Genomic DNA, 72089 nt, shown 5'->3' on the forward strand with positions numbered 1-72089 from the left:
AAAAGGACCTGGAAGCAGAAGCTTCAACAATGATTCTGCATTCTGCTCGTTGTCAGGATATCAGCCTCACTCTGAGTACCAGTCATAATCCTAGTCAGTAAAAAACCCTCCATAAATATGGAGATCAAACAAGAAGCAACATCCCTCCTTGAGAAAAAGGGCGTTCTTTTCTGGATAGGCAGCAACAGCAACACTGACTGACGAAAATTAACGGAGCAGGGATGAAGCACCGGATGATTGTGTCACAGGAAGGAGAGTCAGAGCGCTGCGTCAGCTTCTGTATGTAGGTGTCGTAGGTGCTGTTACAGAGAGAGAAGTGAGGTCAGACATGGCTGTGTCATAGCAGAAGATGACTAAGATGAGTAGGGGAGGAGCTCCCTATTGCAGATGGCTCAGCAGAGAATAAGGTCAGCAAGTTTTCATGTTTCTATGGAGTGTTGCATTTTCTGCAGAAGAAAAAGCCTAGCAACTCCTCGCAGAGGTCGGTAGGAAATGAATGGAGGGAGGTGTCTTTGGCGCGTGGGAGGTTACGTGAGGAGCTGTGGGGGAACAAGGAGAAAGGAGTCTGAGGCAAACAACGTGAGTCACAGCACCCACCACGAAGAACGTGAAAAGGCAGCAAGCAAGCCTAAGACTACATCTGAATATTCACAGGGAGGAGGTGGGAGAGAGAAGCTGAATGACTAAACTACAAGTGTTTAAGATTTGCCAAATGCAGCGTGCTGTGCCTCAGTCCAAGAATTTTATTTTTCGTCATGAGTTTCAACACCCAGTATCTTAATCTGCCAGCAACTTTCACAGCTGCACGACATTCTCAGAAGGGCTGCCTGGAGCATCCCCGTGGAAGCATTTCCACATTTTATTCAATGCAGAGCTCCTTTTAAGTGTTCTCCAACATTGTTCCCTTCTGGTGTGTCTGAGAACAGGCTTACTTACAACAGAAATGCAGTGGTTGGATGGCAAAATGATCATGTGAGAAAATACATCCCTTTTGGTAACATGGTCAGTGGACTGTGATTACCAGGTATGTCCTCACTCACCTAGCAAGAGGCCCTTAGTTGTCCAAACAGTTTAGAGGATCAAAAGTGGTTTTTATTAAAGTTTTGCAGGCTTTTACTGTCCTGGTGCTTATTAATCATCTCAACCAGATGGATGGAAGGTGAAAGTTGTTACAATCTGAATGTTACTGTTGAAGAGGGTTTTGTGAAATGAGCCAGGGCACTCAGCCAAGCTCCAAGTGAAAATGTGTCAGCAGTGCAACTGACACCTGAGCTGTTAATCTTAGTTGCCAGTGACTGCAGTGTATTTTGCATCATGGTGTTCTTACTGCTGTAAAGAAATTTCTGCTGCACAGAAGCTCTGTGTACAGAAATGCAGAGTTTTCGAAATCAGAATTTAAATAATAAACATCTCTATAGGAATTACATTTGTTGCAATATGTAGAATAGAAACTCAACATACCATTTGTTTTTACCAGCAAATAGAGAAAACCATGCTTCCATATTGGGTAACTTTGCTGAAGCATACAATTATTATTCTTAAATAACTTATTTAAAAACTGGTACACTAATCTTTAACAGAATTAAGTTTAATGCTACAGTCCCAGAATGAGGCAGCTGAATGCTCTTCTTTGTACAGGAATCAGATGTACTCCACTGAGTTTACTATGTGAATTGTTAATTAGAGCAGGAATGTGTCACTAGTAATTGGACAGATACCATCCAGCATGAAAACCATGACATATTGAAGAATCAGGCCAAATATTTCTGGACAGACCAATTTTGCACAATTATTTTGAAATCTGCAGAAAGAAAAAAAAAAAAAAAAAAGTTTGGGACCAAAACCTGATAGGAGTGAATGTAAGAGATGTTAGAACACAAAATTCTGTTCATTAAGCTAACATATTTCTGTGGGATTGTATATCATATGTTCTATGCTGACATAACTTTGGCCAATTTTTAAAGTATATTAGCCTGGCCAGTCATAATTTATCTCAAAACTATTAGGTGTTCATATTTATTTCATCTTATTTGTCAAGACCATTATTGGTTGGTTAAATTTACAAGCCTAATCAGTACATAAAAATCACATATCTCTAATAAATGTAACTAGTATACAATGGAAATATTTTAATCGAGACCGCCAGCAGTATATCACTCCTTTATTGATATCTTGCTATTAATAGCTCTGTTAACAGCTCCAGCTGTCAGAGACATTGAGGTTTCCACAAAGTGAATCCATTTGTGGAGATTTAGCAGCATTTATCTCAAATGCCATTCAATCGGTCAAGGCTACAGGGCAGTGAGTCTCACACCTCTGCTCCCCTTTTCCTTCTGACTCTGCTTTGTGTGTCCTTGACTGCCCTCCTACAAGGGCTTCCCTCACACGGAAGCCAGAATGTTGAGGAGGACTGATATGCACTCAAATCTTAGTCTGGCATGAATTTGGGATGCAGCCAAAGTGACCTTGGAGCTGGGGCTCATTTACACTTTCTCAGTAGAGGCACAGTCCCTGTTAGCTTTCCCTTTGATTCTTTGGTTTAATCTTATTTTTTCTCATTCTTCCACAGGTTTCCTGCTTCATTAAGACATTTTCCCAAATTGTTTCCAGCATATTCATTGTCCCTTGTGGAAATCTACTCTAACACCTTATTTGTTCAACTGTTTGGACTTGACTGCATGCCATTTGATACAAGAAGGGACATAGATAGGTTCTTTCTCCTATATGTGTGAGTTTAATAGTTTTTCTTTCATGTTGATTCCTCTGAGAGACACTCTGCTTTTTCAAGATTAAATCACACTCTGCATAATGATCATAGCTATTTGGAGAATTTCTGCATGATTGAAAAACTTGTGCATTTCTGAGTTCTCAGTCCTGCCATTCAGCTCCTTACCCTTCTGTCTCCCCCCTCTAAGGGTCCTTCCTCTCCTGGAGCCATCCCATTTTTTTACCTCACATTTACCTCCTTATCACAGGAGGAAATTTGGGAGTTGAGAGTGTATTACTCTGTAGCACGTACAAAATACACATTGGTTTGTTCACCAAGGGAATTAATTTGGAATGAGCTTGGTACCAGGATGGATCTTAGAACAGCATTTTCATTCCAGTAGAAATCTCACTGGTGCATATTACAGTAAAATCTTAGCCACTCTGTTTAGGTTCACCACAAATTTTAATTAGGTTCCTTTTTATTTTCAGTGAAACCTGTGCCAATATGATTTTCACGTTCTCCAAGAAGTGCATTGCAGGAATATGCAAGGTAGAAGTTAGGCAACATAGTTTCCAGTGTAATTTACAAGGCACAAACACTGCAATTACACACACATACACACACACACAGACATACACACATGCACACACGGCCTATAATTACAAACCAACATTATTGACTCCATGAACTCTGGGCTGAGAATAGTTGACACAGAAGGAAATAAGGCATAAAAAGTTCTCTGATATTACTCCAGTATTGCAAAGAGAACTACTGCTGTCACCCCTCTGATTCCCCAAAAGGTGCCTGCATTTTTCCAGATTATCTCAGTGAGCAGCAATAGCACACACCTTGCTGGATTGTTCTTAGGCATTAGCTTTGTCACAGAGGTTGCTCTCCAACACCAGGACTTCTTGAGGAAGTCTCTTGCCTGGATTCATCAGAACTCCCTCTACAGCTCCAGCTCTTCAAGGAAGACACTCTTTACAGATGTGTGGACACAAGGCCTCAGACCCCTCTGAAAGAAATTAGATCCAGCAGTAAACCACTAGTAACATTGATATTCTGATAGCTGATTCAGTTTGCAATGTGGAGACATAAGGAATGCAGGATGCATAGTTGGGTAAGACCCTGCCATCTTCAGGGTATTTCAGGATTGAGAAGATATGAAGACACTCCTGAACCCTCAAATAAAGATTTTATGTTTGCTAACATGAAAACAGTGCAGATAAGAATAAATTTCTATTGATTTTCCTGTGTAACTAGTTCTATACTTGTAATTTTCAGTCCATTCAAACAACAGAGTCAGTCTTAGTCTAATACCTGTAAAATAAGTTTTTCATATCAAGGCCATGTTGGACAAGGAATTAAGCAACCTGGTCTACTGGAAGGTGTCTCTGCCCATAGGGAGTTGGAACTGGGTGATTTTTAAGGTCCCTTCTAACCCAAGCCATTCTATGAGTCTATGAACCTACAAATGTGAGAGTTTTTAATAATAATAATAAAAAAAAAGTTAGGAAAACGGGAAAATTTTGTGAACTTTCTAAAGACTTTTGCAAAACATGACTGGATGACTCAGATAAAATCTTCTCCCCTCCCCCAAGGATTAAGAGAAAGAAGTTTTCATTAAAAGAGAGAACAAATAAAATGAAATATGAAAATGAACTGCCAGGACATTAAGAAAAAAAAAAAATAGACTGTGAATGGTGTCTTGAATTTTTCACTCCTTTCCTGGTTCCTCCAACAGCATTTTATGTACACTGTAGGGAAATTGCCTGGCTGGAGCCAAATGGTTTCCAACAAGACCCTTGGGATAGCCTTTAGGACCCTCCAGTCCTCATTGCTGACATTGTTTTACCATCCTGGTATTCAAGTAGTCTAATGGGGAAATATATTTGTTCACTGCAGCTTTGTACCATTTCTTGGCTGCAAGTTATTGTGTTAAATCTCCCTCATCCTTTAATTTAAACTCTCATTGTTTGCAGTTCTCACTGTTCTAAATGTTCTAAATGTTCTCAATGTTTGCAGCTTTGGCACTGCTTGTACCAATTGCACCATAAGGACAATCAAGTCATGTTTTGTCAAATTACAAGGCACTTTTATTTTTGCCTACCAGCTAAAGTCCTGCTGTAGTATCCACAAACCACACAGAGCAGACACCTACCTGATGGCAAACTCTTCACTCCTGCAACCCCAGGTACTGAAATAAGCTGTGCCTTTCAATCTAAAGATCCACAACATTCAGAATTTGTGAGAACACACAGGTAAAATGCCTACTATAGACCTATACCTCTTCTACAGCCAAAAATTTCTTCAGAGCACAGCAAAAACCAAAATTCCCACTCTTCCTCAAAACAGGTGTAAAATACATTCTTCATGCTGAGTCCTGGCAGCAAAAACAGTGTTCAGGATGTCTTGATAGCTTCTATTCCCCTGCTTGCAGATTTTTGGCATACTTTCCTTCCCTTATTCTCACAGCTGTTGTGTAGAAAACAAACAGTAGTCATTTGAAAATGGTGTTATTCAGCTCTCTCAAGGCTAATGTCTGCCATCTATTCTAAATTTCTCAACTTCTAAATTTCTCAAAGGTACACTTCAGTTTCATGCCACCTCTGCCTAGACTGCAGATGGGAACAATTCTTTCCTAGAAAAGCATCCTCAGTACAAAGTTTTTCACCTACAGTTATAGGTGTAAACCATCTACAGTTATAGATGGTAAGGAGGGTTTCCCAGATAAAACAAAGGAAAAAATGATTGCAGCAATTACGTTCACATCCTTAGCCACACAAAGCTAATAATTTTGTTCTCACTGGATTCCTAGAAAGTCTGCTATGCTATTATTAGGAAGTTTTCTTGTGCATCCAGTGTTCCCATTAGTAAGTCTACCTATCTGGTCATACAGAACAACAGGGAATAAACCTTTTATTCCACACTCTGTGGAAAGCAGAAATGAAGGGAAAAACACTCGTCATGCAAAGCCATCAACATGCAGACATGAGCCTGAGAACATGCAGACTTCAGAGCCTTTTTAATAATGCTGCACACGCTCACCTGAACAGGCCCTTGATTAGTATGGTGGGCTGCAAGTTTCCACGTGGAGAATTAGTCTCTTAATGGTGAATGGATATACTATTACCTGGTGACAAAGTTGAGAATGCAGAGAGCTAACTAATGATTGTTGATTGTTTAGGGATATTAAGTAAAATAAATAAATAAATAAACAAGCTTGCTACAGAAATTAACCACGAGAGTGTGGGAGAACAATTATGCAACTTTCTAAAGAGTATTTCTATCCCTTTTTTGCCTAATTTCCCCTAATTTCTAATAGACCATGTACCTTGGAAGCAATTCCACAGGACTGAGGGTGAGAAGTATAGAATATATATACTCCTAATGCTGAAATCATACTTAGGAAGAATTCGTAATATGAGGAAGCAGCGGCCTAAAGTGAACAAGAGCCAGGTACTTCTCTAAAACAACTGATTCATGACAGTTTGTTCAAAATTTCTAAAGAATCTCTGTAAGACATAAATCTCTTTGTGCTGTCAATTTTGAGAACAGAATTTTAATTATATTTGCATGAGTAAGTCTACATTGTTTTCAGAGAATACCCACAGTGCATCTGATTTTTTACTTCTTTAGAACTTGTATAGACTTCCAGAATTTGCTTTGTTGGGCTAAACACAAACATCTGATGGCACTTGAGATATCCAAGGTTGTCTTGCCTAGCCTCCTGCATGGTCTGCAAGATCAGATTGAGATGAGAATTTCATAGGCCCTGTATCTTCCATCCTCAAATGGCACTATATCCTATGTTTAGGACCTTGCCAGACTGCCAGGTTTAGAAAAAGAAGGTACAGAACACAAAAAGTTACATATTTTTTTTAGTCTTCTATTTGTAATTTAAATATAAATAGCTACATAAGGAAATAGGATGGAGAAGAAACACAGTCAGAAAGTGTATTGTATTAAATTTTTAAAAAAGCATTAATAGCCATCCTGCTTACCATTAAATAAAGAGCTGATAACAGCAGAAATTATTATGCCAGTAGGGTATCATCAAGCCTGAAGGCTATTTCTGGTGATACTAAAGTGTCAAGAACCACCTTTGCCCTGAAAGGCCACCCGCTTTCAGTTTTAGATTGTTTTAATCCTTCTGCAACACGCCAGCCTATTACTCCATGGGAATAAAGCATTTGCTTCGTTTCTGACTAAAGGTGAGATTGAAACCATTTGTTTTTAAACCTCATGCTGTCATTTGTAATTAATGGTATGACCCTGACTACAGAGCTTGAAAGGAGTATATAAATTTTCAACTGTAGTTCTCTTTTTGTTGTTTGGCAACTAGCCAGTTTCTTAAGCTTTTATGTTTGAATACAAAAGGTTATTTCTAGAGATTGAGTCCTTTATTTATTTTCAGTATGTTTCTTATTTTCATCTGCTAGGAACATCAATGGATATACTTTTGCTGTTTCAAGCTGTTTCTTAATCCAGGGTCCCCCAAATCAGAGTAGGGAGATCAGTTTTCCTTCAAGAAGAATACACACCAGCAGCTTTTCTGCCATCTTACATTTTTTTCTTTTAAATAGTTGGTCTGGCGAAGCGTTGCCATTTTACCAGAAATGCAAAGGGCTATTTTTTTCATGGTAGATGTGCCAGCACATGAAAACAATAGCCTTGTCACTCTGAAAGTCACAGACCTAAAGGAAATTATGGCCCTGTACCCATACCATAAATATGAGCTATGCAATTAAAGTAACACTTGGTGGTTGGAAGGAATTGCCCTGTAATTAGATTATTGTAATATGTGTTTGAACATGCTGAACTGAGCTGAAAAAAAAATACACATGAGGCACAAGCCTATGCTCCTGGAAATCACTGGAAGTTCAGCTACCCAATTCCCTGGAAGGCAGAATTGCACCTTACTTTTAAAGTTTTGCTTACAAACATTATAAAGTGCACAAATTATTGCATATATTTCTCAACATCAGCATTCTCTCAAATGGAACAGGATTCTTCAATACTCCTAGATGGTAAGCTATTAACACAAGAAACTATTTTTCCCTGTATGGCTCATTTCTTTCTCTCCATAAGTGTAGATGCCACAAAGTGAAAAAGAACAGAGTTGTAGTTTTAGAACTGCATTGTTGCTCCCTGTGCCCAGCTGGTAGACCTGTGATTTAAAAGAACAGGAATTCAAATCTGTTACCTGACTAAAGCAACAGCATGTACAGTCAGGATCACAGTGCCCTGAACTCAGCCTTTTCCCCCAACTCACAAACAATGGCACCACCAGCTACAACTGCTAGGAAACAAGACAAACGTTATGGGCAAAATTAATATCTTCTATTCATTTTCTTATAGAGGACTCCATTAAAATTTTAAGGCAGAATTCATTTTGAAGGAATATAAAATTACTGAAGACACCAGAAAGGACCTTTTTTTGCACATGGAAAAGACACATGGGAGATGAGTGGTTTGAGGTAGACACCTGTATTAAACCCATAGAATTGTAAATTAAGACAAAATGCTGAGGCCTTAGTGAATGTGAAAGACCTGTTTATCTTTAGACTCATCTTGCATCTTGCATGTAAAAAGATGAAACAGACTGCAGAGAGGAAGGAACAGTTTTGGTTTTTTCATCTCTATGCATGCCAGTCACTGCATATGTAAAGACACCACACAGATCACAATAAGACAGCAGAAATACTTCCACAGACCCCCTGATTTTGCCATGTTAGCTTTTCTTCCCAAAGGCCTTCCAAACCAGCAATTTCTCTTTTTGTTCTGGAAACAGAGAACAATGGGATGATTGTTTCCTTCTGTACAGAAGGATGTGATTGCTGTCATGTCTTCACCAGCAAGGAAGGTCTTGTCCCTATTTCAACAAGAATTCAATTGAGAATCATGAGCCTTCACAGACATATCCTAGGAAATATATGACACAAGTATAAACTTCTTGAATTAATTTCATGAGAGGGGAAAAACTACACCCTCATTTATTAAAATAAAAATATGGTGAGGGTGATCTAAAATGTCATGCTTAGGTCTTTTCAAATGATCTTAATTTGGCAGAAATAAATTAACGTTATTCTCTAATTTTTGTGCAGCCCAGGGGCCTTCCAATTCACTACTAAGCTTGAAAAAAATACACCAAAAATTTGCTATTATTATCTTGGTTGCCCTAGGGGAAAAAAAAGTAAAGGGGAGGTAATTAGTTATTATACATGTGTGCATGTCATTAGATGTTTAGTGTGATATGTAAACTCGGTCTGCTAATTCCATTGGAGTGTTCAAGGATAAATATGTAGGGCCAGAAGTTACACATAATTTCTTTCTCAGAGATCAAAGTTTCAATGTGTTTTGAAAGTAAAGACTCCACATATTTTCCTAGAGTTCTATGCATATTACCCCAAAATATCACTTTTATTAATAGAGCCATATTTTCACAGGTTTATTAGCTATTTGCTCATGGACTCACGTCTTCACAAAAACGTAGGAAAAAAAATCAAATGTTTTTGCCCATGAAACAGAAAACAAATTATGTGGAACTTATTTTATCAATCTTATGTGGAAACCCAACAACTAACTAGTGGAAGTCAAGCATGAAGTATGATCCAAACACTAGTATTATTCAGTTACTTATAGACTCATTTAAATTGAAAAGCTGAGACAGGACTCTTTTCATTTTCATACTGGGGCAAAAAATCATGTAAGGTCGAAACTCATAAATGAAGAAAAAAAAAAATAAAATATGTTACCAGCATCTTTTTGTATTTCAAAACACTAGGCTTTAGATTTCTGTTTATTAAATCACTGTCGCAGGTTCATTTTTGATGAGTCCTTACATTCATTATTTCTACTCACAGAAATCACTTCATGATTTCCCAGGTCTGTACAAATTGTTGTAAAGAGGAACATTGAGTCAATTAAACAACTTCATTTTGCCAAGTATTTGGTAGTCAACCTTGAAAACAGAGTATTTAGTTTGATGCTGTCTTTGTAAGATATGTTCTGATGGATTTATTCTCAAGTCTGGGTATGCTTTGGTGGTCAAGGTTAACTTTCTCTTCACTTTCAATTCATTGGCTTTGCCAGTTGTTAAGTGTTCATCAAATCCTTCCTTTACAACACAGGAAAGAGAGTTATACACAGTGTTATCCAAACAGAAATTCTGTCTCCCTTTCCAAGAACTGTAGCTCCTGCTTTTTAAGCAATGGGAGCCTTTTGCAGGCTTAAACATCCCAGATTCAAGCTCAGGGTCATTCCACTCAGAATATCCCTAGCTTGCTCATGCTTTTGTCAGGATGATATTTTCTTGCTTTTTCTGAAGATGTGAAGAGGGAACAAACAGGCAAGAGAAAGTTGTATATTAAAGAGAAGGGCTAGCATGGGAGAACAAGGGAAGACAAAAAGATAGGAGAGAAGAGATGGAGAAATGAAGCAAATAGCCTAAATTTAAAGTAATAAGTGTGTTTTTCATTAGGCTAACTGTGTGTTTTTCATTGATTTACTACTGTCAATTAAATAAGCAGTTGGCTTGTTACTTCTATGTATCCTAAACAAATTTAAAACTTGAATTTTCTTTTGACACACCCTAGTTATATTTCTTCTTTTTTTTTTTTTTTCCTAATTAGGCTGGAGAATAGGGTTTAGGAAAGCAGGTTTTAATTACTCCACCAGATTTTTTTCTTAAGATCAAGTCTTTTCTCAGCAGAATGAAATATAGTCATGATATCTCATCACAATCTCTCTCCCTATCACAGTGAATAATCTCATTATATTCTGTACCCAATTTCCTTTCATGACAGATCCTCAGCTTATGCTGCTTAGTATAATTCTGTGGAAGGATCAGACCTATGTCTATATTAGATTTGTAAGTGTCCTATAGAAGAAATAGCTACAGATTTATAGCATCTTGAAGTAGGTATTATGAATCTAAAGATTAAAAAATGTATCACATTTAATTGTAGTTTTACAACACTGTTACTTCTGTCACTCCATGTAAGTATTTCGATTAACATCAATACAAATTAAATGAAAATCAGACCAACACTTCAGCTGTGGGACTTCAGCTGTATTGGCCATTTTACTGCTGTGCTCAAACATATGTTTTCACACATACTATATAGTACATTTATATTTGAGGATCTCAGTGCACTTCATGAAGACTAATGGATGATACTTCACAACAAGTGTATCAAGTAAAGATTACTGCTACTGTTATTTTTCATCTATTGAAGGTTACAGTGGATTTGGGTTTATTGATTGATGTCATATATGGCTTTTTGTGTTGAGCCCAGTAATGGAATGGGTGCCTTTGTTGCCAGTTGATGTGGTTTAAGGAATAGCAAGAAGGCATTCTGTATTTTCATTTCTCTTTTCTATATTTAAACAAGAAATATCGGTGACATGCTCCTTTACCATACACATGAGAATACCATAGAAATACTAGGATGGTTTTTTAATTACTTTCTTTTATAGTTAATTTCTACCATCCCTCCCATGATATCCCTTGTTTTTCTGTTATGTCCCACACGGTATCCACAGCATCTGAACATGCCTCAGCAGCATCACATGGCTGTACCTCTCTCTGGCTACCAATGGCATAATTCACAAAAGAGTTACAGTCCTTGTCAGCCTGAAGACATGAAGAAATAGAAATTTTTAGCCCAGCTCCTAAATTTTGTAGTGATTTGACAATGAGGCATAAGTTTAGTAGCATATCTATATTAAATGGGCACTGACAGAAGTGCAGGACCAAATCTTACCATAGTGGTAGTTATGGAAACATCATCTGTCAGCTGTGAGCACAATTTCCCAGTTTCCTCTTAAGCACAAAAATTTCAGCTGGCCCAGTGCACATGTCAAAGCCAGCAGCTTTTGAAAACGTGACACTACTTCCTTCACAGCGCTTTCCTTTGCAAATGAATAGGTTCAGCATGTCATAAAAAGCTATTGCATCCATCAGGGAAGGGATGACAAGTCAGCTCAGGCTGTATCATAGCTTTAGCACAAGTGTTAGCCTGACCCTCTGCTCAGTCATCTTAAGGCATCAGCCAGCACCCAAGCCCACACACTGTGACTGATGATGCAACACATGCATGGTATGAGCAGACTTCACATGGCAATTTCTTGCAATGGAGAGTGACTTCTCATATCTGCCTGGAATTTGTAACAAATCCAGCACACCATGCGTTTGAAAATGCAAAACCAGCACAAAAAAAAAATGAATAGGAGAGTTCTCTCCATGCAGGATCAACTTTCTTTTGTAAAATCAGTGTTGTATTGACCACAGCTGGCAGTAAAGCCCCACACAGTCGCTTGTTTGCTCCTCCTTTTTCTCAGTGGGATGAGGAAGAGAACTGGAAAAACAAAAGCAGGAAAACTTGTGGGCTGAGATGAAGAAATAAATGGAGGAAAGAGGGGCAGAAATAAATGATGCAAAAGCAATTGCTCACTGTCTTCTCTGAGCAGATCAACGCTCAGCCAGCTCTGAGCAGTGACTACCTCCCATGCTAACCACTCTCCTCTCCATGATTTTTATGGCTGAGCACAAGGTTTTATAGCATGGAGTATCCCTTCAGTGAATTTAGGTCTGCTGTCCTGGCTGCCTTTCTTCCCAGTTTGTGCACATCCCCAGCTCCCTGCAGGGGCAGAGTTGGAAAAAGACAGGTTTTGATGCCATGAAAGTACTGCTCAGCAACAGCTAAAATGTTGGTGTGTTAGTTGTTTGGGATTTAGTCACAAATCCCAGACACATCACAATATGGGCTGCTGTGAGGAAAACTAGTTCCACCCCAGATAGACCCAGCACACTAGGTTATTGAAATAAAAGAATCATGTGTGCAATAAATTGCCAATAACAAAGAAAGATAACAGTCTGAAATGTCTTCACTCTTGCCCAAGTTAACAGGCCTCCTACCTAATCACCACTTGCACTAGATCTCAAAGTAGTTTTTTTCTGTAAAAATACTAGCACCCACCTAAACTGTTGACCCTCTCTTAATTTTCTGCCATGTTTCCCTTGTACTTTCATCGTCTGTTGAGAAACAACCTGAAAAGCTCTTCAGCCTTGTTTTCATGGACATCTCATTCCCATTATTACAGTGATGCTAGAAGAAATTGAATGCTAAGAATGTGTAGTAAGCCAAACCCCATTTACTTCAGTAGAATTTTTCTCACTCTAACACATTGCTATTAGTTAGACATGACCCTGGCCTCACATTGTTAGCATTTCTGGTATTTTATAATATAAGAAATTGCTTACTGATAATCAGTAATCCATCTTTTTTTAAAGAAAAGAGGGAATAAATATACTACTTCTGGTAACAAATACATGGCAGCAACACTTAGCTCCTGATAATTTAATCACATATATTAAAATAACATCCCAGTTTAAGAGAATGAAGCTTTAAATATTTTGACCATATTACACATGTTCATTAGCCTCTGCATACAGTGGTTTGGGGCATTGGTGTAATTTACCAGGTGATCCAACAATGTTCCCCAGCATCTCAAAATAATTTATCTGTATGATCCCATTGCCAATATCTGGACTTTTTAGGTTAAGGACTTGCTGAACATGGTAATGTACTTCTATCTTGTAGTGTGGATATTTGTAAGTCAAGCTTGATGCATTATAAAACAGAAGCACTGAAAATTTGACTTACCGTTCCAGAGTATTAGTTTGTCTTCAGATAAATAGGAAACTAAAAGGCATAGAATTGTTATATTGGTAAATTCTAAACTAAAATAATGGAATATTTCCTGAATCCATTTAAGCTTGACTATGATTCACTAATTCTTTTCCCAAGTCCTTCCATTTGCCATTTCCTTAGTTTTGTGTCAGTTTGAGGAGAAAAAACAAATGCTGCGCTTGCAGTTCTATTAACCTTTCAATATATTCCCTCAAAAGAAGTGCCCTTTGTGAATTCACTAAAGGCTTCATGACCCCAAGGAAGGATGGATAGTACCTTATTTATGGAAGTCTAGAGAATTCATCAGTCAATGTCATTTTCACGAAGTCTAACTCAAATGTTCCTTTTCACAATGAGAGAAATTCAGAGAACTGCCAAGCAGCAGAAGACTAAAAATTTATGTTTTTAAGGGCAAGAGACAATCTCAGGGAGCAGTCACTGGCATAATTCTTTGTGCCAAGAACCCCAATGTTCACACAATCAACAGTAATAGAAAGCAATGAGGCTTGAGACAAGGAACTGCTTGTTTGAAAATGGAAGTTGGCTTCTGGATAATCACCACCATCTTCACAAAATTTAATGTGACATTCCAGGAAAGGGTATTGATTAGTGCTTAGTGCTTCCCATACTTAGACAATGTATCTGATGACAGTGAATTTTGTTTGACTGCAGGATTGTTTCTGTCACCCTACTTCAAGCCTTTACAAGGTAATAGAGACAGTTTTCTTAGCAGTTCCACATAATATTGCTGTTATAATTTAATTTCTACAATGCAGCTACAGACCAAACAATGGTGCTCTGGACATGTTGCCAGGTTCTCAAAAGCTCATTAAAAAGCTTGGTATTTTGGCTTTTAGACCATTAGCAAGTCTAAAATTATTTTTGTGCTTTATATATTGGTGAGGATTCATGTTTGAATCTTTTGAGTAAGATTCTTGAATAACCAAATAGTTTAGTGTACTTTCTAACACTCCTGTTGGCTATTACGGGCTTTTTGTGACCATAAAAAATTCACCTTGGGAATCCTTATAGAAAGAACTTTTTCTTGCTTTTTTTTAGGGACATGGTTTTTTCACAGTTTTTACAATATGTAAGGAATCTAGTCTTAGAAGGGAGTGATGGATTTTAGATGCAATTTTCCAAGCAGAGTAGTTCCCAGGATATTCTATTGCAAGAGTCACAATAAATAGCATTTTTCCAAAGTTGCAGCTGCTGGAATGGAGACCTATAGGACTGTATAAGAATCTCAGCTTTCATTTTAAATAAGTGACTTCCTAGAAATCATGATTACTGAAAAATGTGAAACTGGAACCATTTTAGTTCTCAAAACTTACAGAAACAGAAGAAAATACAAAGAATAACGCATTCGTTTAAATTTTCAGCTATTTAATCCTCCCTATTACTTTTTTTCAAGAGTGACTCATGATTTTGAACTTGCACAATTAGTAACACTTATTTTCAAAGCTTGAGTTTCGAATATCAGAAGTTATTTAGGCAACACATTTATGCACATTCAGTATCAACCTTTTTTTTGTATCTGGGTTACCTTGGCAAGATTCCTCTTTTTGCTATTAATTTACATGGAAGATTTCAGGCTAGTCTGAAAACACTGAAACCTTAGGACACTCCTGTGCTGTTTTGTCACTTTATTCATTTTTAACCCTTGAATCCTCCATCCAAGTACTTACCTATGGGAAGAGTCACAGATCAAAGGGTCATTGTACTCTGAGAAAATTGACACCCTTTGATCATTTGGCAGTTGTTTTTCTCAGGCAGTGAGGGCCATCCTCCCCCTCTCCTACATTCCTCCTCACACACATGCAGCTTATTCCAAGCAGATGTTAGCTAGTCCATCTGCCACTTTGATTCTCAAATGACTTTCAGAACCATAGCTGCTCGGTATGAGCCAGCCACCTTTGAGGCTTTCTTCATGTTTGCTTCTTTCTACTGTATGTTTTCATCCATGTCCACTTCCGATATCCCACACGTCTCCCTCTCGTCCTTTTGCTTTCCTTCTTTATCTTCCTGTCGTCTGTATCTTTTCTAAACTGCTGTCTTTTTCTCCACTCCCTATTTATTCTCATTTAAGAAAACGCTGAGCAAGAAGACAGCTTAACATTTGGTAATTGTAGATAAGGACAGAGAGATTAAGTGATTTGCCCAAGGCCACACAGAAATTCTGTGGCAGAAAGGTGAATTGATTTTAAGTCTCTATGACTCAACAGACTCATAAAAGAAGTCTTATTTGAAGGATATATTTTAAACATCAAATCAAAGTTTGAGTCCAAATGAAAACAGCTCCAATTACAGGGCTGCTTTTATCTGCAGTTTCATCTTAGCACACGGGCTGTGTCTAGACTTCCCAGGTGGGGCATGCCGCAGTGCCTGTCTGACTCACAGGCCTGGCTTTTCTTTCCTTGGGTCTCATTTACAGCATGGCTGAGCTACACACCCAGCCCCACCAGCTGAGGGCTGCAGTATGCATGTACACATATGGGGTGAGTGTCAAAGCTCACGTTGTCCAAGAGCTGTCCCTGAAAAGTACCAAGTTCTCAAGGATTTGGTCCCTGTCAATCTAATTGTTGAAACACAACTTTTTTCATTTTTTTAAACAATTTTTTTTTCAATATAGTCATTCATTGGTGTTAGAGACAAACCACCAGTTTACCCAAGGCTTCATTGGTATGGCTTCCAGGTAGTAAGTAGGTGATTGCTTGTATCAAATTTCTTAATGGAGTGATAAACAAAGCTGTTTACTTATACACTTCAAGCCAGAGTATAATGTTGCTTTCTGCTCTACTCCAAGCCGTAATGTCATTATCCTTGGCACAGAGCTACGAGATAATTTTGTCAGCCTCTCTGCAAAAATTACTCTGCAATAGTATTGAATTCTGGGGGCTAAGCCAGTGCTTTGGCCTGCCACAGGGTAACTCTGTTTTGCAGCCAGAGAAAGTTCTCTTAGAAAAACAACAACAACACAAGTTTATGATTCACTTTCAGACTTTGTTCGCCTAAATGACTTGTTTGTGCACTATAGAGGGAAAACAAGAGATTCCAGAAACTTGCACACACAGTATGTCCTTGTTTATGCCTTTTAATTATATAATATATGCACATATAAATATGTAAGGTAGGGCCAGGTGATCTTTCAGTGAGGCTTTTCAAGTTAACTGTCTTCTACGCTGAAGAAGCACAGAAGCCTGCTGTAAATGAAGATTTAGTATCTGAATTTAATTTTAAGCTGTGCAACAGAAGTGTGCAGTTTTTTGAGTTTTCTTTTTATTTTTAAATCCTGAAACCTGATTTAAACTGAAAGCATGATTACAAATATGAGTTGTTCAGGGGAAAGAGTAAGAAACATTGGGAATTCAAGACATTATTTTTTCCTCAGAGGTAAATGGTACAATGAAACTGTAGAGCTTACCAATGTTAAAAAAAAGAATTTAAATGTCTGTTTATCTCCAAATTCTTACCTAATATGTAAAGAAAGCCTCAGGTTTGCAAGAAGGAGTCCTAGATATCTGTATATCCTTTTTTAATACAGATGAATATTTTGTTGTATTCATTCTCCCTCTGTCATGTCTTTGTTCTCTTCCCTGCTGTACAAGGTTTTAATGAGCAATATCCACTTGCTCACAGAGACTGGGTGCAGTAAAAGATAATTGACAATGTAGAGAAGACTGAAATCCAGACTAGGAAATCAGAAACTTTGAACCCTGCCAAATTGCAAATTCATTATGACACTTCCAGTGAAATCAAAATAATTTTGATTGGAAAAAGAACAATAGACTTTTCTTGGTAATGTTCCAGCTAGAGTTGGGTAAAATTCACACAGTTGTTTACATGATGGTAGCACCCAAAAGTTCCAAATCACAAAGGAAATTGTTTCTTATCCTCCAACACTGATTATCTGAGATGAAGTAAAATCTTATAAAATGTTAAGGATGCATTAAGAGCTCTTCAAAGGCTTTACAGAAATAAAAGATAAGTGAAAAAGAAGATACTATTGAAGATCAGTGTGAAGGAATAGTAGAAGTACAAATACAGAGTTTTCATGGAAAGCTGTACAGAAGCTGAGGGTACAACAAGCAACAGGAAACATGAGAGCCAAGGAAAAGAGTTCAGGTAAGACCTTGAGTAGACAGAGGAACACATCACTCCATTAGTGGAGCAAGTAACAGCTAGTTTCATCCCTTATCCCTTTGCAAAAAAAAAAAAAAAAAAAAAAAAAAAAAACAAAAAAACAAACCAAAAACAACAACAAAACAACAAAAACAAAAAAGGAGATAGTAAGCAAGTAATAAAAATATTGAATTTTAATGAAGGGATAGGAGCAGAGGATGAAACAGAGAAACAAGAGTTTACCAACTGGATGTAATCATGTACAAACCCTATTGAAATGCACTCAAGAATGCAGAATAAATGAGGCAAAGTGATTTCTGATCTGTTAGAAAGGTCCTGAAGAACTCACAAGAGCCAGAAAACACTCCAAAGAAGTGAAGAAAGGAAGGAAAATCATGCATTGCTGAGGAGAAGTGAAAGGAATTTTGAGGGAAATGGGTCATTTACATTGCTTTAACATATCTGAAATACCAAATACATTACTGCACAGATTATTTGTATGGATAGAAAAATAATCAAGTGGTAAACCATCATCATTTGTCAGTAATGCACTATATAATACTTTGTACTATAATTTTCTTAACCAGGAAACCAGGGCCAACTAGCCTATTGAATAAGGAAGAATTTCAGAATTAATTAGAGAAGGCGTTATATGTGATTTATCTTGTCTTGAACTTCCAACTGCTCTACATGGAGAAAACTGGGGAATTTGGCTTTTATTAAATCCATGTAATACAATTGGCACACACTGCTTCGGAAGAAAACAGGCTTTTAGGCAGTTAAAAATTATTTCTTAGATAAATAATTGGCTGGAGGGTCTAGAAATAGTTCCCTCCTCTACATGTTCTGATCTTAGTTACAGTCAATATTTTTAAAGTACGGCTTTGGGAAGGTGTCTGAGTTTCTTCTGTCATCATTTTTACTGTCTAGGAAAGTAGTTCTAATGTATACTCTGTCCTACCAGAAAAAAAAAAAATTCAGCTGCTTGAAAGATCTGAAGAACAAGATCATGGACAGGCACAAAGGGTCTTCTTCCAGAAACTTTCAAAGACAGCTATTTTTCATCACTGCTTAATGAAAACATAGGCACTTAGGAGAATGACTTTTCTAAGCATCTAAATTGCAGATGTTTAATTCAGGAAAGCTGGACTCAATCCCTTGATAATGAAATTGAATACACTTCTAGATGTCTTGGTTATTCTCAAAAGTGAGAGTTACTAAGCAGTTGGAGGAATAGAAGTTGAATGATCTAAATTAATTACCAAAATTACTTCAAATTGGTAGATGATATGCAATAAATACAAGTGTACAGATTGCTCTGAGGAAACACAACTTGATTCTGCAAATAAAAAACAAGAAAATATGTTTAATTGGCGTGCTGCAGGTAGAAAAAAAAATTAATCATGAACTGAATTTATTACTCCTGCAGAAAAAGACAGCCTTCATTCTGATTTTAATGACTATAAGCATTTAATAACTACTTAGACAAACATCTTTCAGGGAGTGTTTGGGTATTTGCTGCTCCATAGGGGGATGCTAAAAGACTTGTTGAGATAATTTTGACTACTCCTTTGATACAGTAAATACACTAGAAGAAATAGAGGACAAATCAAAAACTTTATTATTCACATTTGATAGATGGAAAATCAAGCTATATAAAAGGTAAGTAACCTACACGTGGCAATGTAGAATGTCTATGGCAGCAAGCCAGGGATGGGATGCAAATCTGTTACGCCACAGTCTGGAATTTAACCACAAAACTATCTTTTCTCTGGCCCTTGTACTCAATTTAGACAAATTCAAAGGTCTGGATGTTTATCCAAAGCCTATCAGGAGTGTTCTCCCCCCTCAGACTACATCCCTTTGCACAACAGGCCTGGCTTCCCCTCCTGAGGGAAGACCTAGCAAGTTGTGTCTCCTCTTTCACATCCACCATCTCATTTTTAGTCCTTGGTGAGGACTCACTGCCCTGCCAGGCTGGCCTCTCTCACAGGTTCCTGAGTGATGATGGAGAAATCACTTTGGGTTTCGGACAGCGTCAGCCCCAAGGTGCATTTCAGGTCAGCTGGGAGGGTTGAGGGGGCAGCTCAGGGCACTGACAGGCAGAGACCCCAGTGTTCAGAACATGCTCTGCTCATGTTACAAGAAGGCTCTGTGAGATTTAAAATCTGCATCTGTCAGAAACTTCCCGTTCAGACAAAAGCAAACCCAGTTATGTAAGAAGGTGTTAAATGTACATGGAAAAATGATGCATTTCCAAGAAGCCAGGCAATGATTACATTTTTAAAATCTGCAGTCATTTTCCAGTAACAAATAAATAATCAAAGACAGCACAATCTGTGAAAAAATAATAATGTTGAACTAAAGGAAGCAATTGCCATTTCAAATCAATAAAATGTAGTTCCTTGTATTTTCATGTTAAATAAAAACAAACACTTGCCCAAGGAAAGCAACAGCTAAGCTGTTTGTTTTTATATTCACTTGGATCCTCAGATCTCTTCCAGGCAGACTTGTGGATAAACAGGTTTGTTTACAAAAAAATCTGCTCATTACTGCATCAGTTCTATCTATGGCATCTTGGTTTCAGATGAAGCTGCTCTAAAGACATTTGTTTCCTTAAAATTAGGGGGTGCACAGCCTAACAGATAAAACCAGGGGGTTAAAGTGTCACAAGAATTTGAGTAATTCTTTCAAAGTTGTAGACTCATCTTGAAGCAATTCAAATTTAAAATAATCCCAACAAGAAAAATCAATAAACATTAAATATGTAAACCCTTTTTGTCTTTCTATTTCCTGTTGTATTTGACACTATTCCAAATGAAGGTTGCTAACATTGTTTACACAGGGTTCCTGAGAGCTGGTGATGACTACCTCTAAATAACACTCTGCCTCCCACCTGTTTTCAAAAACATTCATCTGTTCCAGGGCACACAATTCCTCTGTAACGCTGGCTTTCCTCTGTCTCACCTTTGTGTGAGACAGTGCTTAATTTAACTATTTTAATTAGTTTCTAGGACTGCATTAATCTCTGAGAACATGCTGCCCCAATGCTTCCAGGTAAATACTAAAACGTGTTTTGCATAATGATTCTGTATTTCTATTTCCGTCATCTCAATAAGGAAGTTAATTGGGCGGGAGGGGAGAGACTTGGCAGACAATAGTACACAGCCATCTTCACCCAACTGACAACTGTGTTAATAGGCTTTTTAAAAAATGTGTTACACATCACCAGCTTGACATAGAACAGCTGTGTCCAGACAGAGAACACTAAAAAATACCACCTGGTAAATGATATATTCTTTATGGATAACAACTAGTCTTTGGAAGACCAGAGATGTTACTTTTTCTGCTTTGTTGAAGATTGATGGCCACCTATTGAATGAAAATGTACATTTAAATTGGAAGGCATCATATTCAGCTAATGAATACCTTTATCCTCATGTACAGCATAGACAGAATTAGAAGTCAGAGGGTGTTCTTCAGCTACTGCAGTTCTCTGCACTGCCAGTAGAGTTTGGGGGGATTGTTTTGGGGTATTTTTCTTCAGTGGGCTTCTCTTTGCCCCATCTGATAAGCTAACATTTCCTTTTGCTAAGTGGACTAATGTAAATTATCCTTTCTCTGTGTGGTATTGGTCATCAGTCATAGTGACAAGGAACAAAATGGTCAAAATATTGCTGAAAAGGAATGTGAAGTTGATCTGAAACACAAAGGATCTGATGATTTCCAGTGAATGTCTTCACTTCATGACAGGACGCGTACAGGTTTTAATTCATGACAACTTGCTTTGGTAGACTGCAGTGAACAACCTCGATGCAAAAAGAGATTAAGCTGTAACCCCATTTTATGAAACCAGCAGTCATCTGCTGATACTGAGCTGCAGCTAATCACAGCCAAATGTCCTTTGGTTGTGCAGCCTACACAAAATTCTCTTTTCTTATGCATAATATGGATCCTATTATTATTTCCCTCTTCCTTTTTGCACTCATATTTCCCCAGACTAGGGCAGCATACTATTATTTCCCCCTTTTGCCATTGTCTGTACAGTTTCTATTGTACTGACTGCCTGGAGCGTCTTTCTTCTTACCTTCCTTCAACATGGGCTGAAAAGCAGAACATTGCTTGGGCTTTCTTTTCACTATTCGTTTGTGAATTTGCATGCTTTGTAGTGCAAACTTTAATTGGAAAGCACTGTCCTTTTAATAAATGGCAAGTGTGAAAGAGAATCTGTTTTCAAAGCACTAGTTCTCCCCATTTTAGAACCATGAGTGTTTTTCTAGTGACAGCGCATGGTCCATTAAGCAGCACGTAAATGTTCTCCTATTTACTTCTCATTCTGAAAATGAAGGAAGGAAATAATACTCAGAAGAGCAATTTTTCTTCCTAGACCTCCAAGATTTGCCAGTTTCCCTAGAGCTACTTTTTTCTGTTGGAAATAAATATATTGCATATTACAGAGCCTAGAGCCTTAATAACTATAATTAGCAATTCTTTTAATTAATTTTCAAGTAAAATCATATTTATAAATATCCAGGTTGCAAAGGACAAGGCTAGTGCTGAACTTAGGTTAGAGTCATACTATTAGCCAGTATAATGTCACAATGAAGTCACTACAGGCCTTGAAAGTAAATTTCTATGTTTGCATGTGAGAGAGCATAAAAATTGAATGCCTTTAAGGTCTAAGTTTGCAAAGACACCCATTCCAGCACTTATTCTGATTTTGCATTTTCTAGTGAAATATCATCACCTTCTCTTAGGATGTACTGTATTTTCTGGTCTATATTAAAAGGGTCTTTTTGTCTGTCTGCTGACTTAGAGAACTGTAGTGCATAAAGGCTCCAGGTAGTTAACACAGTCTTGCTTTTCAAGGCAATCAGAATGATTTAGATCTAATAAAAGCAAATCCAACAGTGACTAGGATTTATAACATACCTGTGTTGTACCGGAAAATTGCAAAAAAAATAGTGTGGGAAATGTGGTTTTATGTGGAAAAGTGGGCATACCCAGAGATAATGGAATAATTCTCCAGCTGGAGACAAAAACTTTCTTTTGCTATAAACTAAGAACAAACAAAGCAAAACTTTATTCTAACCACATGTTGGTGAGGTTAAGTGCAATGACCACCTTTACTGTCCCAGGCATAAACAAGTTGTCATTATAAATTAGTAAGTTCTAAAGAAACTTTTGAATCTTTGAATCAAAGTATTAGGAATCTTTGTAAAGTATATAGGGGGATCTAGGGGAAGCTGCCTGGAGACGTGAGCCAGTCAGGAAACTTCTGGTACCAGATATGGAGATACATGCACAGAATCTCACCTGTGCCATGGTAGATAGCTGTGTGTGTCTGGGTGGTATGGGTTTGGAGGAGATACAATAGCAGTGTCTTCTTGATGAATACAAAAGTGGTCTTTGCTCCTGTGTTTGCTCCCCAGTATGTGCTTGAGCCAAGATCACAACAGATTCTGGCACCATCTCAGTGTTTGGAATTTGGGCAAAAGCAGGAAAAAGCCGTGTACTGAGGGATAAGGAAGCTCATTACACAGCTGAATAAATGCTGCTGAGTTGCTCATTCTTATGAGCTGCATGGAGGTTGAGGGCTTAGTTTTAGAGGTGGGCAGGTACAGAGGAAGCTGATGACCCAAGGCCAAGTGTCAGGTTGTGGGTGAGAAAGTATGAAGAGAGATCATGATCCGAGATTGGTGGCAGTCTAGGTGTGGGCACAGTCTGTGCAAAGAGATGAAATTGCCACAGTGAACAAATATGTTGCCCAAGACACAGCTCCTGGCAGCAGCACATTCTCCAGCAGCCATTCCCAATAACAGCCCCCATCCCACTGCCACTGCTCCTGACCTGGCTAGAATTCAGTCATGAGGCTTGGCCAGATCATGATTGGCAGGACTACATCATACGATATTAGAAAGTTTCTCTTCTAATTTATTAAGGATAATCTGGGATCTCTGATGCCTACTCTAGTCCACCAATACATGTGTGTATAATAGTTGAGGTACATCATATTTCAATTCTAACAATTTCCTTTTCAAAAGATTTTAAAAAAAATTTTTTTTGGCTCTTTAACTTCACTCAGCACAGGCCACTGAAGGTGGTTTCCAGATGGCACTGCTGGAACTGTCTCCTACCATTTGCAGTGGTTCATTTTCCTGCTCAGCTGTGCTCCCTAGAGAAAAAACTGAATGCAGTATGGGCTTCCATCAGCCATGGGCCACACCTCTGGACGCAGCCACTTCTCCCCTGTCTGTACTCACCAGGCCTATTGGGAAGTAAAGATCATTCTTCCTGTGCAAACAAACCTACAGGAGTAAACACCATATCCTTGGCTCATCGTGCTTGTGAGTCACTCCTTGGTGATGGGTGGTGGTTTCAAGTGTGGGATTGTAGCAACTGCTTTGTTTCTGCTTTGCAGAAGACTTCCATGAAAAGAAATTAACTACCATACTTAGCATTCTCAAAGCTCTCTACAAGCTAATCCTTGCAACTTTCCCACATAGTAAGCTAGTTAAACATATTTCAAAATATGTGGAAGTCAGGACATAAAAGGGTAAATTACTCAGGACTTAAAGGTAAGTAAGGATCTGAATTCAGAAGAAGTATCCTATGTCAGGCAAATTGATAATGGACTAGGCAAACTTCTTAACAACTTTCTCAATCACACAGTTACAGCAAATAAGATAGTTGAAATAGTAAGAGTAGTAAAGGCTGTGGATCCAACTGAAGCTTCAAAAACAAGGCCTGCCCTCACTTTAGGGCATGTTTGGATCCAGAGCATAGAGCACAGTATAGAGCTCAGCTTTATGTCTTGCTCTGATTTTATGGTAAGATGCTGTTAAAATTTACAGAGAACTAAATATAAGGAAACTGCATCAAATATCTTACAATTTTTTCATTCCGCTTTTGCTTCATTTGTCACGCTGGTTTGATAGGACCATCATTGTCCTCCACCTCTTGCCTCAGATCTCCTTCCCTGTTATTTCCTCCGCTGTTAAAAATTTCTCCCAGCTACTTAACCTTTTCCCTTCTCTAAGAAACCCGTTCTCAACATCACCCACCTCCTTTAAGTCACTTAACTGATCCCATATGTGCCTCTTTGCTCCTCTCCCCATGTTCCCACTAGGGAAACATTCAGCTTCTTCACTGCCTGAGGCATCTTGTCAGGGTATATTTCCACTTGTATTCCTACAAATAAGGCCAAATTGTCTAGGGAAAGAAGGGGACTGTTAGTTTTGTCTGAAATTGTTATAGGAGGGAGTTGGGAAATTCGAAGCAGACCCTACTGCCTCCTAGGACAAACTGGTATGGTTTTACTTTTGCCAGGGAAAAGGCAGGTAAAGTTGACAAAAAGAAACACTTGTCTATCTTGACTCATTATAAATTAAAACTGATCATACCTGGTTTTGCAGCATGATTCGGCATCAGGATGTCGTTCCATTTTAGAATCAGAAGAGATTGCTTTGACCTTACAAATATTTTGTGCAGTTTTGTTTACATATTTAATGCCAAAGTAGATTCATTTAATTTAGTATATGCATGCACAGTAATCTTGAGAAATTGCATTACATAGGAAGCATAAGGAAACACCAAGCAAATGTTAAAAGCCATTTTAAGATTACACAGAATTTCACTGAATGTTTTGGAGTTTCTCCCTTTTGTTATATACTTAAGAATGACCACTTTGTTCTTTGGAGGGCCAAAATATGTGATATATAAGTTATTTTTACAAAAAGCATGCACATATGTGCTTGCATGCATGATTGTGCATCTGCATCTGCACATGTCTTCTTCTGTGTGGGGAGATAGGCAAGACATTTGTGGAAATCATCCTGTTTTCAAAGTCTACATTGTTGTATTGAATAATTCATTCTAGAAACTTCTCGTTCAAAAAGAGTGAAGTAATTTATCTTTCAGTAAAGCTTTTTCAGCTTTCTCATTTAATTATGAAATTGAAGCATTTCTCTTTCCAGATATTATCCTGGCAAGAAATATCTGTTCACTAGTTCCCAGGCAAGCACCTTAAGCCTGAATCAATGATTGCTAAGGAAAGATGGATGTATCTTTGACAGCTGGATTACTGGGTCAGACCTAGCTGAGTGTGTCAGCCACTGAATGACATACTTGATTGCCAGAGCAGCAGTTTTCATTGGCACTAACTTTAATTTTCTTGAAACATTGCTAAGAAAAAACAAGATTCTGAGCACTGTCATAATTTACACTGTTTCAAGGAAACAGTACTAATGATCTTCACTTTCATTCTTTTCCATGTTTTCTCTCTGTTCAAATAATCTCCTAATTAATAGTTAATTTGGCCTAGGTTTGCAAGATCTTTGCTAATGGAAAACCAAACAGGTTGAAGAAAATACTTCCGAGAAGTTATAATACAGAAGAAACTGACTTCACAACTACATCTGTGAACTGTTTCTCATTAAAGAAAAAAAAAAATGACATTCTAAATGTGAAAATCTCAGACTTCAGATACATGTATCTGAGCCTAAATAATGGACAGCTGCTCCAGGAAGAGATCTAGGGGTGCCTATGGGGTCACTGGGAATATCTTGAACACATCAGTCCAAGCATCCAACACACAGCTGAGCTGAGCTGCAGAATGCCTGGTTATTAACACCATAGTGTAAGCCAGGGGGATGCCCATGGCTCAGGCACCTGTGGCAGCAGAAACAGGCAACACTGAGAGACAGGAGACTGAGACAGAGCAGAAAGTTACAGAGTTATGAAAGTTATGATGGTTAGGCACACAGAGGCCCCACAACTGCTGCCACAGTCAATGGTCTGAATACAACCCACTGTGGGTGCTCCAGTAACCTGAGGAACAGCAGCAGATTCCCTTTGAAGGAATTAGCATGGAGAGAGAAAGAAAGACACGGGCTAGGAGGGGTGGGAAGGGAGGGCATCAGGAAAGTTATAGTGATAAGCAGAAAGATCAGGAAACTATAGCAATGAACCGGCTGTGAGAGCATGGAAGGGAGCTGGGAGCAAGTAAGAGTGCTTTTATTTAAGTAATTAAAACTCAGAAAAGTTTAAAAAAAATAAAAACAAGCAACTGGCCAAGCTTCAAGGTATTATTTTAAGGTCACTATCAGATGTAGGTTATTCAAATAGTTCAAAGTTTCTTGCTCTGACCCCAAGGTCACTCCCTGAATCTGCAGGCTGCTCCATTCAGAGAGCCACTTTTAATTCTCCAGATATCAAGTTTGTAGTGAACAGAAAAAACCTTTTGCATAGTAAGGGCTATTTATTTGCAACATATCAGTAACAGATAAGCACCTACACAGATATTACCACACTTACAACACTGTGCAAGACTTAACTAATTGTGTTAAGTATTATTACCTCCATTTTGCACATGAGGGCATTGGGCAGAGACAGGAAATACCACACCCAAGATGACAAAGTTCAAAGGGTTCAGAAGCCTTTTGACCATACTACCTTTGCATTTTACAGATCTGTTTACTAAAAATACGGAACATTTTTATTTATGAAAGATGAGGATTAATAATTTACCTGGGCCATTAGACCCTTTGTCCCTGGTGTACAGTAACATGCATTGTGAGTGTCTGAACATTTTGCAGAGAATTGACAAAGTTGGAATTGGCACGCAGTGCCTCAGGCCACAATGGAGCCATGACTCCCACCTGGCAAAGGCACAGAGATGTTTGGGATACCTGCAGGGGGGTGTTAAAGGCAGACAGAAAACTTCAGTTAAAGTGTGGCTCCTGTCCCAGGTAGCAATGGTGATTGCAGACTACGTCACTTGGTGATCTGTACTGTAGGAGGCTTAGCTGGGCCTGTCTGCTGGTAAAGAGGATTATGAGCTTAAATGTGTAACACCCTTTTGCTTTCTTCTTCCACGTTTTTATTGAAATGCATGCAGAAGCCAGTAAAAGTGTCTATTTTCTGTCACCTGTGTTAAAAGTGCACTTGCACTGTGAATTGACTGTATTGAAACAAACTGCTTTTTTTCATTACCGCATGCTTCTCCATCAATAAATTACATCTTAGATCAAAAGAAAAGGGTTGTCTTCTGTTTTCTAATTTATCTAGTTTGCTCAGGTATTTGCTTTCCTGAAGTCTTAAAGGACTTCAATACTGTAAATTACTTGAATATTATTCACTCTTCAAGAGGCCAATATATTCTAGTCAAACGAGAACTTCTGATTTTTATATATATATATATATATATTAGTTTGTGCATATGTGCAACAAATGGCTCTGCAAAAGACTTTTTTATTATGGAAGGTAAAACTCCAACTTTTTTCTTCGTTACCTCCTTTTTTCATCATATTGAAAGCCTGATTTCAGTAAATGTTTAGCTACTTCAGAAATCACAGCTTCCTACAGCCTGAAATTGGCCACCTCACCTGAATTCAGCTCCTCTAAATCTCTCTGTTTGAAGTAATTCTTAAGTTCTAGGTACTTTCTAAAATCACTAGCTTTTAATAGACTTTGAATATTCAAGGTTATGTTCCTTGCCCTCTAAAGCTCAAAAAACAGATGTGGCAAAATTTTTTATTATATTGTATGTGGGCATTTTCATCAGGCTCATTCATTCTCTATTCTCAATGTAATTTTTTTTTTCTCTCTTCCTGTTTATTTCTAAGGCTTATAAACATAGAGGTGCATGCTGACTCTTTGTATTATAGCTTTAGTAAACCAGCACTGACAAGTTGCTGAATCTACCTTGTGATGAGTCTGATATCATGATGGTGAGATAATCATTCAAATCATTATTTATGCATCACAAAATGGAAAGAGGTCCTAGTGTATAGTGTAAGAAAATAGGTGGGAAGGAAAGAAAACATCTTCCAGGCTCCAAAGTGTCTCAGCTATGACTTTGAAGAAGCACATGAGACTGTACCTAATCCTTAGTAATGGTTCTTCTGAAGCAGCACTTGTCTGACAGGTCTTCATATTTTATCCTACACAGTAAAAAGTGAGTTTGTGACTACAACTTGCTAACACATTGTGAGCTGCTGTGGAATTCTGGAGCTCTAAGCAGACCAGCCTCAGATGGAAGTTCATACTGTGCTTTGGAAATTATAGGTGCTGGCTAGTACTAAGTTTAGGAGGCTGGTTCTCATGGGAGGTTTTTGATGTTTACATGTCTGCACAACCACACAAAGGGCCCCTCTCAGTATAAAACCAGACTATTACTGGTTACAAACCAGAGATTTACAAGTAGAACTGGATGAATATTGAAGCAAATATTTGTTTGCAGATGGTGATCAGATGGAAAAAAAAAAAGAGTACAAAACTGTTACCTGAATCTTTACAAAAAAGTCGAATAACATCTGCACAAAGAAAATTGTGGTGCATGACCACCTCTGATGATAGACTGCCACAGTCACCTGAACTTTTTAGTTTTACAGATTATTTCAGTGGAAACAATGGAAATGTGTCTACGTCCATAATACTCTTCCTCTATGCTTAATTTTTTAAACTTAATTCATAGTGGCAGGAAATATGCTTCATAAACAAAAAAAATCATGTAATTAATATCACTTTTATTATGAAGCAAAATTTATTGAAGTAATTATATCTTTTCTTTCAGATACCCCTAATTAATGTTCTGTATTTTAAAAATGATACTCAGCCCCTTTACGAGGTTTCTGTTTATGATATGCCAGCAAATATGAAAATATGTAAATCTCAGCTGTTCAGTGTATATAAGTGAGTAAACTCTCTAATACCCAGACAGAGAAGTCGCTCTGGTTTTAATAAGCTATGTACATGAGGGAAGGATGTTGTCTGAAAACAATGAAATTCTTAAGCATTGGCAACAGCATATTGATGTCCTGTACTAGTTACACATGCTTGCTGTTGTAGATGACAGTCTCCTTTCACCCCAGAAAAAAAAGTGATCTTGAACTGAGGGGATTTACATGCAAAAGGAAAAACATGTTAGCTTTTAGTTTTTCCACCTACATATGTAGATATTTTAGTGGGATTGCACTGATGTTTGTAAAAATGTTTGTCTTCCAAAAGCAGCTGAAGAATTAAGTAATCTTTGCTCAAGAAATTGGTCTGAAAGAGATATGGTGTTAAAGAAGAGCATTAATGAAACTGTATCAAAAATTAAAAATTTATGGCTGAGTGCCAAAAGATTTGGCTCCTAATTTTGACTTTTCAATTCAAGCAGATCAAAAGTTAATTTTAGGCCCTTTCAAAAAAAAAAAAAAAAAAAAAAAAAAAAGTCAGTATTTTCTTGAAACACTTGAACCACTTGAGCATACTATAATTTCTGTTCAACATCTCTGCAAACAATTTAAATGTTAGCAAAAAAATGTTTCCTGTTCTCAAGTAAGGTGGCTCAGGAGAGTATGTGAAAACAGAAATAACCAAGATTTAGGTGATTCTGGTGAATACAGCTGTCCTTGCGCATGAACATAAAAAACATGAAGAAATTCTAAGAATGAACCCTATTATGAATCTCTATGAATGGTGTACATGCTGCAATTACTGTTACATCTTTTCATCTGAACTATTAATATAATTTAATTCACTTGAATGGGTCTATTTTCATGCGCAGATTATCAGCTTCAAATGTCCTTTTCATTTCAGAGAGGTTTGGCTGTGACAAATCTATCCAAACATAAAATCAGATTTTCAATACTAAGGCAATCTTTATCAAATTGGCCATTTTTCAGAGAACAGCTTCTGTACCAGCATTCACAGAGATTTAAAACATAAAACAAGAACCCTTCAAGTCTCTTGAATGTATATTTCAAGGCTTGGGCTGAAGGTCCCCAACCTCTTGTGTAACAGAGGATCTCAAGTGAGGAAAAGGCTGGAAACAAATGCAATTAGCATTTGCTATTCAGATGGAAGTGTAGCTAAGTGAATGCAGCTTGTGGATGCTGAATTCTTGAAGAGCAGCAGTGAGAGCACAGGACTCCAAGGCCACAGAAGGAAATTTATTCCTCTGTTTTATTCGAGGATACTTGCAAATGAGAGAAAAAAAAATCTGCATAGTACAGCAAAACAAGAGTTACTAAATATAATGCAAGGGTCCAGATAAATAACAGCCATAAGAAATGAAGGATTAGTATAAAATATGCGAGACATTATCCTGCTGCAGGTATTCTCCTGTTCCCACATGTCTGCTGCATACCATAGCTACAAAATATGTGTCTCTTTTTCCATGAACCCACTCATAAGGGTTTTTGCTTTGCTGATTTTTCAAGTTAATGATAGTCAAGGCACTTGGGAGAAAGATTTATGTCAGTGATGCACAGGTTCAGCAAATTGTCAAAGAGTTCTGCTGGGCAATTAATCATCTTTTCTCTATTACAATTTGTAAGTGCCAAGCATATACACAAAACCATTTTTATAATATAGTTATCATGGGTACATAAGTAGTAGTTGAATCATGTATAAAAAAAATACAGAGTGCTAGATACAACATGGATTTGTAAATCTTTCTCCGCATAAGACAGTCCCCCAAAAATTGTGGAGGCTGTCACATTTAACAGTCATCATTTTTATGACACTACTTTAAGCAGATCTGCATCTCTGTTATATCTGTTCTTCCCAGGCAGCTTCATCTACAATTATGTACATTAGGTTTTTGGGGGTTTTTAGAGGGAAGCATTCCTAGTTAAAAGCCAAAAAAAAAATCTCCCCAAAAAAACCAACAGAAAACACAAGACCAAACCAAAATGCTGGGGTTACTGCATTGCCAGGAGAAGCTCTGAAATATTCCGTGATACAGAAGGAGCTGAGCGTGGCCTTTCTTCAGTGGTTTCTTTGAGGTATTTTGTCAACTCAGACTTGTTCTTTGAAAACCAAAAGAAGATTTTCTCCTCTTTTAGGGAGAGGTATTCTTATGGTACAAGCTCCAAAAGCAGACTTCTGAGTGATGTAGATTCTTGTGTCAATCTAAGGACACCTGCCTGCCTCTGTTTCTCTCTCTTTTAAATATCCTCAGATTCAAGCTCCTTATTGCTCTACATCAGTGTAGGCTCAGAATGCAGTTTCCCATGAAGTATATTAATAAGTAAAACTGCAGACTGGATATCCCAACAGTGACAGAGGAATGCCAGGGGAAGCAGACTCATCTCCAAAGGTGTTGGTGCTGTGAATGTTCACATCTTACTCTCTTCCCATCAGTTTCTCTCTTCAAGGGTTTCTGTGAAAACTATGCTTATTTTAGAAGCCACACCCTCAATAACCTGTTGCAATTCTTACATGCAGTTTCTTTTTTGGAACTCAAGAAAAAATATCTGGATTATTAGTGTTTATTATGCCAATAACTCTTGGAAGTCAGTTTTATAATGTGTATACTACAACATTCCACTCAGATCAAAGAAAACAAACCACTCTAATTGGTTTTTGAGATCAAATGCTCCAAGCTTTACATTCACTGAGCTACATGTGGCTTAAATTATCTATATTGTACAATCCTGGACTGCATATTTTGTGCCATACAGTAAATAGAGAACATGTGGTTTGGAATGTGTCTACCGTATGTGCTAGTGCTCATAGTAACCAATGGGATCACCAAAATGCACTGTCAAGAGCCTAATAAAAATTGATTGTGATTTCCAGACTCAGACCTCATGTGGACAGACAACAATTCATTGGTGTCTGTGGGTGCTAAAAGCAATGTTGAACCTTTAATGTGAGGCTTCAAACACAAGTAGACAAAGAATCGACATAGCACAGGCCAAATTCTTGCTTCTATCCTTAATGTATTCAATTACTCTGAAGTACATGAGCAGAGCAGGTATGTTATATGTGTATGTGTGCATGTATGGATAAACTCAAAAAGTGAAACTGAACTGATCAAAGCAACTGACAGAACTGACCAAAGCAAATACTCAACCATTTTCAATAGTTAGAGATGTGCTGCAGTGTTAGTTTCCCTTCAAACTGCAGAATTGCATACCTCTTTGTTTAGGGTTTTTTGTTTGTTTGTTTGTTTGTTTTTTGTTGGTTTTGTTTTTGGGTTTTTTTTTTGTTTTTTTTTTGTTTTTTTTTTTCTTTTTTTGTGTGTTTTTTTTTTTTTTTGTACAAGAAATAGTGTGTTCACACCTAGATATAGATGGGGTTTTATACTAATGCCAATATAATAAATCGATAGCATTCATTTTAAATTTTTTTTTTTTAGCTCTTTCTGTTCTTTCGGAAACATCAATTTGGCCATAATTTTGCAAAGTCATTTTGAAATCCTCCAAATGAGTGATATTTCAAATACTACAAGAAATTTTTGATTATTCAAGTAAGACAGAATGTAAAGCCTGGCACAGTGGGAATAGATGAGTGCATTTAACTGGTATTCTCACTTTCCAACACTTTTGACACCAATAAACCTGAAGGCACACTTGCTAGAGAGCTGTCACAAGCTTGTCTCACAGTAGCAACCTTCACAGCTGACTACAGTGAAATCTTTTGTCAAAGCTTCTACTGACATGTGTTTCTTGATGCCGCAGTGTTTAGAAAGAAGTGTAACAGCAACAGAAAGACCTGGGATGTTTTTGAAGAGGGAATGCAGAGGAGGATACACAGCTGTAACTGGACATCTGCTAGTGCAGCAGGGCAGCATTAATGTGAGAGATGAAGTCCTCATTTTCATGGTGCATTATGCAGGAATTAACTATACAACCAGCAATGCAAAAGGACAAAATAATATTCTAGATCATGCTATCCATTCTGAGACATTTAAATTAAAATAATAAAAGAAAAAAAAAATAAAAAGCAAATAAAAACCCACAAAAACACACAAAGACCAGAAAATTGGTGAAATCTTTCCTGGAAATAGTTTATTTTTCATGTATTCTTATTTCTGAGCTAGCAAAAACCTGGCAAATAGCAATTTTCCAGTGCTTTCTGCAATTTGAGTTGGAGGAGGATATTGTGTAGGAGGTTGGTATGTTTAAAAGAACTGCAGATACACTCACTAGCAAGCAGGCTTGATTTTTCAGAACAATCACTCTGAATATCTGCTGGTTTCAGTAGTGATGAAGGTGAAATATCCGAGTATCCTACAAACAGCTGAACACCTTGTGCCCTTGGACCTGAACCAAGACAGCACTTCAGCATTCCAGCAGAGCCTAAGGGATTCTCCTGGAGAGAATAGAACTGACCAAAGCAAATACTCAATCCCTTTCAATAGTTAGGGATGTGCTGCTTGGCTGCAGTTAGTTTCACTTAATTCAGCCTGCTCATGGCTTGTGCCCTCAGCTGACAAGACTCAGATAAATCACCCTCTCAAGCAATGTGAGCGTACAAGAGTCAATGAAGGACTTGAGGATGGAAAGGAAATGGTAGTTGCTTTCTGTGACTGTGTCAGTGGTGCCAAATAGAGAGATCCACAGCACTAAAATCAAATGGCATGGGCTGAGTCGTGTCCTTGCTGTATAAGGCTGTCTCTCCACGTGTCAGACTGACTTCCTCCACGCAGCACAGGAGCTGGCCCAGCACACCTTCTGCCTCTGGACTGGTGTCTTTGGGACCCTAAGGCATAAATGTTATTCTAAATGTGTCTATTAATTCCAAGGTTTCTAAAATGGTGTGAAGGCTCCAGGGTGGCTGGAGGTGGTAGCTGTAGTTCACTCAGGGCATGATAGGAGAGCATATAGTTGCTAGAGACTTTTGGGGTGGCATTAAAGGACAGACTGGTCCATAAAGCTTTTTTTTGAGAAGCCTTAGAAGCACACTGTGACTGTTGCCTTGAGATAGTTTTCTGGAGTGGTCCAAACCAGGGCCAGAGGGTGAGTTGACAGCTACCTGAATGCTCACAAAGCCTATGGTCACACACTGCTTCACCCGCTTTTATTCCGTAAATTTACTTCATTCAGTAAAGAGCTGAACTATACCCCAAGTATCATTTAATGACTATAATACTAAATGAGAAGGGCAGAAGGTCTCTTCAGTGGCAGGCAGGTGGAAGCATTTGTAACTCAAGAATGCAAGGAGACAGATATGGCTAAATGATGTAGCCTTTTTTTTTTTGCCATTGCTCACAAGGGATTTATTCTCTCTCCAGAAATGCTTACGTTAATGCATTCTTCTGTAATTCGTCATTGTATGTATTTTCCATACTTTCTCTCCTATTTTATTTTGTTACCAAAGGTTACTTACATGGAAACAGAAATATTTTGAGGGTTTCTATTTAATTTTTTTTTTCTTTCTACGTCAGTTTTTTGCTTAAACTCTTTGGTTATGCACGCTGGATTGCTTCTGAGCAAGAGCATTCCTCACAGAAAACTGTCCGACAGAAAACAGGATAGCTCAGCTGTGACAGGGACGTTTACAGAGGAGAAGCTGAATGCTTGGCAACAGCAGCATCAGTCCCCCTACCTGCTTGGCATTTCCTGCATGTGCCTGAAGCCTTAGAGCTCAAGGAGCACTTGAAATTCAGGGTAATTTGTCCAACTAATTTCAGCAGATATGAACTTACCAAGCAGTCCAGACCCTTTTGGGAGTCCTTTGTTTCTTCTCCCTTCTGCTGCAGCTGGAGAGAGGCCAAAGCAGCACCCAGTCAGGTGGGGATGTAGGGAAAAGGAGATGAGAGAGAGAATCCACATGAGTGTCTGCATGAACCTGGTTCTGTTCTCCAGAGAGTTAATTTTGTTTCACAATATAAGGTTTTTCCAGCCTTGTTTCCTGCTCAGGTAGAGTGGCTCCTTTAGCAAAGGTAGAACTGTCCTTTAGCAAAAGACAAGAGAAATGGTAATGGCCTTTTCCTGATACCTGCCCCTTGGCTTGTATTGTGTTGCAACCCCATATTAATATATTAACCTACTTTTCTTTGTTCTTTTCTACAGTGAGGATTGAAAAGCACAAAGTGTGCTGGGTCAAATGCAGTTGGGAGCAAACAGCAGTGCAGATATGGATAGCATCCAGAAAAGCTGCAGGAGTCACACTCAGACCACCTACCTACCGTATGCGTCAAAGCTGCTGCAGCATATAAATTCAAGGCAACAGTGTGCAGCTCCTACTGCCTGCTACCCAGAGCTGCCTACTGTAGGTCACTCTGGGCTAGGCTTCATGCAGCCCTCCGAATTTTTACTGGCATTGAATTTGTCTTAGCTTTTATAAAAGATAAAGCACACTAAGCCTTCCTTTCTTTTCAATTTATCTTTCCAATTTTTCTTTAATTGCTTTATTTCTTCTAAAAGTGAAGAAATGAAAACACCCCTTAGCTTGATTTGTTGCAAAGAAAACAATATATAATATATATTATATATATAATATTATATTCTTATATGTTACAATTTATATTACAATATATAATATATATAATATATTATATTATATTATTTCTTTTTTTTCCTTATTCTTATTTAAAGAATTTTATTCTTTATTCTTATTTCTTATTTTCTTATTTCTTATTTATTCTTTTATATATTATCAGGTTTATTCTGTTAACTAAAGTTTAAGTATCTCTAAAAATGTTTTAAATATTAAGTTTTTAATTAAACTTTTTTTTTTTTTAACTTTTAGAGGCTTACTGCTTCAGTTTTAGAAGTGTAACTGTTTCTATGAGTAGTTTATTTTAAAAACTCTGAAGCATGGGAATGCTTCAGTGAGTCCTGCTACCTTTGTAGCCAAATGGATTACAAAAGCTTGATTTTACCTGTACAAAAGCTCCCTTTACAGTCCATGTGAGGGGGAAAAAAAAAAGAAAAAAGAAAAAGCATGTCTGAAAGAAAATTAAGAAAATTCACACCTCTATCAATTACAGAAAGAGAAGAATGGCTGCTAGACTACAAACCAAATTTTTAGTTGGCTAAAAGAGACCCATCACTTTAAAGAAATTTGGCAGTGCAGCAGTTTTGAAAACAATGATTAGGAAAAAAGGAGGTTGGTTACTCAAGAAAGGCTTTGATTTAAGACAGTTGCACAGGATCTGACTGCAGCTTTTCAATTCATGCCTATAAATTTGATTAGAAATAAGTGATTTTGTAGGAAGAAGGAGTTCCAGGAAAGAGATATGTGCAAAAGTCCCATGAAGCTCTCCGGTATTTCTGAGATACTTAACTACATACAGAGTAATTCCTCCTCAAACATGTCCCTCATCTTTTGTTTCCTCTCAAATGGCAAGATAACAGTCCTAAACAGGATATGGCTGTTGTGAACGTAGGAAGATTGACATGGGATGTTTCATGCAGCAGTCATCCTGAAATCTGGAGGTCATACCAGATGATCAGCTTCCTTTGCGTGTCCCTGCCAAAAACATTTCAGATTTTCTAAAGCAGTTAATTGCTCTCATGAGCAGTGCCATCAGACCAATACAGACTTTCCACAAAGTAAAAGGCTGTGTAGCAAGTGCAGGAGTTTGTTTACTGTTGTTATTATTGGCTTATTGTCCATCTGGTTTTGACCCTACCTTCCTTCATACTCTTCCCCCTCCAATCTTCCCACAGATATTGGCTTGCTGACTGCTCAGATTTGTGCCTGGCCCTTGAGCTCTGTGGTGAGAAGACACCTCTGTGCCACATTCTGGCCCTTCCTATATCTGTTCTACCTATGCTTTATCTTTCTATCCCTTTGAGCAGGGAAGTATGAAGTAGAAATGACAAATTATGCTTCAGGAAAAACTCAGCACCCAAAAATGTGTCTGATTATGTGTACTCAGTCTGGAGTTAATTCTTTAGCTGTTCTTGCCTACCCCACCATGGTGTCTTCTGACCTCAGAAGCCCCAAACCTACCGAAATACTGTTAATCCTTTCTAAACCCAAGCAACACCCCATGAGGTGTTCACAAAATGTTATGGGTTCAACCTCATCCACAATACTTTACTTCACATACCTCTTAAGCATAAATAAAGGGACACTGTGTTTGAACACCAGCTAGTGAACATTCTAGAGTCCAATAAATAAAAATTGCCAAAAGAAAATGTATAAATGGTGTGTACTTTCATATTTGAATGTTAATGGTTTCATTTCTAATAGAAGAATTGATTATGCAGATTTGATTTATTGTTAGCTCAGCTCAATAACATTGATTTAGGTATTGAGCATGATATGTGCCACTGCAATTATTGTTTCCCTGAAATAATTTCTTTTGATATATATACATTGATTACATTTTTACTGTTTTAATGATACCAGTCACTATGTTACTGGCATAACACATGCAAGCACTATATATATATAAATATAAATATATATATATAATTATATATATATATAAATTATATATATAAGTGTATAATATATATTATAATAGACACTTATATATATTACAATAGATACACTATATATACAGTGTATAAATATACAATATATATACAGTGTATATAATATAATATATACTATAATATACTGATCTTTATTTCCTGAGCCAGTGATATGTCATGAGTCAGGCTTATCTGATGCCTACCCTGAAAGTCAGCAGTCAGCATCCACTGTTGCACCAACTTCTTATTATTTTTGGAAAACAAATGGAAATTACATGACCAGCTGATCAGCCAGTTACTACAGCCTGATAGAGTAGGGAAAACAACTCGCAAATGTCAAATAAGACAATGTTCTCCCCCTATTGCAGGACACGCCAGGTAAATAACACTTCAAAATCCCAGGTCTCCTTTGGTCTTCTTCTAAAAATGTTCTCCTCCCTGGCCTGATTATTGCCAGGAATCTGTCCCCTGAACCTGCACATGTTTGTTATTCACGTCCCTTTGCCTTCTCAGAGGCTGGGAGGGAAATGTGATTTTTACAGACACGTGCACAGTGTTCTGGAGAGTAACAACAAACAAATTGTGAACTTTGGTATCTTTCCACTGTTCTCTCACTATCATATCTATGAAACGAGAGCACACAGCAGCTATGCCCACATTTGTGGGACAACTGAGAGAGGTATTATCTTAACAGATTGCCAGTTACTCTGTCTTTGAAAACTAGTATTGTTTGTACATGACCTAGAACTATTAGTTTTATCATGAAGGGCAACCAGCTTGACCAGATATTCCTTGTCTTCTGATAGCCTCACATCACCAGCTTTTGCAGCCACTTTCCTCACAAGGTAGGGAGTCCTCAGATAATTTTTCTTTTGAGACAAGTCTCTGAATTGATCTTTGTGATATTTTGCATATGGCTTTCTGGTAATTAGCTATGTCTCTTCCTTATTTAGATCAAGAGTACAAGGTTTGCTTAGGATTTCCTGCTTTTTTCTTGGCAAAATTTCAGGTTTTTTTCAAAATGGAATCACTTCCTCCTGATTGTATTATGCACCTGCCCTCAAATTTATTGCAAGCAGGTATTTGCCCCTGGTTTCCTGACTCTCTGTGTGTTTTATCAGCTGCACCTTGACTGTCCTTAAGCACTTTTACTTTAAGGAATACAATCTTCACTGCAAACCTTCACTTCTACCTGTTCTGAACAACATCGCGTGCATTTCTTGCAGGGAATGCTTTGCTTTGATCTTTTTGCCAGTTCTAATGCTTTTAATTTGATCTGTAATTATTCCCTATAATAACTGTTTCAGTTCATGTGTCTCAGCTTTAATATAAGGGTGATTAAGTGCTCAGTGATCCTGCTTGGCAGCCACCTTCTAGTAAAGAAACATACCATCCCCTGACAACATTTTTACAGGAGTCCAAGTGCTTATAAAGACTACAATGATTTTAGGAATATATATGCTTCTTTGTGTTCCCAGGGTCTGAAGTAAAGCTTCACTGTGCTGATCCCACCACAAATACCATGTGAAACACCTCTGGGCTTTACAACTGCGCTCGCTTTGCAGTGCAACCACTTTTTCTTGATCTGCTTTCCTTAGCTTGTTTTTAAACACTAAGGGAGTGGTTGTGTAACACATGAGTGCTCATTTAGAGAGAACTATATGTCCTGGTTTTCCCAACTTTTGATGGACCAAGATTGCTGAAAGTTATGGCCCTCTCACATGACATGAAAAACTCTACTTCCTTCTGTACCACTGTTAAATGCTATGGATGAAATATCATAATGAATTGAATTGATTATAGTTTTCTGACTTTGTCAGAGCATGTTTCCTGAGTTGTAGTTAATACTTTACTTTTGACATAGAATAAATATTTGTAAGTTACAAATGGGAATTGAATTTACACAGCTTTTAGAAGGCACGGAGGTATAGTTTAGAGACAAAAATTATTCTTATTTTTCTTGCCTTTTTTTCTGAAAAGGGTTTAATCTTTCAAAAACAGAGAGATAAACACATTTTAAGGGTGTTTTCCCTTTCAAGATTTGAGAAAATATAAAATTATTTTACTTTAATTTATAAATCAGAAACACATTTCAATCAAATATATATTTAAGCAAATCATAAATACCTTTATGCAGAGCTATGCTGAATGTATAGATAAAGGTATTGATATGCATACATTTTTTTAAAAAATCATTTTGTATTTATAATAATTCTAAGGCAGATCTCACTGGATTCACATTGACTCTATACTCTTCACAGAGAAATAATTTTCCCAAAAGCTGCAAATCTTTTTGTAAACACTTTCAAACACCATCAAAGGAAAAAACTACACATTCTAACTTTGATAAAGTCTTCTGGTTTTTTTCTTCCTCCTCAGCTGCAGCTACTGATTCCCTCTGTTGAGAAACCCTTTTTTCAAACATGTCCAATGGAAATTAAAACAGACACTTATTTCAATATAGGTTTATGAGAGTATGGTAGGTCAAGACAAATAGATGTTAACAAGAAATAATATTGGATTAATGGTACCTGTTCTCATAGATGAGTTCCATGTTTGCCTCTCAGCAATCAAGAAAAATTAATCACTTCTTATACATTCTAGACATTTCTACTTGTTCTGTTCAAAGGAAGACAAGTCAGCATTTATTGTTATTGAAGTTTTTCATTGGTGCTGAATTTTTCCCTCTGTGAAGACTGTACAGTGTGAGAGCTGTAAGTACAGCATTAACCAGATGCACCTGCTGCTTTGCCAAAATTCTTTATTACCTCTATTATTGGACTCAAGGACAGACACTGCTTTTGTGGAGCTTCTCTCTATCATCCTTCTCCACAGCCAGATGATCTTCTCCCTGTAAGGTAGCAAATCCTTTCCCATACCCTGCTGCACCCAGGAGATGGTCAGAGGGTCAGAGGTGTTGGAGTTGGCTGTGGATGTACTCTTGACTCAAAGACATAGGAGGCTTTACAGGTTGTAACAAATCAGAGGGAACCTACAACCCAAAGAACAAATAGAGGTTTCAGTCTTGTTATGGAAAGCAAAACACTGAAACTCAGAATAAAAGCCCACTTTGGCAATGGAGAAGAGACCACTGAGAGGGGATCTTGTCACTGAATTCAAATATCTTCAGGGCAGGTGTAAAGAGGATGTGGCCAGGCTGGTTCCAGTGGAAGGGACAGGACAAGGGGCAACAGGCACAAACTGAAACACAGAAAGTTCCATCTGAAGATGAGGAAAAACTTTACTGTGAGAATAGCAGAGCACTGGAACAGGCTGCCCAGAGAGGCTGTGGAGTCTCCCTCTGGAGATATTCAAGAACTCACGTGGACACAATCCTGTGCAACCTGCTCTAAGTGGGCCTGCTCTAGCACTGGGCATTGGACTGGGTGGCACTAGAGGTGCCTTCCTCTACCATTCTGTGATTCTGTGTGCAATTGATGAAATGCTGGAACACACATTATTTCCTAAAGAGGCAATTAGATGGTAACTGCTGTGCTTCAAGGCCATCTCTTTGTTGTGTGTTCATATGGCTGTCAGCACAGCAAAGTCCCATAACAGGAGCCCGTAGATGTACAGTCTGCTGACGGACAGGTAATTATTCTCTTCATGACAAGTGCCTGAATTGTCCCACTGATTTTCCTCTAAGTGAATACACAGATAATGTGCTGCTCCAGCCTTTCAGAGGTATGGTATTAAGGGTAGTTAGCACTTGAAAAAGGATTCCAAAATGTCCAAGAGGAAAAAAAGGAGTGTGTTAAAGGACACATGGTCCAATTAAAAGAGCAGGTAAAGTCATGTCTTGTTGGTCTTGGTTTTTACAAGCTTCATGTAAGAGCAGGCATGATGACCACAGAGTTAGCATAGTATTGTAAAATAGTGGCACATATGTAAATGGTTCTTGAGAAGATATCAAAGACCCAGCTCTGGGTGATGTTTAGAGGAATCCTCAGTTAATCTTCAAATCTTACTTTTGCAGTAGCTGACTGGAAATCTCATATCCATCTTTTTGGTGAACATCTGGATTTACAAAAGCAAATTCTTCCACTTTCTTGGGAACTTTCTGGTTGGGCAAACTTTCAGATCCATCAAATGTGGATATGTCTAGTGCTTTGACTAGTTTTGCCCTTTGTGAAATTCTATCTCCTATTCTACCTTCAGCTTTTTATAAGCTTTATAAAGCATATCTTCTCTTCAATGGAAAAAAATAGGAATTCCAGTTCTCTTTCACAACTTTTGTGCTTCTGCAATCATTTTGCCCCAGACTCTTGCACCTCACTTCCCATTTATGGCCTGTTGTTGAGTCACAGAGAACCCTATTCACCTATTTTTGATACTAATGCAAAGCTTGCTTTCCTCACTTTTTTATAATCTTCCTTCTTTCCACATCAGATTCAGGTTTCTTGCTTCTGTCTTTGAGGTCATATGATTCTTTCCTGTGACCAACTTGGTTTTAATTTTTTTTCTCCACTTCCCTTTTTCACTTTCTTAGCCTCCTTCCAATCTGCTCTTCAGCTTGTTCATGTTATTTTCTCATGTGTTTCAAATTATTTAATATTCAGATGGATAGGAATTTTTTCTTTCTACAGTTGTAAACTGCTGTTTATAGATGAAGATATAAGAAATGTAAGTATTTATTAATACTGTTACCTATTCATCACCTGCACAACCTAAGTCTTCTGTATTAGCAATATCAATAAGTTTTGTTCCTCTTCCAAGCAGCAATTAAATGTAGAACATGAAATTTTTTTTTGTTCTACAAGCCTTGCAGATTTTAACTTCTGAGTTTGTCCTAAAGTGACACCCTACATTTTGACATCAGCTTTGCCAAGCTGAAACTGTAATTGTATTCATCTACAACCTGAATCCAGTTTCACTTGTCATGAATATTTTTATGTTCTAAAGTCATCCAAAGAATATTACTTTTCTGAGCAACCCATCCACAGGTATCTTTCAAGTGATCCTTAATTGCTATTCAAGTAAAAATTCCCAATTCCTTTTTTACAGTAGCTGCCTGATATCAATGCATTATATTTAAAAGGGAGATGGATATGGGAAAGAGCTACTTCTGTATAAAAAGACAGTAATTTGCTTGTTTTAGAAGTTTTTCCCAAGTTCAAGCCAATTTCTCAGAGAAAACTGGGTATGTAGACATTTTCCAGTTAATAACATTTGCTTACCTTTTTATATATGTACATAAACAGACAAGTTTGAGGTAAGCTTACAGTGTGCCTGCAAGCATTCTTCTGAAACGTATGGACCCAGTCTGGGATTGCCTAACAACAAGAGAAATAGTCTTGCAGCTAAAATGACATCTCCAGCATTTTACTAGCTGTCTTTCTAAATCTATATTTGGTTAATACCTATGCCCTCTTGAAACTGGCAGGGAGTTTTTTGAGTGGGCGTAGTGCCACCCCAACAGATGGTCACAGGCGAAGGCATGCCAGAGAACCAGTATGTGCCTCATGTTTGAGTATTAAGTGATGGATTTCCATCCAAGAATATCAAAATAGCAGTCAATGCAGAACATCTGAGCCTACAGCTAAGGGGATATGCTGACTATTCCTGCTCAGAGCTGGATTACCTTTGAAAATTATGATTTCAGAAAAAAAAAAAAAACAGAGAAACAACCTTATCCAGCTGTGAAATTTTGGCATTAACAAATGAGGAGTAGAAGGAAAGAGAAGTAATTAATGAACTATTTTAACAGCTTACTACACATTAAGCACCTGAAATGTCTCCAAAATATAAACAGCCTTCTGAGGCACAGCTCAATTTCCAGGGAACAGACTGATGTCAGAAGCTGGACCTGCAGATTACCCATCATGGTAGCCCATGGTTAAACAGCCCAGTCCTATCCAGGGTATATCACATATCATGTCAATTTAAATTGGTGCAAACTGGTGAATAATATTGTGCTTGTGCCAAGAAGGTTCTGTTCATGTCTTATACTGATTTATAATGGAAGTAAAGGCCTGGAAGGAAAGAAAAGAAAGGAACATACTGAGTCGTTTCAGCTGGATCAGGGTTAACATTTATTTCACGGAATCACAGAACACACTGAGCAGGAATGGATCAATGAGGATCATTGAGTCTACTCCTGGCCCTGCACAGGACACCCCCAAGAGTCACACCATGTGCCTGACAGCATGGTCCAAACTGTCCAAGGCTCTTTGCTTAAACTCTCTCAGGCTTCATGCTGTGACTTTGTGTCATGCTCTGGGGAGCCTGTTCAATGACTGATCATGCTCTGTGTGAAGAACATTTTTCCAGTAAATAAAAAGACATTGCTAATAAACAAATTGTATGGTTCTAAGGATTATATTGTGAAGGTAAAAGCTTATGCTGTTTAGGGAGAGAAATACTCAGAAAGTTTGAAATAAATTCAAAAATAACTTTTTTTTTTTTAAGTTCTAGAAGATGAATATTGAATGTCAAGCCAAATTTGTGGGTAAGAGAAGATGCTGAGTACCAGAATGAGAAGAAGCTGACATTACCTACTAGAGGTACCTTAAGTCACTGGGGATGGGTGAGTGACGTTTATCCTCTCGAGCTATCAACCCAGCATCTTGCCTGGCTCATTTTGCCTGGATTCTCTGACATTTTAGTCTACATCTACACGGAAATATCATGCTGATCTATTTATTTCAATCCAGTTGTGGCAGCTCAACTCTAATAAACTGTTCATTTCACTTTGCTGCCTAACTTGATCTAATTTCCTTGTTAATCACAGTGTCAATTAAGCTTTATGATAAAGCTTCTTAAATGCAAGTCCTTTCCTAAAAGACAACAGTAATACTATTTGGTTCTGACAAAAATCACTGTTTTGATTTTTCTTGCCCTTAGCCATACCGTGGGCACCTAAAATGATGCAAAATCTGAGGTAAAAGCTTTGATTAGCAAACTGCCTGGTTGCCATTATTTTTGCCAATATAATTTCTGAACTCTTGAATCATAGTGAAAAATAACACTGCTGAATGTCATCATCAGCATAATCATTGTTAAGATCTGGATAGAGCATTTAGGGCTTCTGAGATAATTTTTTTTAATAACAAAATGCAGAGGTAAAGTGTCACTTTTTCAGCACTAGCCTAAACAATTAAACAAGAACAGGATTCAAGGTTTAAAACAGAAGAGGAATATGGGCAGAAAGATAAAAGACCACTTAGAAGCTTCTGTCTTTAATAGATCTTTTTCAATATCCACAAGGTTAATGTTTGGGGCTGATACTAAAACAAACATCCTGTGGGACAATTCTGTAAGGTGTGCCCTCTGTACCATGTGTGTTAAAGTAAAATATAGAGTAGGTTTCATCCCATGCGCAAAAAAGTGCTTCAAGCCAACAGTTTATATAAGTCTCTTCTCCATCCAGAGTGATGCAGGCATTTTTCACCTTTTCCAGATTCACTGGAAAAGTACCTCTTCACAACTCTGCTTTCACTGTTGTCTGCAAACATGGACACCTCATTTTCTAAAAAACTTCTTCAGTTGCTTTTTTTCCACGCATCTTTCTCTCCCCTACAGTTCATAGTGTTTTAGATGCTCTCTCCACGATGATGCCACTCTTGCACTGGCTAAGATATGGCAAGTAAAATGGCAGTTGAAAATGGCAATATAAAAAGAAGCACCCCTCCTGTTCCTCAGGAATATTTGCATTGCAGGTTAAAGATGCATTTAGAGATATAGATGAAAGCAGTTAATACAGGTACCAATTTCATGGAAACATTTTATCCCAACAGTCACTTCTAGCCAGGATGCAATGAGATTTTCCTGCCATGGAGCACACTGAGCTGTGCCTGTGTTAGCCAGGTTACACTGACTGCTGCAGGGCACACATCTCCTTTCTCCATTTACTGTGATGACAGTTTTCATCTCTATAGACTCCAGATGTGGCAATTTCCATATTAATTCTCCCAGGATAGATTAAGCACTTGGGAAATTTTGTTGATTTTAGGTAGATGAAATAGTTGGGAAGCAGCAAGGCAGTGACTGCATACATAGACATGTAAGTTGTCTTTCTGCAGGGAGATATTTGTTGCCAAGAAAACGTAAAAAGATTCAAACAAGGCTTTCGTCTCTCCCTAAAATAGTCTGAATGCTGAACAGAAGTAGTTTTCCTTGCAGTTTTGCTGTGAAATAGCACATAAAAAATGTTCAAAGGTTTCCTTTGCAGCAGTTTTTAGAGATACTTGAATTTTCATATTCACACTATATGAAAAATAAGGACCAGCTAGCCTTGTCCAGTGGTTTCCTGTTGAAGAGAAAGGTGAGAACTGCTGTGTTATAAATGTCTTCTAGAAGAGAACAAAAGGGGATGACTAAGAAGCCATGGGAACTGAGCTGCAAGGAGAAGCCTATTCTGGGTTGTGTGTGATTGCCGGATGCAGTATTTCTGCATTTTTGTAGTTGCTGGGGATGTGATTTTTAACTGTTGTGATAAATTCTCTCCTGTTAGCTCCCCATACTGAATAAACAACACTGGGAAAGCTGAGGGCAGCTTTTTGAAACCAGGCATTTTGCACGGGGTGCTGACAACAGTCCCTGTGTCCCTATTACAGCACTCTGCTTTGCAGATGGCAGCATCTGCTAAAAAAGTCTCCATTTCCTCATAACAGGCATGTTATCAGAGCTCCTGATCTTTCCTAATACTCATTTTGTCTTTCCTTCCACTATTTACAAGCTGTGCCTAAATCCAGGGGTGCTTCCATGCCTAAATTTCCTTTAATATACTGGCATCCACAGCCTACAGACTCTGGCCCAGATAGGACTGAATGAACAATTCGCAGAAGTCTGGGACTTTCAAAATACACTAGGTCAAAGCACACAGGAATTCATTAATGCATTATATTTAAAAAAAAGAAAGGGTTTCTGGGAAGTGGGGGAAGCAGTTGGCAGCTGTACATTGTTATCTGTGAGTTCTGAGTTCCTTTCTTTTTACTAGTTAGCACATTGTGGCTTTTTAAATTTTTTTCCCATCTCTACTCAAAACTGAGCATTTTGCTGTAAAAAGACCCTTGAAAGAGCAAATCTTAAAGGTTCAAAACTGGTATTTGCCTTCTGAAGCTCTTCCTAGAGATCTGACTTTTGATAAGGACATTTTCATCAAATCAGGTACCACTCTTCATTTTTCCAGTGTCCTAATGTGCAATAAACAAGTACTACTCCAGAGAAGAGCCTCTTTCTGGAGAAAAAGCCTGAAAGAAGAAAAATGAAAATGGAAGAGTACACTGAACTGCAAAAGGGTGATTTCAGAATGTGTGTCTATGCTCCTGAGGAGGTCAGAAAACTAGGGAATGGGCTAACTGTGTAAATTCAAGTGCTATTTTAATTGCAATAATGGTGGGGTTTTTTTTTCCCATAAAGAATAATGAGGCCTGATATCATCAAAACACACATCTGTATACCTTACTTCCATATGTTAGATCAAAAGTGAACCTAACTCCCTACTGCAGAGCTCCAGTTTCACAATAATATACCTCCCCTAATTTTTCTAGCATTTGATAACACCCTTGACTACAACAGGAGCAGAACAGATCCAGAATATGTATTGTTTATTATCCAGAAGAGACTGAAAATGTCGGTGCATATATCCTTGAGGAGAGTGGGGCTGTGTAAATATTTGAATAGTTTTCGTAACATTTTCCCAGATCTGTTTTTCACCTTTCGGGTTTTTAATATTTGAGCAAACATTCACAAAACAGCAAACTGCCCGGAAATCCCTGCAAAGTCAAAAGATCAGTTATGATTTAACTTGAGAGCTGACCTCCTTTCACTGGAAATTATCCACCTTTTGGATGCAAACTAAGCAAAAGTGAAATTCATTTGCAATTTTAGATAAATGCCAGTATTTTTGAGAGTTTTGAAACTGAATCTAAGCAAGTACTTGCAAGTACTTACATGTTTTTTAACTACATAAATAAGGAAAAACACTGCATCCACCCTTTATTTGTAGAAAAAAAAATATATAAACACTGTTGTGTGTGTCTACTGCCTACATTTTTTTTCCCCAAGACTTTTGTTTGCTAATTTCTGAGCCTTTTCTAATGCAACTTATTCACAGCACAGAATCACAATATCTAAATCCTGATAAGTGAAAAAAAACCACTTCTAAAGACTTAAAGTACCAGCAAGCTTGAGGGTGAGGAAAACAGTATGGGCCCAGCAATTTAAGAGGTAAGAGAGTTTTTCTGGATTAATATGTAGTGTACACTTTTGTTTCCAGCATTATATGCCACTTGCCAGAACTGTTTGATGCTGTGAATTAGTTTGGAATTTTAATTTCATGAATAATTCACAATCACTGCAGTGATTCCAGAAAGTCATAGCACCTTATCATACATTTGCATCAGTGCTCAACACTGAAGGGAATATCTTTGTGTTTCTAGAAAGCGTTGTGATGTCTTGGAGAGTACATGCAGTTCAGCTAAACATTAATAAAAATTCCTGTGCGCTCATGTGCATTTTCTTCCTTCTTATCTTCTGCATAACCCACAGGTAACATTTTTTTTTAATCCTGACACCCAATCTGAAGCTACTACGTGGCCTGTACCCAGGATTTTGTCACTTGTCATGTATTTCAATGGCATTTCCTCCATTCTTGTGAGTTATTGCAATTTTGCCTTCAGGGCACCAAATAGGTACTATTGTAGCTTAAAGTAGATTTTGCAGATCCCATCTGAAAATGAACTGAACATCAAAAAATATTGCTGTCACCTTTCTTTGCAGGCACCAAGAGACAATAATAGACCTAATAAGAAGGCAGCGTAAATCAGGAGAGAAAATAACCCTTACATGGAAATTTTTATCACTCAGATGGCCAGCATGACAATAATGGCTTAACTTAGTATGGGACAAGTCTTCAAATAGTCCAAGAACATTTCTAAGCCTTCCTTTGTGAGATACAGAAAATCCTTGCTCTTCCCATTAGCAGAAGAGAAGGGTAGTGCAGGACATTGTCAGAGAGCACGTGTGAAATTCTAACTTGTTAGATGTAGTCACAAATCAGAGAGAGAACCATTAAAATGTGCACCTCCCCCCTCCTTCCAGTAGTTATTTGTACAGTATCTTGGACAACTCCCAGAGGAGGGAAGCAGAAAGCCACTAACTTAGAGCAACTCCCAAACTGATGGCTTCAGGGAGTGCAGATGGGGCTTATCCTCATGTGTTGTGACAGATCAGCTCCCCACCACAGACTGCTAAGCTCACAGTAGGTCTCAGGAGTCTGAAAGTGAGAGAGTCAGCTTTCAGCATTCAAAGAAAGATTTGTTTTCAACTGCACAGAGGATCTGTCCTGCCACAGTACCTGCAAATTAGGGTCAATTGGAAAAGTACAGAGGCCAGATTATCTACATTTTGCTGAATCATGTACAACTCAGCAAAAGAAAGCTAAAGTGCAGCTAAATTGGAATGGAAGCATTTCAGGCTTTTTTTGCACTGGTGCCAAAACAAAGTTAAAAAAAATAAAAGTTTTGGTCCAAAATACTTAGCTAAATACCTGAAATAATTAGTACAGTCTCAGAAATTCTTTACTCACTGTTATGCATAGGCTTTTCACTGTTTTCCATAAACTCCCTGTGTTCAATGGTCTTTGAGAAGATAAAACAGTTTTCAAGTGGTATGATGTAAACACAAGAAAGTATGGAAAGTTTGTGGAATTAAATTATTTGCTAGCAATGGCTATGAATAAATTAGGGGCTATTTGGAGCAATAAATATCATACTGGGGTGTAAACATTAGTGAGTTTCAGAGTCCATGTAAATTATTCAATGAATAATCAGGAGTTGGCTCATGTTTATAGTCAAATCAGACACAGGTTTGCTTAAGAAATTCAGAAATCCTAGAAGAAATCTTCCTATATGACTGCAAAACTGTTTATTTGAACTAACAAAATTGACTCAAACCAGCAGATAATTGAAGCATTATTTCTTTGAAAATAAAGGATTAGAAACTTAAGCACCCAGATGTGGTTTCAGATGAAACAGAGAGACAGAGTCTGGTTTGATAGACAGGGAAGAGAGTGCCTCTCTGTTCCTGACTCTAAGAAGTTAAATAAGCCCCTAGAATAGCATTCACAGCAGGTTTTCATTGTGTCTAAGACAGTGATAATGATGAGAATAATACATTTCCCTGGTAGGGTTCCACTTAGAACGCAGCGTTCTGTTCTTGTCTATTCAGATTAAACAAGACATTGCAGGATTTGAGAAGTACAGAGGGAAAGTGCAGCGAGCTATGAAGGCAGAATTGTACAAAAAAACAAGTAAACATGTGTGTCTTAAAGGTTCAGGGAAAATAGACAACATCTTGAACATGTGTCCAATAAATCTGACAGATGTGATGATACAGCTCCTGTAGCCAGGTGCAAACCATACCCATCCATAACAGTGTTCCATAAATATTATAGACAGAAACTGAACACTAATTAAGTCTAAGGTTGCCAAAATACCCATTACAAGATAATGTTTACACTGAATTACTAAATGAGTCATTCAGATATAGTGTGTTATGATTTTTATTTTTCAGATATGCATTATATATTTGTACCATGAAAGCATTGGGGTGCATTCCTGCTGAGGATTTGACAGTTTCCAAGAACAAAATCGTGGAAGCACACACTTTCCTTAACTTAGAAAATATTATTTAAGTCATTTTACTGTCAATCTCTAGTCTCTTTCATGTACTTCAGAGGGAAGGCTTGAAACACATTTGAGTTGAGTTGTTCTGCTTTTTCTATCCCCAAGAAAATTTTCAGTGTCATAAAAAAAAAAAACTGGGAAATTTTGATTTTATGAGGACAGCACTGAGCTGATAAGGATTCTGATAGAGTTCAGCAGCTTTGGATGGACTGAATAGTCCATTTTCATTGACTTTTTCACTACAGGTCTTCCACATGATCAAACTGTTTGAACTTTTTCACAATGTTACCTCTAGGATCACTACAAGACTTCCACCCACAAGGAGTGTTGCTACACTCAGCTGCAAGAGTCAGCCCCGATACAGAGCGAGCTCCCATTCCTTCCTCTCTCGGTGGCCTGCAAGCCTGGGGGAACGTGGTGCCAGGTAAGAGGCAGATGAGCAGCAAGAGGGAATCTCAGACCAGGCAAAGATCTGCAACTGAAGATGTGAGCCAGGACTGGGAAGAGAGGCAGGGAGGAAGAGTGGAAGAAGTGGAGTGGAGAATGGGAGCCACGTTAAATGACCCTTGGATAGGAGAACAGAGACAGAGATAAACTGTTTGCATAGAGAGGATTGCCTATAAACTGCTCATTTCCAAAATGAGAAGCTGAGCCCAGGGGACATGTCTGTGCAATGCATGGCAAAACACACTGCCCCACTCCATGCTGGTCTAACCAGCTGCCTAAACAGACATTAAGGGCTTACAGTTGCTGCAGGCTCTTTTATTAAATGATACAACCTAGAGAGCCAGCAGTTTGGACCCAGCTTAATAGATCCCAGATTAGAATCCAGTATTATTCTGGGAAGGGGTCTGCTTTATCCTGTGGGTGGGTACTTTATCTGCTTATTTTTAGGTTTAAAAAAAAAACAACCAACCCAAATATTAGACTTTCAAAGAATATTAATTTTGCTAAGTCTATTCAAAAGTTGAGAAAGACCAGAACATTACTTTTGCAGTCTGATTTTTTGCAATATCTTTAATCACAGGATCACATATCATCTTCTACAGAGCCCTTGTCTCAGTCAGGAGGGACATGATATATGGACAAACTGGGCCCTGTGGGGATTGAGTTATGATGCCATTAGTGTCTGAGTGTCGATTCAGGCTACCCTGATTGCAAAGCAAAGGACATGTATTTAAGACACTTGTTCTGGGACCTTAAAGATCCTCAGTGATGAAGGCTAAGGGGTGAAGATTAAGCCAGCAATGTATACTAGAAACCATTACTTAACAGCAAGCATTTCCATATTTGAATTAAATTAACAGTGTATGTTTCAGTTTTATCTACAGGCTGTCTTCCTGACCATCATTAACTACCTCATTTCCAGAACCACTCTAGCAGCAGTTCTTGTGCAGAATTTTTAGGATATCCCATTATACAAAGTAACAAATGTCATTAAGTCACTAATCAAGAAGACTTCAATCCAAATTGCTCATTTCTCTTAAATGAACTGTTTTACCTACAGATCCAGAAACCTTTACCAAAGATTTGTGTATATAAAACACATTTTCTTTTCATTTGAAATGGAATACTGAACTCCAGGAGTTAAGTTCAGGTTTTAGTTATATTTTTTAAATTAAAAACAAAAAATCACAGATTAGAAGACTCAGCAAGAACAAAGAAAATAATTTTGTTTTTCTGTCCCTTTCTTTCCACCCAGCTGTACTCACAGCTACAGCTGGTACAGAGTCCAAATAAAAGTTGCTGCAGAAAAATGTATCCATTTTAGTGGAGTAGCTTGTGTGATTTCTCATAAATGCTTTACAATAATGACAGTCACAGCTCGGAAGCTATCATGGTCTTTTTCTCTGGAGAGCAATATGTGAGCCATACTTGGTGTTTAGCCTTTTCTGCAAAGGCAAATGCAGTAGAAGCCAGGCATAATCAAGAACTAGAGGGGAAAACTACATAATCAAACTTTTTTTTCAAAACTGTCATTCAAACAGTTTCTTCTGGTCCTATTCTTTGTTTTGATGGGGGATGGGAGGTCAGACAGACAGACACTCATTGTAAAAGCACTTCAAGACAGATCAAAGCAACCAAAGCTTTTTCGCGTTAATTTTCATGTTGTCCAGACATTTAACTCACTTGACTGAATCAGAGACCTCCCTTTCAGAGGTTTTTCCCCTAGGTGGGGCAAACTGAGGATATCAGTGTTGTACACTCACATGCCCTCCACCTGTATGTGTCCAGGGTGCCATGGCACACTGGGGATCTGCTTATGGCCTTGCAACAGTGGAATCTTCAGCAGCTCTCGCAACTGATCTCAGTGCATGCAAGATGAAACCATTCCTAAGTATGCAAAACACCCGTGAACATCTCTAAACTTGAGAGAAACAGCTCAGCCCCTGAAAAAAAGCAATCCTAGATTAATTTGTAGTATACTATAGGATGTTACACTAATGGTAGTCTGTCTTTAATGCTGAAGAGCACACACAGGCTTCTAATCAGAATGCAGACCCTTTATTAACTTACTAGTGAGCAGGAGCCTTTGCATCTGGAACAAAGTGTTGCTGCAGCAGCCAAAAACATATGAAAGACCTTTGTGCTATAATGGCCACTGCAAGTGTATTTTACCATGTCAAAAAAAAAAAAAAAAAATCAGAGAAATTGCTGTATATTTAGCATGTTATGAATACCTATCTCACAATTAATTTGACATTAAAATCGTTGCAGTCTTTGTACTGGGGGGATTTTTTTTTTCTTAAGTGCTAGGGAGGTAAATGAGAACATAATTACATTGTCAAAGTCAATAATAGCAAGCAGCCTCTGTCAGGTCTTGCTGTGCTCAGCACTGTTTCACAGGAACTGCTGGGGAGCTCTTCCGCCACCAATCCATTTGGCTCCATTTAAGAACTGACTACAGGAAGGTAGTTATTGTACAAGATTAGTTTCCTGTATGCTGCAAACTGGCAGTAGCAGAAAAATACAGGATGGATTTATTAGCTTGCAAGGTCAGCTAATAAAAACAAAAATGATGTAACTCAGACCGTTGTTTACTTGAAGTTGGATGGCTTATTAGAATTCATTCAAAATTCAAACTAGTTAACTCCTGCATTTCCCTGCATTTCCAGCCTGCAAAACTCTCATAACAAAAAAAAAAAAAAAAAAAAAAAAAAAAAAAAAAAAAAAGCAAACAAACAAAAAAAACAAATCAAACCAAAACAAACAAACAAAAACAAATAAACAAAACCCAAACAAAAACCAAACAAAACCAAAAATGTCTGGATGTTTGTTTTCAAGGAATTTCATAGGACTACTATGTCCTGCTCTTAAGAAAAAACAAAACCCCTGTATTAAATATACTGACCTTGATACTGCAGGTAACTGTACCAGTTATATTTTATCACTATTACAGAAAAAATATGATGATAAAGATGATCCTAGAATATTTAATATGTGCAATGAGCACTAGCTCAAGTTTTAAACTTGGGAGAGGTGGTTGCTAAATGAGTTTGAGCTTTTGGTCTAAACACTGTTTTTAATTGAAATTCAAAGAATAAAATCCCAAAATTTTCAGACAAGTTATAGTATTTGAAGATAATAATATCATTGTGATGTCCCTTAGAAAAAAATATATGAAGCAAATTTAATTTATTGATGCCTTTTATTGCCATAGGCTGTAAAGGGACTATGATAAAACTATAACACTGTTTCAAAAATGCTTCAAAGAACAGATAATTGGGGTCAGTTCAGCTTGAGTTTTCTCTGGAGTCTGAACATGCATAGACACAAGAGAAAAACTTGGAGGGATTTTGAAAAAAGAGGGATTTTGAACTCTGTTGTAATAACTGTACAACAACCTTGCTCCAGATTAGCAGTTAGAAATTCTGAGTACTTAAATTATCTAACTGGATTTTTTTTTTAAGTGCCTAAATAAGTTGCAGGCACAGTACTCAAGTTACTTTGAAGTACTTTGAAGTAGGAGGCATCCATTCACATCCTTCCTTTCCTAGGGAAATGCCCTAGGCTGAAGCCTTTGGGACATTAACAGGGGCACACCTTGGCAGCTGCACAAGCCTGACTGTACTCCCCACTCAGGCATTGCTTCACCTGCTCTTTGGATAGCAGGACACCAGGATCTTAAACTTTCCATACAGCCAAGGAAGGATCAGCAAGTGCTTTTGAGGAGCACCAAAGAGAGATTCAAACTCTCATTGTAATCCACCAGCTTCTTGCTGCTGGTTGTAAGGTGGAACAATGGGACTTTGAGTCCTTCTCAGAGATTAGCACTCAGATCTGTTTCCCTTCTCTTCCCTTATAAGTAGGTCAGGGTCACTGCCTCCTCCCTACTACAGGCACTTATATCTCTGCTTGTCATTCATGCACCCCTAAAAGGAGCGGTAGTTAGAGTTTTGACAGGAAGAAAAAAAAAAATTTTCACTATGAATTAATGGCATACCCAAGGTCTAAAGTTAATTAATGCATGTATATTTAATACACAGTTTAAATATACACATAGTGGAGAGGCAGAATCAGGGTCATCAAGACCATTGACTACAAACTCAATATCTGATACCAAGAGTTGTTAGAGATGCTGGTTTGTGGTGACCAACTTTGCAATGGTCAGAGGCACTGACTGCTTTTTAAATGAAAGGACAAGGAGTACTTGCAGGTCTAACATGTTGACTGGTAGAAGTCTCAACAGCATAAGACCTGATTTTACAATGCCCTGTTGACCTTGCTCAACTGATCTTACATCAGATGGTTATTTGAAAGGTCTCCTGAGTCACTGCGCCCATGACACCAAACATCCCAAGCCAGACTTCAAGAGCAAGACTTTTCTCTGCCTCTTTCTAAACAGAATTTTCTCTGCCTCTTTCTAAACTGTTCCAAACAGTCCACCATGTGCCTCAGAATGTCACTGCTCATCAGATTTAATCAAGTCAGTGAAGGATGTAGGAGGGAAAAATTGGGTCATGATGACAATTAGTAGGTCAGAGTACTAAATGAAAGCAGTAGGTGGTATGGGTACTAGGTGTGCTCTTCAGTACTGGGGCAGATTGAGCTATTCCTTTCCTGGTTGCCCAGGTTCCAGCAGGGTGTTATAACAGGACTCAGAGCACATTGATCCTTCTTTGGGAATGGAAATCTGGGCCATATTGTAGCCAAGAAAGAGAGATCCAAGGCAGAATAGGCAAAGATGAGGGTGACTTCCAGCAGGAAAGAGTAAATCCAGACTATAAGGCTCTGCTTTCTAGACACTAATATCAAAACAATGCAGAAAAACAAGAGCTGATATTTTCCTGAGAGTAGGAAACCTCTCCCTTTCTTGCTGCAGAAAGCTGAGATTTCAGTTGCTTACACAGCTGTCTCCTGTTCTGTAGGGTGCCTGCCCCTAGGAAATAAAAAAGTGTCATGAAATGCAGGAAGATGACAGCACAAATTCCTCTGTCCTGCTTAAACACACTCGTTCTAGGCTAATACTTTTTTACAGTGAGGGTGGTGAAAGACTGGAACAGGTTTCCTTTGCTCCATTCTTGGAAACATTCAAGGTCAGGGTGGATGGTGCTCTGAGCAACCTGCTCCAGTCAAAGATGTTCCAGCTCTTTGCAGGGGACTTAGACTAGATGGTCTTTAAAGGTGCCTTCCAACCTAAACTATTCTATGATTCTATGACTTCCCACAGCTGATGAAGGCATATATAGTCTTCCTCCAAGGTAAATGAGCAGCTTCATTGCCCAGACAGCCTTATTCAGCTTTGTTGTCCAGACACAGACAGAGGAGCCTCTGTGTTCCCAGATGTAGGATATCTTGGCTGTGCCTTGACCTTGCAACTGAATAATATCCACCTCACAGTGACACCAGTCTGCATTCAAGTGAAGTAAACCCATATGGGAGCCACCTCATCAGGGAAACAGGATTTTGATGTGCACTGTGGCAGGACCAAACAAGTACATCAAAACTTGCTTTTGGGAACCCCACTAAGCCTCCAGACATGCTCCTTACTCACCACCACTGAGGTTCAGTGCTGAGACCACCCTGCCTCACTTAGAGGTGCTCTGAGTCACCTTTGCACTTGAGCCAGGTCTGGGTTGGGATCAAAACCTCTTAAACTGGGATCTGGAATTGACTGCATCTTATTTCTAGCACTGCCCTATATCCCACAGGTGACCCAGTCTCATGGAGGCAGGGCAAGGGAACAGTTGTTTTCCATCCAGTTAGTCTAAGCCTGGGTATCCAGCAAAGAAAAGGGAAGGGCCAATTGAGAAAGCAAAGGCACTACTGCCTTTTCCTGCACTGCTTGTGCATTTTTTAAATTAAATGTCATCAGCTAAAAAGCATCAGGAGCAGCAGTAAGAACCCAGGTCTTCCCTTCTCCCAGAGAAGCAGCTTGGTGGCTACAGTCTCAGATGCCTTCTTAACTAGTCTGTGCCTTCAGCTCCTAAAGCCCAGAGTCTCTTCCTGAATCCCCAGTCATGCCAAGCACTTTGCTTGGCCACCCTGTACAATTTTGTCATGAAGATTTGGCTAGGCACTTTCAGATTTGCTGATATCCTGTAGCAAATAAATCAGAGCCAGAGTGGAATGTGAATCTGTGGAGATAAGTCACATAAAATGTAATTTTCTGGAAGGTCTCAAGCCACCTCTAAAAGAACGCAAGTAAGATGAATGCAAACTATTTTGAGACTAAGGAGTATAATGTATAGTATCAGATAGGGGGGCTAGAGCAATTTGCAGCACATAAGACTTCTGTGCTGAGTCTCTGTTAACCAGCCAGCAGAGGCAAATGCATGCTAGTGCCCTTAGCACTAGCATGCTCTGAAAACAGAGATTAAATGCAATGGTGTTAGAACCAAGCACTGATCCAGGGTTTCAAACTGTTCAGCACCAAAAGCACCAGCCAGCCAGGGCTTCTCATGGGGAATCAGCCTTAATTCAGGGTCCAAAGATTACAGTCTTGAACAAAATGCAGCTTTTCCCTGTCCAAGTCATGTTTAGGAAAAATAAAAAAAAAAAAAAAAAAGAAAAGAAAAAGGGGAGGGAAATGCAGTTTGGTGGCACATGGCTATCACAGATCAGATGGCACAATAAGATTATTCATTGATTATTCACTGATGCTAGTCCAAAATACATGATGCTACTCTGAGAAACCTGGTGTTGTGGAAGATGTCCCTGCCCACAGGAAAGCCTTGGAACCAGGTCATCTTTAAGGCCCTTCCAACCCAGACCATTCTATGATTCTATGATCTGGACTACATTGCTGGCATGTCCAATGCCTTCAGGAAGTTCTTGAGGGAATCACAACATGTCAAGAAGATTTCATCTAAGGGGATTTTGAGGGTTACACTTTTCATGTAAACTAAGCAGATTTAGTGGCTTTGGTAAGTGAAAGCAGTCATGAATTCAGAGGTAACTTTCATGTGTGTCACATGGAAATCTGAAACTTGTCACATGAAACACTGAAGCATGTTTTGAAAATGGTGGTTCTGGGACAGAGAGCTTTTACTTATATCATAACCCTTCTCACTGAGGCTACCCAAGAAAACAGATGAAAAAATTTATTTTTTCATGTCACCTCTCAGAATGAGAGTTGCCAACAGCCTCCTGTCAGCCAGGGTGGTGTGCAAGGCAGAAGGCTCTGGAAAGCTTGAAGGCAGGTGTTTCTGCCTGCTTCTTGCCATCCCACAAAGTGAGAGCCTTGGAGCAGGAAAGGGGAGAGCAAGTGTTCCCTTCCTCACCATATTGTCTCTCACAGGGAAGTGAGGTTGCATCTTGAAACCCTGCCTCAGTGGCCCACTAAGACATTCAGGATTTTAATCTGTAATTAATCTGTGTAGGGTTTAGCAACGTAGCCAAGCTGGTCTACGGCAGGAAGTAGGGTGGGTCTGCCTTGAGCCATGATGTGCAACAAAGCAATTCCTGGTTTGGGTGAGAGGAATTGTTTTTATGACTGCCTCCATCAGATAGAAGAAAGAAATGGTCCTGCCTGGTCTCTGGGATGGTCAAGTAATTGCAAGCAAGCCACGACATGATGCTGAGCAAATAAGTAGGAGCAGGTTTGCGTTCACCTAAATGAGGATTGCACAAAGCTTCCTTTCTCCTGATCAGTTATCTTGGTCCTTGCAACTAAAGGAAGTTGAAGCACAAAGTCTGAGGGAGCAGGAACTTTGTTCAGTTTTTAATCCTAACAGAACCTGCCTATTAAATTAAAAACTAAATCCATTTTTTATCAATCTCTGCCTCACAGTCTTGCTGAGATTTTTCACATTCCTTTGCTAGCCAGTTTAATTATAATTTTAAGGCTTTCACGTTCAAGGTGTCAACTTTGAACCAATGGGGTTAACAGAGTCCAAAGGAAAGGATGAAAAGCCTCTAAAGTCTCAAACAGAAACAGACCCCAAGCCTTATCCCAGCTTCATAAATGCTGAGAAAGTTTGGATTTGGAGGCAGAGATTGCAGTTTGAGTTTGTAGACAGAAGAGAGAATTATGCCACCATGGGGCATCCCCACATGTTATGAAGCTGATCAACCTTCCTAAAGGGCTACCCTGGCCAAGCCTTCCCTAGCCAAAAGGGCTACTCCAGAATACATAATGGAAAAAAGAATATACCCACTTCTCTTGCTTAGGCCACCACTAGTCTGAAGACTTACACCTGGAGAACTGTTATCACTACTGAGGTACAAAAATTTATGAAGTCACATTAGGCATCATATGTGAGAAACGTTAGTGCTACCTCTTTTTTGGAATTATAACTTGCCATAATTCCCAACCAAAAAAAAATTAAAAGTCTAAGAAATCATTGATAAATAGAATTCTAATTAAAAATTACCTTCTACAATGTAGCCCATGTTCAGAGACCTATCTGCACATACATATCCAAATTGTTACAAGTTGCATGTCTGGTTTTGAAATTTCTAATGAGTAACAAGGGACATGATAAAATTAAGTGACAGGATTTCTAGTATTATTCAAAGAATAGAATATAAAGAATTATTCCTACCCACTAGTGCAGAAACACAGAGCTAAATGAATAAAAGAATGAATACACACTCCGTAAAGTCATTCTTCCCTCCAGATGAGATTAGATGTCTGGTTAAACTGTTCTGCATGAAGCCTGTCATGCATAGCCATGCACATTCTGCATACAAATACAGCAGTCTCCCTGTCCCAGCAAAGATGGGGCTGAACCCTACCAACAGGGTCATCATACGCCAGTCAGGTTTGGGAGGTTTTACCCATTTCCAATTTACAATTCCCTGACAGCTAGAAAGGGACGTACCTTGTAATTACCCTGAACCAAGGTAGTAGCAAATGTAACAGTAGAAGAGTACACCTCAGGCCTGGGGTCAGAGCAAGTCCAGCCAGAATCATTGTGCGGATGCTCAGTCTTTTTGACTTTTCCTGGTAGAAGTATATCTGTCAGATATTGCTGCCACAAGTGGGTTTATGGCTGTTACCTTGCTTAAAACAGGAGAGCAGCTGTCTTAATGCCTTCTGTCTGGAGGTGGAGAACACCCAGCAAGCTTCAGTACAATTCCTGTCATTCCAGGTTTCCTCATCAAAGGCTGTATAAACTCTTCTGGTTTGTGAGAAGGACGACGTTCAAAGAAATGCATCTCTTGACTCTGAAAACATACACAGCAGCCAAAGCCCAAGGAAAGCAATCAAAACTCTAAGGAAAGATGCTGAATGAAAGAGATATTGAGGAATATTTGGAACAGTGCAACACTGGCATAAGGAAAAGTAGAAAAGCTCTTGTCACAATCCAGACTATGGAATCACAGAATGATAGAATCATTTAGGTTGAAAAGAATTTTAAGATCAAGTCCAGCCACTAACCCAGTACTGCCTAGGCCCCAGTAATCAATATCCCTAAATACCATACCTACATGACTTTTAAATAACTTCAGGAATGGTGACTCCACCACTTCTCTGGGCACCATGTTCCTGAGGTTTTGACAAAGCTTCCAGTGAAAAAAAAAAAAAAATTCTAATATCCAATCTAAACCTCCCCGGGTACAACTTGAGGCCATTTCTTTTTTTCCTCAATTGCTTGTTTCATGTGAGAAAAGACCAACCCTCACATTGCTACAGCCTCCTTTCAGGGACTTGTAAAGAGTGATAAGGTCTCCCCTGAGCCCTCTTTTGTCCAGACTAAGCAACCCCAGTTCCCTCAGTTGCTCCTCACAGGACTTGTGTTCCAGACTCTTCACCAGTTCCACTGCCCTTCTCTGGACATGCTCCAGCCCCTCAGTGTCTTTCTCATAGTGAGAGTCCCAGAAATGAACACAGAATTTGAGGTGTGGCATCACCAGTGCTGAGTACAGGGGAACAATCACTGTCCTGGTCCTGCCGGCCACACAATTGCTGAAACGGGCCAGGCTGCCATTGACCTTTTTGGCCACATAATCTTCTTGGCCAGGCTGCCAGCTCATGTTCACCCCCAGGTCCTTTTCTGCCAGGCAGCTTTCCAGCCACTTTTTCCCAAGGCTGTAGTGATGCATGGGATTGATGTGACCCAAATGCAGGACCCAGAATTTGGTCACATAAGACCAGTAAAAGGAACAGATGTAAATGGTATGGGGGAAGGGACTGCAGTTTTCTTTCTTTGTATCTATTATTCTCCTCCTCCTTCCTATGTTCTTTTTTTTCCTCCTTTTTTTTTTTTTTTAACAGAGTAATGTTGGGATGTAATAACACAAATGTAAATTTAAATAAAATGTCAAATCAAACCAAGGTTTCAGTAACTGTAGAGCTGATCTATCCTATTCTGTGGAGAAGGCCATGGTAAGCTGCCCCCTAAAAATATCACCAAGAGATATTTCACTCTCGCAAGCATTGGCTGATCATTGGAAACTTGGAGGAGTCTTTTGTAGGTATTTTTGTATGAGAACATGCACATAAGAGAGACAAATAGCAGGAATGTGTTGTTATTAAATAATACCTCATTGAATCCTGATAAATCCAACATGTGAAGGTTGCACCTACTCGGCGCTTTAGAAGGCATGCTGTGTTATTCCCCTGGTTTGCTTTGGTCCTCTTATCAGAGTATATATTAATAGCTTTATGCTACTTACATTGAGAGCTGGAAATTGCTAAGAAGTTCAAAGCTCTATCAGGGAGGAAATAAGAATGGTAGAAGTTCCAGAAACACCCTACAGAGAGATTTAGCTCCTGGCTGCATTTTCACCTTTAGTCTGTTTTTTCAGGCACTAACTATTTTGCTTCAACCTGCAGAGATGCTTATTTTTAGCAACTTTGCTTGGTGCAGGAAAAAAAAATGCTATTCATGTTCACCTACATTAATTAACTGAGAATTAAATCTGCTTCTGAAATCACATCAAATTTGTAGAGTAGAATAGCATATTAGCCTGAACACATCAAAGTGCTGAATGAAGCTGCTCAGCTTCTGTAGTAAAGCAACTCACACACTTGCTTTGTAAATCACAATAAAGAAAAAAGTGATTTGTTCAGTTCTTTTGGCAGCTTTTGTCTTTTCTCTTATATATTCACCTCTTGATTCCTTAGTCACAGAATACTCTGTTCATATTATTGAAGCCTTTAGAATAATGAAGTATGCATCAGGAAATATCAGTAAATATAATTAAGAGCTACACAGTTGAATTAGAGCACTCTTTCAGAGAATTAATGCAATAGTGGGATCTGCAATGGCATATTTCTTTCTGCCTTTTCAGTATTTCATGCTTCTTGATACACTGCAAAGATCCAGAAGGAAAAGAAAAAGCTCATTTCAAACCTGGTGACTTTGTGAGACTCAGAGATTTCACAGACACATGTTTAGAAACACAGTACCACCTAACAATGTCAGATGATGTGATATGGTAAAAAAAAACAGCTAATGATCCCAGTTCTGCCAGGTTTTCAAAAAAACTGGGAGCCATATGAATTCTGTGAACCTGTGGCAGCATTGGATAAAACTACTTCACATGCAGCTTCCTTGAACAGGTTACCTCTACTCAGTGCAGGGCAGACTTTGTTATATCAGGACCAGGTAGCCCGAAGTCTCTGTTCCCTTAGTTGTCCTTCATAAGTCACTGCTTTGGCTTTGTGTTTGAGGGCATGGGGGAGGCAAAAATCCATCCTGTTGGAAGGCAAAAAATAGGGTGAATTACCATCTCAGCTGAGTAAATGTTATTTTACCAGAAATCTTTGACCAGGGTCAGCAGCAAGAGCAGTTTGTCCTCCTTTAGGAAATGTCAACACAGGCTATCAAATGAACCCTACTGGGGCCAGATCCAGCCAGCTGTGTCTTTGATTCGTTGTCCACATTATTAGACATGAGAAAAAAAAAGCCACATAAGAAAGTGCTACAGCAGATAGCAGATAGGATGGTAATGAGTGAAAAGAAAGAGGTTACAGATGTGTCATCAGGTAAATCGGCACCTGAATATTAACCTCCACCTATGAAAAATCCCTATGTCCTCCATACTCAATAGCATAAATCCATGACTTCACTGCATTGTGGAAATTCCATGCAGTTCCAAGCCATCTTTCTGAAAAATGAAGAAGTTCCCCAGGAAAATCTGGCAGAATGAAGACAAGGACTGGCAAGTATTGTGGAAAGGCTGCTCTACAACAGGGAAATAGTTGTCTGTGGCCTCTCATTCTGGGAAGGGAGCAGAAGAGTATGACAGGAGCCTTAGGAGAAAAGAGTGTCACGCAAGATTGAAGAGCTGTTGTGCAAGTTGTTATATTGTTGTAATACAGAATCTATTTTTTCTTCCAAACAAGTGAAGGTTTTTTTTTTTGTTTCTTTGGATTTCTTTCATGTGGCACATAATTAAATTATGGGCCTTTTGGCTGTTGTAGGATGGTAGAAAGCAAAAAACATACATATCTTTAAAGCTAACTTTGCAGCCTTGCGGAAGGAAAATCTTTTGTGAGTCACCAAGAGGCAAGCCAGCAGCTTTGGGCCCGTTAGACCTTAGCCCACTGCCATAAGAAGGCATAAAGCTAAGGAGCATTCATCACATTCTGCTTGTTCTTACACCCTCCCCTCATCACCAGGTACTGGCCCATGCCAGAGACAGGGGAGGGAACCTCTCAGACCCCAAGGCCTGTCCCAGCACAACTTGCTCCTTACCTCCTTACGTGAGATCTTTATAGTGCATGAGGCTAAAACCCAGCAGGAGCCTACATCAGTAAACACGGTAAAGACCAAGAGGCGTGGCTATATTTAAAACACCAGTTCTGGCTTCTACAGACAGTTTGTGAAGTAGTCACAGCAAAGCAAGTGGAAGGATATATGTAGGAGCTATCAGGAGAGCAGATTTCAATAAGAGTTTGAAGTAGGGGGAGCTACAGCTTGCAACTTGCAAATAATTTCTTTAACTACTCCCTTTTTGTGAGTTGGAGAGTTTAGTTTGTTGAATTGGTATATTTTCAATCAGTATTGATACTACTATCACTAAGAAAACAGGACCAAACCCTGAGAACATGGAATTCATCACCAACACATTGGCTAATTTAAGTCCACTTAACACCTATCTTCATCAATTACCCCATCTGCAAAAATGAAAGAATTTTTATACCTCACTGTGACACTCCTAACTGGTTTAAGTAATTTTGAGATTTGTTGTGTTTATCAGCATTGAAAAAGCTTCATATAAGTGTCAAACAACTAAGAAAGATGAGAGTTCAGAACTTTAGAAAAGAATATATACTTTATTTTGTCCTAATAAACACCTTGATAGATTTCAAATAAAAAATACCGTAGTAATCTCTCTGTTCAGTTCAATTTTCTCCAAAATTAAAAAGCACCAGAATACAGCTGAGAAAATAAGCTCTGGCTAGTTGCACTTTGTTTACATTTTATTTATGTGGATCAGCTGCAAAACGGGGTGTTAATGCTATCCCTCTTTAATGAACCTTTGTACTAAGGACAGGCAGTTTACGAAGACTAAACCCTGTGAATAATATTGGACTTCATAACTAAGTCAGCACAGTAGGACTAAAATGCTTTATTGGATCTTATTCACAAGAGGTTTATACTATACTGCTGATACCTTCCATTCCACTTAATCACTTTTATGAACACAAGCCAAGCCCCTACTACAAATTGCCACCAGAGAGCTTAGGAGTCTAAACGATACTCCACTGAAGCTCCAGAAAGTCTCTTTGTTCTGGAGAATGCATACTTAATCATAGCAACCTAACCCTCTTGGTTTCTTATTTGCTTTAGAAGGTGTTTGTGTCTACTCTTCTTTGTTGGGATCATATGCATGAACAAAGTCATTACTGAAATGCATCTGCCATTTATCTGTATTGCCACAGCCTGCACTGCCTGTAGGTAACTCAGTAAGCAGAAGGACATTTATTTGCATTTCCTCGGGGCAGGAAGTTTAGTAACAAGGTTTTGTAGCCTAGGTGACATTGTATTAGCAATTTTATTACATTACTTTTATATTCTGTAGACACCATCATGGTACTAGTAATTGCCACAAGTGTCAGTTGTTATCTCCCAATTTATGACTGCAGTTGCACCTTTAAACTAGTTTTTCCTTACCCAAGCACTCCTTTACATCAGTAGCAACATGAATGCTTGTGTGAGCAGAGGTCTGAGGGATGTGAGAGGACACTATATCTGTGGTAAGGAATTAAACAAACCATGAGCTGTACTCTGGCATCCTCATCAAGTGGCTGTAACTGACTGTGTTCATAAAGCTCCCAAGCTGTTCCCAGTAACTGGAGGAGTGCCAGCTGATTTAGGCCAGAACCAGGGCAGGAAGCACCCTAGCAATTCAGCAGAACAAGCATCCATACAAACACATGCACTTTGGCTGTCAGAGCTTGTGGTTCAGTTCTCTGTGCACAGTTCACTGTGCTTCAGGGACAGTGGCACTTTGCTGGAGAGTTTAGAGCCTCCAAATACTGCAAATCGCAAGATGCTCAGATGCAAAATCATTGGAAAGAGGTGGCAGTGGCATAGAGGTACCCAAAAGTAAGATGTTTTTCCATACTGACAATAGATGCACTAGGCACAGTAAAAGTAATTGAGAATATCAATACTGTCAGCTTAGAGCTTCTTGGTAGCACAATGAAAACGTCAGCAGGTTTTCACTTGCAGAGGATGCAGGAATGCATCGCTAAGAAGCTACAGTGGATTCAGATCACAAAGGGAATGCCCCATGCAGTGCACCACTAAAGAGATTTCATTCCCTGTGGAAATGTAAGTAGGGAAAAAAGTCTACACTCTCATGAAGAGAACCTTCTTCACAAAAGTATACATTTTAATTGGCCTTTTTGTAGTCATCATCTTCAAACAACACTGAAAGAGTCTTCTGACAGTAGCAAAACTGCTCCTGCCTTTATTAATTGATGAGAGTAAAACAGAAAGTAATTAAAAATTCTATGAAGCCATTCATTCTGACTGCCCCATGTGTAGCAAGACATTCTGTCCCACTGTGCTAAAATTAACTGTTTCAGAGAAACATATAAACAATATGAACTGCAATCAATAACATCTGTCAGCAGCATTGCAGAATGACAATGAATCTTGCCAGCACTGGGACTGACTGCCCAGATTATTTTCAGTTCTGGTGATCAATACAAATATTTAACACACACCTCCTGCTTTGCTCAAGCACTAAAAGGGCAGATTGAAACCAATTTGCTGCACAGGATTCTCATCACTGGATTTATGTGGTCATGAGCATACATTAATAACAAGAACTTCTCAAGTTTGATCCCCATATTCCTCAGATTTTACAGGGAAATAGTGAATTCTCTAAAAAAATAATATGTGTGGTGAGAGTTATTATCATATATTCCAAAAGCCTGATGTCTTTTTTCATGGGCCATGTGAGTAACTTTCTTTCTTTCTTTCTTTCCTTCTTTCCTTCTTTCTTTCCTTCTTTCCTTATTTCTTTCTTTCTTTCTTTCCTTTCTTTCTTTCTTTCTTTCTTTCTTTCTTTCTTTCTTTCTTTCTTTCTTTCTTTCTTTCTTTCTTTCTTTCTTTCTTTCTTTCTTTCTTTCTTTCTTTCTTTCTTTCTTTCTTTCTTTCTTTCTTTCTTTCTTTCTTTCTTTCTTTCTTTCTTTCTTTCTTTCTTTCTTTCTTTCTTTCTTTCTTTCTTTCTTTCTTTCCTTCCTTCCTTCCTTCCTTCCTTCCTTCCTTATTTATTTATTTATTTATTTAAAGAGCAATCCCATTACCTTTTCTACTGATCAGGTCAGTCTGAGTCTGCCCAGCTGATTAGCTATTATTATGTCAAAATACTTGGTAATCCTCTCAGATCTCTTCTTAGCAGTGCTGCCAGGACTGCAATACTCTCATTTGAATATGCTCAAACATGCAGATCAACACAGCATACTAACCATTTTTTAAATTTTAATTTCTTTATGTCCAGAACCACAGGGAAGTCTAGAAGATATTATTTGCTGCTTCTGAGCTTCCACAGGGGCATGGCAGACAGTGAGGCTGCTCCAGAGCTACCTGGGGCAGGAGGAGAAGGGACTCAATGCTCCCTAAGTCTCTGATCCTCAGCTGCCCACAGCTCTTTTCCTAGCAACAAATGGGAGATGCTACTCGTTCATGTGCTCCCTTGGGGTAGAACTGGGATCCTGCTCTTGGATCTTGGATGTGGGAGGCAATCTCTGATTCCCTAATCCTCAGTGTTTACATTTCTTGTGCTTCTGTGCCTCAGACTAAGTAAAATAGCAGCTGCCCTCTCTGGAAGTTACTGATGGGTAGCTGCTTCCTGGGTTTCAGCCACAACAGAAGATCTAAGAAAAGGGGAAGAAAACAAACAAAAATTAATATGAAATCTATGAAGACAAAAACACTGCAGTGCCAAATTCTACTTTGGTAACCCAGTACAGAGTCATCATTTACATCAGCTAAGCAGAAGAATGGAAACTGCTGACAGAATGGGAGCTCAGGGGCATGTGAGTCACCACTCATTGAGTTTTCATACTCTCCTGACCTAGTAATGTTGTTGGGGCATTCAACACAAGATGTTTATTAAGACACTTTTTTGACCCAATAAATGAATTTTTGCATTCAGGCTGCATACAGGAGATCTCCAGAAAGCTTTTTGATAGTGAAGACACAATTCAAGTACCAGATTGAAATCAGCCAGCACAGATCTCAGGAAAAAATCACTTGCCAGGGAGACTGGCTGGGGTAAAACAGTCTCCTAAGGGAAGCAGTGGAAATTCCATATCTTGACCCATCACAAGCTACCCTGGATAAACCACTAGTATATGCATAAGAAGAAGCAGTCCTGCTTTTCACAGCAAGATAAGTTCAAAGATTGAGCTACTGAGATACTTTAGAGACAAGTGCGATGTGAGGTCTAAAATAAACAGAGCACTTCATTACTCTATCAGTAATGAACTGTAGACAACTATCCTGATTGTTGTATTTTGCCAAGAGGGCTCTATCCTGTAAAACACTAAACACCATAAATTCTTGTTAGAGAGAACATACAGTTTTCCCTAGGGTAAAGGAGAAGTAACTCTGCAATTAAATTAAAAAAAAAAACAAAAAAACAAAAAAACAAAAACAAACCACCAAAGCAAAACAAAGCCAAAAACAACAAGCAAAAAAAACCAAAAAAAACCAAAAAAAAAAAACAAAACAAAACAAAAAAAAAAACAAACAAACAAAAAAAAACACAAAAAAAAAAAAAACAAAACAAAACAAAACAAAACAAACACAAACAAACAAACAAAAAACCCACCGAAAACAAACAAAAAATTATTTACCTATGTATTCCCACTTTGGAAATATAACTAAAGAGCAAATACATGACTGGAAAATCCACCACCTAAACAATGTGTTATTCCAAAAGACACTTTACTGTACATTTCAGTTGCCTCCATATATGCAATGCAGTTGCCCTTGGTTTCAGCATGTTACTTCAAATGTGAATTGTGGAGAGTATGAATTTATTTCAATAGCTCACTTTAACTGATTCATAAAATTCTTTCTGTGGGAAAAAATTTGATCTACATTTGGCTCAGCATTCACCATTTTTTGTAGGTCTAACTCTAAACACCTCAATAAAAACTTTTTCTGATGTAGAAGTTGGAATAAACATTCCAGCCATTTCAGAAAATTAAGTGAATAGAATTTGAAGGTAGAATATTGGACTGGTTCCTGAAGTACTTACCCATAGTTTGTATAATTTGTGAATGTAAAACATTTATCCTAAAATCCAGAAATCCATGCCAAGTCATCTTATTTTCTAATCCTTCAGTAATACTTGTGGTCGCTTGAATAACTTTCAAGGGACATGGGAAAGACAAAACAACATAACTTTTGCTGTAATTAAATGGGAAATCAGAATATCTTGCTTAGTCAAGATTTTTCTTCATATAAGTGCAACATTTCTTAGCAAAAAAATCTATCAACAGGTCTTTATTGAAACTTATACTTCATCTCATAGACTTGGGCACATACAAAGCATATTTTTTCACTTTAAACTTACAATAACTTTGGGCTAAATCTCATTATTCCCCTGGCTGTGCCTGCACAACTTTTTCTGTGATGACATGGTGCTGCAGTTGCATCAGTAGCATATGGACAAGAACTACCAATAACAGTCCTGTATTTACATGGCTTTCAGGCATCCTTGGCCACAGGGAAAAAAACAACCAACCAACTAAATAAACAAACCAAAAAAGAAACCCCAAAGAAAGAAAAACAACAAAAAAAAAAGTCCAATATAAAAACCAGAACAACAAACTTTCAAGGCAGTTTTTAGTTAATTTTTTAATCAAAAGAACATTAATATAATGTTTGCAGTACATAAACCCTTGTCACAAAAAGATGCATAATTCTAGCTATACACAAAACTGGAAACCTAGTTCTTATTTCCCATCGCAATCGAATGATCTAATGGCATGACAGTGGATGAAAATATTTTTGTTGTCTTTGCAGGAATAAAAATGTTATTTACTGTATTTTCATGTTTCTTACTATAAATGTTTTCCTCAATATTTTTTTTTGGAATTACATTAATCTTACTTTTATAATCTGCTCCATTTGTATGCAGGCCTTGAACTGACAGACTGCTATAACTGACAGAGACACCTCTGTATATGTTGTGATGTGTTTTATGGTAATCACTACTATCTGATCCATGCAAAATCATTTCTCTCCACCTTCCACAAAGTCCTATCTTCTGCCTTTTAGTCAGAATATGGCCACTGAGTCTGTGGTCAGTCACAGTCCACAAGAGACTGTGTTAAATCAGCCAACTGAAAATACAGAAATGGTGCCTCAGTCCAGCCTCAGATCCCTGACACTTTTATCTGTTTTGCATTGCCCAGGACCAGTTTGTCTCAGATAATACACATACAGCCTGCAGTCAGTGCTGTTCCCATACATTAGGTTTTAGCCTGTGTTAGACATATGGACAGTGGCAAACTCCACATGTCAAAAGCTGAGATTACAGGGGAATTTAGTCACAATTCTCCTGCGCATTAAATTTCTAGTTTAGCTTCTCATACTTCAGCAATGATTTGATCATTTCTCTATACAGTCTGTAAAGAAATAAAACAGGTTTTGGTTTTAAAGGAGTTATGTAACATCCAAACTGCTTCTGGCTGTTATCAAGATACAGACCTTGATTTCAAGCCATAATTTGGATTTGATAAATTAAATGTCATTCAGCAAAGGTAACTTAGATCGAATCACTCAAATGTTGCTCTGAGTGAGTGAGCAATCCTGGTGTCTCCCTGACTTACTCTCTGTTTCCCACCCTGCTGTAGCCAGAACCTTCAGCCTTTAAACAGCATGTCAGCCTGAAAAGTGGGAGACCCTGACCACATAATTTTATGCCTGTCCTCTGTCAACCTCCCTACGGCACTGCCTGGAGTTGCAGCAGAGCCTGTTTCTCTCTCCAGAGCTCCAGACTCAGCAAGGAGCTGCAGTTCTGCTCTAGCCATAAGCTACTGAGCCAGCTGAAGATTTCCAGAGAGCTCTAGCAAAGATCCATTCTTAAAATATCTCAGCTCTGAAAGAAGAATCTGTGTGGACCCCACATGTCAAAATTGTACTTTCTACCCAATACCCACTGACCCTCACCTACCTGAGAGCATCACACATTTGCTCTTTTTATAGCAATCAACTCTTTTTCCATATGTTTCCTTGTTTGCATGAAATTTTTTGTATGGATTGCAAGGCAGAACTGTGAAGAAATATTGTGTTTTAAGCATCAATATCAAACAGAAAGCCAAATCAATGATTTTTTTTTTTTCCAAAGCATTCAATTCAGTGTAATCTTCAGACAACACAAAAAGAAAAGCCTTATTTCTCACAGGCTCAGTAGTTACTTTCTGTTAAAGGATTTATCTAGGCTGACTTTTGCACTTACAGCAACATTTAATCAACACTTACAATGCTTAACATTGCACTGGGGATATCTGATCATTTGGCTGACTAATCCAATGTTCCCTTTCCCTGTGCAACACTGAAATGAGGGGCTTCTTGTAGAATGGGGGACAGCTTGTCACCTGAAGGGTCGGGTTTGGGAGAAAAGGCCAGGCTCTGAACAGACAAGACCAGTGGCCATATAAGTAACCCAGCTGGAGCTCTGGAGGGCATTGCACATGAAGAAGGCCTGTGTCACAAGCAGGCACCTCCAGCAGCAGCACAGATGTGCCTGTCTCTGTTCCTTGGCAGCCTACAAGCCTCTGCTGGTGGTTGGGAGGAAAGGAAGCAGGAGAGGCCTGTTGCCCCTCCTTCTCATTCATCCTTCAGAGATGCAAGCACACACTGTAGCAAAAGACCCTGTCATGGCTTGCAGCTTGCATAGAGTCACATAAGACAAGCTTCTGCCTTTTCCTCCTGCTTTCTCTACACTGTGACTTCCCTGCTGACCCACCCAAATCTGCCTACTTCTGCACCCCTGCCTTGGCCATGCAGCCACGTGGTTCTTGTCTTTACCTGCTGTCACTGTAAACAGGACACTTCCTGCCCCCACAGAATGGGGGGCACTCATTTAATGTCTGCAAGTCATTTTGAGTTCATGAGGAGCAAGGTATAGTTCAAGCATAACAATACATCTACACAAAGCTCTATCTAACACTGCATATCAACTTATTTAGATATTCCATTTAACGCTAGTGTTCATGTAATTTATAATTAAACAATTCAACTTGCCTGCCTGTAGAAATTTTTTACCCAGGCAGTGAATCAGAGGAGGACTATGAAGTGTTTTGAAAAGCTGACAGACTCCCTTAGTCACACCTCTGCACAGGCACACAATTACAGAATCTCAGATGTAGGAAAGGATTTCTGCAGATCATCCAGTCCAAACCTCTGAGCTTTGAATATCTACAAGGACAGATTTTCCAGTCAACAGGATACTCCTCCAAGTGCTGTGATGTCTCAAAGCTGACAGAGAGGGACCTCACGATGACACCAAAGAGCTCCACAGTGCCCTTGGGTTCTCTCTGTCTGGTCCCATGGACTCATGTATGTCCAATTGGCTTAAAGGCTCTCTGGATATATCTTGCTTTGTGTTTCACTCCTGCAGACTCTGCAAAGAAAGGAAGCAAATGTTTCTTCATTATTCCTTATAACATAAAATTGGGAGGACGGAGCTGTGAATGGGCTAAAAAAGTAATTAAATAAAGTCATGAAATAAAAATCCATCAGGATGCTGATAGCACTGCCTCATACCAGGTAGTCCTTATTCCAAAGATTGCCAGGCAGTGAGATACCAAACACAGGAAACCTCACAATATGGTATCCACATTGCTTTCCTTTTCCTTGTGTCTGGTCACTATTCTTGTTGGCTTGCCCTGAAGAAGAAGAGATCTGAC

This window comes from Vidua macroura, chromosome 2 (genome assembly GCF_024509145.1).
Source record: "Vidua macroura isolate BioBank_ID:100142 chromosome 2, ASM2450914v1, whole genome shotgun sequence".
NCBI lineage: Eukaryota > Metazoa > Chordata > Aves > Passeriformes > Viduidae > Vidua > Vidua macroura.